Source organism: Bufo bufo, chromosome 6 (assembly GCF_905171765.1).
Source record: "Bufo bufo chromosome 6, aBufBuf1.1, whole genome shotgun sequence".
NCBI classification, from domain to species: Eukaryota; Metazoa; Chordata; class Amphibia; order Anura; family Bufonidae; genus Bufo; species Bufo bufo.
The window spans coordinates 438,269,294-438,340,496 of record NC_053394.1 but is presented as its reverse complement, the minus strand read 5'-3'; the positions used below and the strand labels follow the sequence as shown (position 1 = coordinate 438,340,496).

At 57.4% G+C, this 71,203-nt stretch overlaps 2 protein-coding genes across 3 annotated transcripts; one reads left to right on the top strand and one right to left on the bottom strand.

Moving 5' to 3' along the window:
- Positions 1–19,463: 19,463 nt before the first annotated feature.
- SUZ12 (SUZ12 polycomb repressive complex 2 subunit) lies at positions 19,464–41,224 on the top strand. Of its 2 annotated transcripts, XM_040438318.1 has the most exons (16): positions 19,464–19,862; positions 21,770–21,816; positions 23,586–23,650; positions 24,009–24,077; positions 24,156–24,205; positions 24,306–24,391; positions 32,739–32,970; positions 33,130–33,226; positions 33,311–33,416; positions 34,384–34,561; positions 38,698–38,789; positions 38,882–39,025; positions 39,272–39,429; positions 39,522–39,720; positions 39,792–39,871; positions 40,602–41,224. In XM_040438318.1, exons 1-16 carry the CDS (start codon positions 19,709–19,711, stop codon positions 40,900–40,902), a joined length of 2,058 nt encoding a protein of 685 aa, XP_040294252.1. In that variant the 5' UTR covers positions 19,464–19,708; the 3' UTR covers positions 40,903–41,224. The 2 variants fall into 2 exon arrangements, with proteins under 2 accessions (XP_040294252.1, XP_040294251.1); XM_040438317.1 differs by lacking the exons at positions 19,464–19,862; positions 21,770–21,816 and adding an exon at positions 23,384–23,432 and having other exon boundaries at positions 23,530–23,650.
- Positions 41,225–42,363: 1,139 nt separating this feature from the next.
- CRLF3 (cytokine receptor like factor 3) lies at positions 42,364–57,745 on the bottom strand. The gene is made up of 8 exons (XM_040438319.1): positions 57,580–57,745; positions 48,842–49,049; positions 48,495–48,579; positions 44,225–44,402; positions 43,706–43,928; positions 43,503–43,635; positions 43,286–43,398; positions 42,364–43,213 (listed from the first exon to the last, which is right to left on the bottom strand). Exons 1-8 carry the CDS (start codon positions 57,688–57,690, stop codon positions 42,963–42,965), a joined length of 1,302 nt encoding a protein of 433 aa, XP_040294253.1. The 5' UTR covers positions 57,691–57,745; the 3' UTR covers positions 42,364–42,962.
- Positions 57,746–71,203: the final 13,458 nt, after the last annotated feature.

The window sequence follows — 71,203 nt, the reverse complement described above, 5'->3', positions numbered from 1 at the left end:
TACTGGGCGATGATGGGTGTACTGGGGGCAGAGGATGGGTGTACTGGGGGCAGAGGACGGGTGTACTGGGGCAAAGGACGAGTGTACTGGGGCAAAGGACGGGTGTACTGGGGGCAGAGGATGGCTTTTATGAGGGCAAAAGACGGGTTTACTGGGGATGATCGGTGTATTGGAGGTGATAATGGGTGTACTGGGGGCAGAGGACGGGTGTACTGGGGGCAGAGGACGGGTGTACTGGGGGCAGAGGACGGGTGTACTGGGGCAAAGGACGGGTGTACTGGGGCAGAGGACGGGTGTACTGGGGCAGAGGACGGGTGTACTGGGGCAGAGGACGGGTGTACTGGGGCAGAGGACGGGTGTACTGGGGCAGAGGACGGGTGTACTGGGGGCAGAGGATGGGTGTACTGGGGGCAGACTCCGAGGATGGGTGTACTGGGGATGATCGGTGTATTGGAGGCGATAATGGGTGTACTGGGGCAGAGGATGGGTGTACTGGGGAAAAGGACGGGTGTACTGGGGAAAAGGACGGGTGTACTGGACGATGATGGGTGTACTGGGGGCAGAGGATGGGTGTACTGGGCGATGATGGGTGTGCTAGGGGCAGAGGACGGGTGTACTGGGGCAAAGGACGGGTGTACTGGGGAGAGAGGACGGGTGTACTGGGGGCAGAGGACAAGTGTACTGGGGGCAGAGGACAAGTGTACTGGGGGCAGAGGACGGGTGTACTGGGGGCAGAGGACGGGTGTACTGGGGGCAGAGGACGGGTGTACTGGGGGCAGAGGACGGGTGTACTGGGGGCAGAGGACGGGTGTACTGGGGGCAGAGGACGGGTGTACTGGGGGCAGACTCCGAGGATGGGTGTACTGGGGATGATCGGTGTATTGGAGGCGATAATGGGTGTACTGGGGCAGAGGATGGGTGTACTGGGGAAAAGGACGGGTGTACTGGGGAAAAGGACGGGTGTACTGGGGAAAAGGACGGGTGTACTGGGCGATGATGGGTGTACTGGGGGCAGAGGATGGGTGTACTGGGGGCAGAGGACTGGTGTACTGGGGCAAAGGACGAGTGTACTGGGGCAAAGGACGGGTGTACTGGGGGCAGAGGATGGCTTTTATGAGGGCAAAAGACGGGTTTACTGGGGATGATCGGTGTATTGGAGGTGATAATGGGTGTACTGGGGGCAGAGGACGGGTGTACTGGGGGCAGAGGACGGGTGTACTGGGGGCAGAGGACGGGTGTACTGGGGGCAGAGGACGGGTGTACTGGGGCAAAGGATGGGTGTACTGAGGGCAGAGGATGGGTGTACTGGGGGCAGACTCCGAGGATGGGTGTACTGGGGATGATCAGTGTATTGGAGGCGATAATGGGTGTACTGGGGCAGAGGATGGGTGTACTGGGGAAAAGGACGGGTGTACTGGGCGATGATGGGTGTACTGGGGGCAGAGGATGGGTGTACTGGGGGCAGAGGATGGGTGTGCTGGGGCAAAGGACGGGTGTACTGGGGCAAAGGACGGGTGTACTGGGGCAAAGGACGGGTGTACTGGGGCAAAGGACGGGTGTACTGGGGCAAAGGACGGGTGTACTGGGGCAGAGGACGGGTGTACTGGGGCAGAGGACGGGTGTACTGGGGCAGAGGACGGGTGTACTGGGGGCAGAGGATGGCTTTTATGAGGGCAAAAGACGGGTTTACTGGGGATGATCGGTGTATTGGAGGTGATAATGGGTGTACTGGGGGCAGAGGACGGGTGTACTGGGGGCAGAGGACGGGTGTACTGGGGATGATCGGTGTATTGGAGGCGATAATGGGTGTACTGGGGCAGAGGATGGGTGTACTGGGGAAAAGGACGGGTGTACTGGGGAAAAGGACGGGTGTACTGGACGATGATGGGTGTACTGGGGGCAGAGGATGAGCGTACTGGGGTAAAGGACCGGTGTACTGGGCGATGATGGGTGTACTGGGGGCAGAGGATGGGTGTACTAGGCGATGATGGGTGTACTGGGGGCAGAGGATGGGTGTACAGGGTGATAATGGGTGTACTGGGGGCAGAGGATGGCTTTTATGGGGGCAGAGAACAGGTGTACTGGGGGCAGAGGTTGGGTGTACTAGGTGATGATCGGTGTACTGGAGGCGATACTGGGTGTACTGGGGAGAGAGGACGGGTATACTGGGGGCAGAGGACGGGTGTACTGGGGGCAGAGGACGGGTGTACTGGGGGCAGAGGACGGGTGTACTGGGGGCAGAGGACGGGTGTACTGGGGGCAGAGGACGGGTGTACTGGGGGCAGAGGACGGGTGTACTGGGGGCAGAGGACGGGTGTACTGGGGCAGAGGACGGGTGTACTGGGGGCAGAGGACGGGTGTACTGGGGGCAGACTCCGAGGATGGGTGTACTGGGGATGATCGGTGTATTGGAGGCGATAATGGGTGTACTGGGGCAGAGGATGGGTGTACTGGGGAAAAGGACGGGTGTACTGGGCGATGATGGGTGTACTGGGGGCAGAGGATGGGTGTACTGGGCGATTATGGGTGTGCTGGGGCAAAGGACGGGTGTACTGGGGCAAAGGACGGGTGTACTGGGGCAAAGGACGGGTGTACTGGGGCAAAGGACGGGTGTACTGGGGCAGAGGACGGGTGTACTGGGGCAGAGGACGGGTGTACTGGGGCAGAGGACGGGTGTACTGGGGCAGAGGACGGGTGTACTGGGGGCAGAGGATGGCTTTTATGAGGGCAAAAGACGGGTTTACTGGGGATGATCGGTGTATTGGAGGTGATAATGGGTGTACTGGGGGCAGAGGACGGGTGTACTGGGGGCAGAGGACGGGTGTACTGGGGATGATCGGTGTATTGGAGGCGATAATGGGTGTACTGGGGCAGAGGATGGGTGTACTGGGGAAAAGGACGGGTGTACTGGGGAAAAGGACGGGTGTACTGGACGATGATGGGTGTACTGGGGGCAGAGGATGGGTGTACTGGGGGCAGAGGATGAGTGTACTGGGGTAAAGGACCGGTGTACTGGGGAAAAGGACGGGTGTACTGGACGATGATGGGTGTACTGGGGGCAGAGGATGGGTGTACTAGGGGGCAGAGGACGGGTGTACTGGGGGGCAGACTCCGAGGATGGGTGTACTGGGGATGATCGGTGTATTGGAGGCGATAATGGGTGTACTGGGGCAGAGGATGGGTGTACTGGGGAAAAGGACGGGTGTACTGGGCGATGATGGGTGTACTGGGGGCAGAGGATGGGTGTACTGGGCGATGATGTGCTGGGGCAAAGGACGGGTGTACTGGGGCAAAGGACGGGTGTACTGGGGCAGAGGACGGGTGTACTGGGGCAGAGGACGGGTGTACTGGGGCAGAGGACGGGTGTACTGGGGCAGAGGACGGGTGTACTGGGGCAGAGGACGGGTGTACTGGGGCAGAGGACGGGTGTACTGGGGCAGAGGACGGGTGTACTGGGGGCAGAGGATGGGTGTACTGGGGGCAGACTCCGAGGATGGGTGTACTGGGGATGTTCGGTGTATTGGAGGCGATAATGGGTGTACTGGGGCAGAGGATGGGTGTACTGGGGAAAAGGACGGGTGTACTGGGGAAAAGGACGGGTGTACTGGACGATGATGGGTGTACTGGGGGCAGAGGATGGGTGTACTGGGCGATGATGGGTGTGCTAGGGGCAGAGGACGGGTGTACTGGGGCAAAGGACGGGTGTACTGGGGAGAGAGGACGGGTGTACTGGGGAGAGAGGACGGGTGTACTGGGGAGAGAGGACGGGTGTACTGGGGGCAGAGGACAAGTGTACTGGGGGCAGAGGACAAGTGTACTGGGGGCAGAGGACGGGTGTACTGGGGGCAGAGGACGGGTGTACTGGGGGCAGAGGACGGGTGTACTGGGGGCAGAGGACGGGTGTACTGGGGGCAGAGGACGGGTGTACTGGGGGCAGAGGACGGGTGTACTGGGGGCAGAGGACGGGTGTACTGGGGGCAGAGGACGGGTGTACTGGGGGCAGAGGACGGGTGTACTGGGGGCAGACTCCGAGGATGGGTGTACTGGGGATGATCGGTGTATTGGAGGCGATAATGGGTGTACTGGGGCAGAGGATGGGTGTACTGGGGAAAAGGACGGGTGTACTGGGGAAAAGGACGGGTGTACTGGGGAAAAGGACGGGTGTACTGGGCGATGATGGGTGTACTGGGGGCAGAGGATGGGTGTACTGGGGGCAGAGGACGGGTGTACTGGGGCAAAGGACGAGTGTACTGGGGCAGAGGACGGGTGTACTGGGGGCAGAGGATGGCTTTTATGAGGGCAAAAGACGGGTTTACTGGGGATGATCGGTGTATTGGAGGCGATAATGGGTGTACTGGGGGCAGAGGACGGGTGTACTGGGGGCAGAGGACGGGTGTACTGGGGGCAGAGGACGGGTGTACTGGGGGCAGAGGACGGGTGTACTGAGGGCAGAGGACGGGTGTACTGAGGGCAGAGGATGGCTTTTATGAGGGCAAAAGACGGGTGTACTGGGGGCAGAGGTTGGGTGTACTGGGGGCAGAGGACGGGTGTACTGAGGGCAGAGGACGGGTGTACTGGGGGCAGAGGACGGGTGTACTGGGGGCAGAGGACGGGTGTACTGAGGGCAGAGGACGGGTGTACTGGGGGGCAGAGGATGGGTGTACTGGGGGCAGAGGACGGGTGTACTGAGGGCAGAGGATGGCTTTTATGAGGGCAAAAGACGGGTGTACTGGGGGCAGAGGATGGGTGTACTGGGTGATGATCGGTGTACTGGAGGCGATACTGGGTGTACTGGGGGCAGAGGATGGGTGTACTGGAGATGATCGGTGTATTGGAGGTGATAATGTGTGTACTGGGGCAGAGGACGGGTGTACTGGAGACAGAGGACGGGTGTACTGGGGGCAGAGGACGGGTGTACTGGGCGATGATGGGTGTACTGGGGGGCAGAGGATGGGTGTACAGGGTGATAACGGGTGTACTGGGGGCAGAGGATGGCTTTTATGGGGGCAGAGAACAGGTGTACTGGGGGCAGAGGTTGGGTGTACTGGGTGATGATCGGTGTACTGGGGGCAGAGGACGGGTGTACTGGGGAGAGAGGACGGGTGTACTGGGGAGAGAGGACGGGTGTACTGGGGAGAGAGGACGGGTGTACTGGGGAGAGAGGACGGGTGTACTGGGGAGAGAGGACGGGTGTACTGGGGGGCAGAGGACGGGTGTACTGGGGGGCAGAGGACGGGTGTACTGGGGGGCAGAGGACGGGTGTACTGGGGGGCAGAGGACGGGTGTACTGGGGGCAGAGGACGGGTGTACTGGGGGCAGAGGACGGGTGTACTGGGGGGCAGAGGACGGGTGTACTGGGGGCAGAGGACGGGTGTACTGGGGGCAGAGGACGGGTGTACTGGGGGCAGAGGACGGGTGTACTGGGGCAGAAGATGGGTGTACTGGGTGATGATCGGTGTACTGGAGGCGTTACTGGGTGTACTGGGGGCAGAGGATGGGTGTACTGGGGATGATCTGTGTATTGGAGGTGATAAAGGGTGTACTGGGGAGAGAGGACGGGTGTACTGGGGGGCAGAGGACGGGTGTACTGGGGGCAGAGGACGGGTGTACTGGGGGCAGAGGACGGGTGTACTGGGGGCAGAGGACGGGTGTACTGGGGGCAGAGGACGGGTGTACTGGGGGCAGAGGACGGGTGTACTGAGGGCAGAGGACGGGTGTACTGGGGGATGATCGGTGTATTGGAGGCGATAATGGGTGTACTGGGGCAGAGGATGGGTGTACTGGGGAAAAGGACGGGTGTACTGGGGAAAAGGACGGGTGTACTGGACGATGATGGGTGTACTGGGGGCAGAGGATGGGTGTACTGGGGGCAGAGGATGAGTGTACTGGGGTAAAGGACCGGTGTACTGGGGAAAAGGACGGGTGTACTGGACGATGATGGGTGTACTGGGGGCAGAGGATGGGTGTACTGGGGGGCAGAGGACGGGTGTACTGGGGGGCAGACTCCGAGGATGGGTGTACTGGGGATGATCGGTGTATTGGAGGCGATAATGGGTGTACTGGGGCAGAGGATGGGTGTACTGGGGAAAAGGACGGGTGTACTGGGCGATGATGGGTGTACTGGGGGCAGAGGATGGGTGTACTGGGCGATGATGTGCTGGGGCAAAGGACGGGTGTACTGGGGCAAAGGACGGGTGTACTGGGGCAGAGGACGGGTGTACTGGGGCAGAGGACGGGTGTACTGGGGCAGAGGATGGGTGTACTGGGGCAGAGGACGGGTGTACTGGGGCAGAGGACGGGTGTACTGGGGCAGAGGACGGGTGTACTGGGGCAGAGGACGGGTGTACTGGGGCAGAGGACGGGTGTACTGGGGGCAGAGGATGGGTGTACTGGGGGCAGACTCCGAGGATGGGTGTACTGGGGATGTTCGGTGTATTGGAGGCGATAATGGGTGTACTGGGGCAGAGGATGGGTGTACTGGGGAAAAGGACGGGTGTACTGGGGAAAAGGACGGGTGTACTGGGGAAAAGGACGGGTGTACTGGGCGATGATGGGTGTACTGGGGGCAGAGGATGGGTGTACTGGGGGCAGAGGACTGGTGTACTGGGGCAAAGGACGAGTGTACTGGGGCAAAGGACGGGTGTACTGGGGGCAGAGGATGGCTTTTATGAGGGCAAAAGACGGGTTTACTGGGGATGATCGGTGTATTGGAGGTGATAATGGGTGTACTGGGGGCAGAGGACGGGTGTACTGGGGGCAGAGGACGGGTGTACTGGGGGCAGAGGACGGGTGTACTGGGGGCAGAGGACGGGTGTACTGAGGGCAGAGGACGGGTGTACTGAGGGCAGAGGATGGCTTTTATGAGGGCAAAAGACGGGTGTACTGGGGGCAGAGGTTGGGTGTACTGGGGGCAGAGGACGGGTGTACTGAGGGCAGAGGACGGGTGTACTGGGGGCAGAGGACGGGTGTACTGGGGGCAGAGGACGGGTGTACTGAGGGCAGAGGACGGGTGTACTGGGGGGCAGAGGATGGGTGTACTGGGGGCAGAGGACGGGTGTACTGAGGGCAGAGGATGGCTTTTATGAGGGCAAAAGACGGGTGTACTGGGGGCAGAGGTTGGGTGTACTGGGTGATGATCGGTGTACTGGAGGCGATACTGGGTGTACTGGGGGCAGAGGATGGGTGTACTGGAGATGATCGGTGTATTGGAGGTGATAATGTGTGTACTGGGGCAGAGGACGGGTGTACTGGAGACAGAGGACGGGTGTACTGGGGGCAGAGGACGGGTGTACTGGGCGATGATGGGTGTACTGGGGGGCAGAGGATGGGTGTACAGGGTGATAACGGGTGTACTGGGGGCAGAGGATGGCTTTTATGGGGGCAGAGAACAGGTGTACTGGGGGCAGAGGTTGGGTGTACTGGGTGATGATCGGTGTACTGGGGGCAGAGGACGGGTGTACTGGGGAGAGAGGACGGGTGTACTGGGGAGAGAGGACGGGTGTACTGGGGAGAGAGGACGGGTGTACTGGGGAGAGAGGACGGGTGTACTGGGGAGAGAGGACGGGTGTACTGGGGGGCAGAGGACGGGTGTACTGGGGGGCAGAGGACGGGTGTACTGGGGGCAGAGGACGGGTGTACTGGGGGGCAGAGGACGGGTGTACTGGGGGCAGAGGACGGGTGTACTGGGGGCAGAGGACGGGTGTACTGGGGGGCAGAGGACGGGTGTACTGGGGGCAGAGGACGGGTGTACTGGGGGCAGAGGACGGGTGTACTGGGGGCAGAGGACGGGTGTACTGGGGCAGAAGATGGCTTTTATGAGGGCAAAAGACGGGTGTACTGGGGGCAGAGGTTGGGTGTACTGGGTGATGATCGGTGTACTGGAGGCGTTACTGGGTGTACTGGGGGCAGAGGATGGGTGTACTGGGGATGATCTGTGTATTGGAGGTGATAAAGGGTGTACTGGGGAGAGAGGACGGGTGTACTGGGGGGCAGAGGACGGGTGTACTGGGGGCAGAGGACGGGTGTACTGGGGGCAGAGGACGGGTGTACTGGGGGCAGAGGACGGGTGTACTGGGGGCAGAGGACGGGTGTACTGGGGGCAGAGGACGGGTGTACTGAGGGCAGAGGACGGGTGTACTGGGGGATGATCGGTGTATTGGAGGCGATAATGGGTGTACTGGGGCAGAGGATGGGTGTACTGGGGAAAAGGACGGGTGTACTGGGGAAAAGGACGGGTGTACTGGACGATGATGGGTGTACTGGGGGCAGAGGATGGGTGTACTGGGGGCAGAGGATGAGTGTACTGGGGTAAAGGACCGGTGTACTGGGGAAAAGGACGGGTGTACTGGACGATGATGGGTGTACTGGGGGCAGAGGATGGGTGTACTGGGGGGCAGAGGACGGGTGTACTGGGGGGCAGACTCCGAGGATGGGTGTACTGGGGATGATCGGTGTATTGGAGGCGATAATGGGTGTACTGGGGCAGAGGATGGGTGTACTGGGGAAAAGGACGGGTGTACTGGGCGATGATGGGTGTACTGGGGGCAGAGGATGGGTGTACTGGGCGATGATGTGCTGGGGCAAAGGACGGGTGTACTGGGGCAAAGGACGGGTGTACTGGGGCAGAGGACGGGTGTACTGGGGCAGAGGACGGGTGTACTGGGGCAGAGGACGGGTGTACTGGGGCAGAGGACGGGTGTACTGGGGCAGAGGACGGGTGTACTGGGGCAGAGGACGGGTGTACTGGGGCAGAGGACGGGTGTACTGGGGGCAGACTCCGAGGATGGGTGTACTGGGGATGATCGGTGTTTTGGAGGCGATAATGGGTGTACTGGGGCAGAGGATGGGTGTACTGGGGAAAAGGACGGGTGTACTGGGGAAAAGGACGGGTGTACTGGACGATGATGGGTGTACTGGGGGCAGAGGATGGGTGTACTGGGCGATGATGGGTGTGCTAGGGGCAGAGGACGGGTGTACTGGGGCAAAGGACGGGTGTACTGGGGAGAGAGGACGGGTGTACTGGGGAGAGAGGACGGGTGTACTGGGGGCAGAGGACAAGTGTACTGGGGGCAGAGGACGGGTGTACTGGGGGCAGAGGACGGGTGTACTGGGGGCAGAGGACGGGTGTACTGGGGGCAGAGGACGGGTGTACTGGGGGCAGAGGACGGGTGTACTGGGGGCAGAGGACGGGTGTACTGGGGGCAGAGGACGGGTGTACTGGGGGCAGACTCCGAGGATGGGTGTACTGGGGATGATCGGTGTATTGGAGGCGATAATGGGTGTACTGGGGCAGAGGATGGGTGTACTGGGGAAAAGGACGGGTGTACTGGGGAAAAGGACGGGTGTAGTGGGGAAAAGGACGGGTGTACTGGGCGATGATGGGTGTACTGGGGGCAGAGGATGGGTGTACTGGGGGCAGAGGACTGGTGTACTGGGGCAAAGGACGAGTGTACTGGGGCAAAGGACGGGTGTACTGGGGGCAGAGGATGGCTTTTATGAGGGCAAAAGACGGGTTTACTGGGGATGATCGGTGTATTGGAGGTGATAATGGGTGTACTGGGGGCAGAGGACGGGTGTACTGGGGGCAGAGGACGGGTGTACTGGGGGCAGAGGACGGGTGTACTGGGGGCAGAGGACGGGTGTACTGAGGGCAGAGGACGGGTGTACTGAGGGCAGAGGATGGCTTTTATGAGGGCAAAAGACGGGTGTACTGGGGGCAGAGGTTGGGTGTACTGGGGGCAGAGGACGGGTGTACTGAGGGCAGAGGACGGGTGTACTGGGGGCAGAGGACGGGTGTACTGGGGGCAGAGGACGGGTGTACTGAGGGCAGAGGACGGGTGTACTGGGGGGCAGAGGATGGGTGTACTGGGGGCAGAGGACGGGTGTACTGAGGGCAGAGGATGGCTTTTATGAGGGCAAAAGACGGGTGTACTGGGGGCAGAGGTTGGGTGTACTGGGTGATGATCGGTGTACTGGAGGCGATACTGGGTGTACTGGGGGCAGAGGATGGGTGTACTGGAGATGATCGGTGTATTGGAGGTGATAATGTGTGTACTGGGGCAGAGGACGGGTGTACTGGAGACAGAGGACGGGTGTACTGGGGGCAGAGGACGGGTGTACTGGGCGATGATGGGTGTACTGGGGGGCAGAGGATGGGTGTACAGGGTGATAACGGGTGTACTGGGGGCAGAGGATGGCTTTTATGGAGGCAGAGAACAGGTGTACTGGGGGCAGAGGTTGGGTGTACTGGGTGATGATCGGTGTACTGGGGGCAGAGGACGGGTGTACTGGGGAGAGAGGACGGGTGTACTGGGGAGAGAGGACGGGTGTACTGGGGAGAGAGGACGGGTGTACTGGGGAGAGAGGACGGGTGTACTGGGGAGAGAGGACGGGTGTACTGGGGGGCAGAGGACGGGTGTACTGGGGGGCAGAGGACGGGTGTACTGGGGGGCAGAGGACGGGTGTACTGGGGGGCAGAGGACGGGTGTACTGGGGGCAGAGGACGGGTGTACTGGGGGCAGAGGACGGGTGTACTGGGGGGCAGAGGACGGGTGTACTGGGGGCAGAGGACGGGTGTACTGGGGGCAGAGGACGGGTGTACTGGGGGCAGAGGACGGGTGTACTGGGGCAGAAGATGGCTTTTATGAGGGCAAAAGACGGGTGTACTGGGGGCAGAGGTTGGGTGTACTGGGTGATGATCGGTGTACTGGAGGCGTTACTGGGTGTACTGGGGGCAGAGGATGGGTGTACTGGGGATGATCTGTGTATTGGAGGTGATAAAGGGTGTACTGGGGAGAGAGGACGGGTGTACTGGGGGGCAGAGGACGGGTGTACTGGGGGCAGAGGACGGGTGTACTGGGGGCAGAGGACGGGTGTACTGGGGGCAGAGGACGGGTGTACTGGGGGCAGAGGACGGGTGTACTGGGGGCAGAGGACGGGTGTACTGAGGGCAGAGGACGGGTGTACTGGGGGATGATCGGTGTATTGGAGGCGATAATGGGTGTACTGGGGCAGAGGATGGGTGTACTGGGGAAAAGGACGGGTGTACTGGGGAAAAGGACGGGTGTACTGGACGATGATGGGTGTACTGGGGGCAGAGGATGGGTGTACTGGGGGCAGAGGATGAGTGTACTGGGGTAAAGGACCGGTGTACTGGGGAAAAGGACGGGTGTACTGGACGATGATGGGTGTACTGGGGGCAGAGGATGGGTGTACTGGGGGCAGAGGATGGGTGTACTGGGGGGCAGAGGACGGGTGTACTGGGGGGCAGACTCCGAGGATGGGTGTACTGGGGATGATCGGTGTATTGGAGGCGATAATGGGTGTACTGGGGCAGAGGATGGGTGTACTGGGGAAAAGGACGGGTGTACTGGGCGATGATGGGTGTACTGGGGGCAGAGGATGGGTGTACTGGGCGATGATGTGCTGGGGCAAAGGACGGGTGTACTGGGGCAAAGGACGGGTGTACTGGGGCAGAGGACGGGTGTACTGGGGCAGAGGACGGGTGTACTGGGGCAGAGGACGGGTGTACTGGGGCAGAGGACGGGTGTACTGGGGCAGAGGACGGGTGTACTGGGGCAGAGGACGGGTGTACTGGGGCAGAGGACGGGTGTACTGGGGCAGAGGACGGGTGTACTGGGGGCAGAGGATGGGTGTACTGGGGGCAGACTCCGAGGATGGGTGTACTGGGGATGATCGGTGTTTTGGAGGCGATAATGGGTGTACTGGGGCAGAGGATGGGTGTACTGGGGAAAAGGACGGGTGTACTGGGGAAAAGGACGGGTGTACTGGACGATGATGGGTGTACTGGGGGCAGAGGATGGGTGTACTGGGCGATGATGGGTGTGCTAGGGGCAGAGGACGGGTGTACTGGGGCAAAGGACGGGTGTACTGGGGAGAGAGGACGGGTGTACTGGGGAGAGAGGACGGGTGTACTGGGGGCAGAGGACAAGTGTACTGGGGGCAGAGGACGGGTGTACTGGGGGCAGAGGACGGGTGTACTGGGGGCAGAGGACGGGTGTACTGGGGGCAGAGGACGGGTGTACTGGGGGCAGAGGACGGGTGTACTGGGGGCAGAGGACGGGTGTACTGGGGGCAGAGGACGGGTGTACTGGGGGCAGAGGACGGGTGTACTGGGGGCAGAGGACGGGTGTACTGGGGGCAGACTCCGAGGATGGGTGTACTGGGGATGATCGGTGTATTGGAGGCGATAATGGGTGTACTGGGGCAGAGGATGGGTGTACTGGGGAAAAGGACGGGTGTACTGGGGAAAAGGACGGGTGTACTGGGGAAAAGGACGGGTGTACTGGGCGATGATGGGTGTACTGGGGGCAGAGGATGGGTGTACTGGGGGCAGAGGACTGGTGTACTGGGGCAAAGGACGAGTGTACTGGGGCAAAGGACGGGTGTACTGGGGGCAGAGGATGGCTTTTATGAGGGCAAAAGACGGGTTTACTGGGGATGATCGGTGTATTGGAGGTGATAATGGGTGTACTGGGGGCAGAGGACGGGTGTACTGGGGGCAGAGGACGGGTGTACTGGGGGCAGAGGACGGGTGTACTGGGGCAAAGGACGGGTGTACTGGGGCAGAGGACGGGTGTACTGGGGCAGAGGACGGGTGTACTGGGGCAGAGGACGGGTGTACTGGGGCAGAGGACGGGTGTACTGGGGCAGAGGACGGGTGTACTGGGGCAGAGGACGGGTGTACTGGGGGCAGAGGATGGGTGTACTGGGGGCAGACTCCGAGGATGGGTGTACTGGGGATGATCGGTGTATTGGAGGCGATAATGGGTGTACTGGGGCAGAGGATGGGTGTACTGGGGAAAAGGACGGGTGTACTGGGGAAAAGGACGGGTGTACTGGACGATGATGGGTGTACTGGGGGCAGAGGATGGGTGTACTGGGCGATGATGGGTGTGCTAGGGGCAGAGGACGGGTGTACTGGGGCAAAGGACGGGTGTACTGGGGAGAGAGGACGGGTGTACTGGGGGCAGAGGACAAGTGTACTGGGGGCAGAGGACAAGTGTACTGGGGGCAGAGGACGGGTGTACTGGGGGCAGAGGACGGGTGTACTGGGGGCAGAGGACGGGTGTACTGGGGGCAGAGGACGGGTGTACTGGGGGCAGAGGACGGGTGTACTGGGGGCAGAGGACGGGTGTACTGGGGGCAGACTCCGAGGATGGGTGTACTGGGGATGATCGGTGTATTGGAGGCGATAATGGGTGTACTGGGGCAGAGGATGGGTGTACTGGGGAAAAGGACGGGTGTACTGGGGAAAAGGACGGGTGTACTGGGGAAAAGGACGGGTGTACTGGGCGATGATGGGTGTACTGGGGGCAGAGGATGGGTGTACTGGGGGCAGAGGACTGGTGTACTGGGGCAAAGGACGAGTGTACTGGGGGCAGAGGATGGCTTTTATGAGGGCAAAAGACGGGTTTACTGGGGATGATCGGTGTATTGGAGGTGATAATGGGTGTACTGGGGGCAGAGGACGGGTGTACTGGGGGCAGAGGACGGGTGTACTGGGGGCAGAGGACGGGTGTACTGGGGGCAGAGGACGGGTGTACTGGGGCAAAGGATGGGTGTACTGAGGGCAGAGGATGGGTGTACTGGGGGCAGACTCCGAGGATGGGTGTACTGGGGATGATCGGTGTATTGGAGGCGATAATGGGTGTACTGGGGCAGAGGATGGGTGTACTGGGGAAAAGGACGGGTGTACTGGGCGATGATGGGTGTACTGGGGGCAGAGGATGGGTGTACTGGGGGCAGAGGATGGGTGTGCTGGGGCAAAGGACGGGTGTACTGGGGCAAAGGACGGGTGTACTGGGGCAAAGGACGGGTGTACTGGGGCAGAGGACGGGTGTACTGGGGCAGAGGACGGGTGTACTGGGGCAGAGGACGGGTGTACTGGGGGCAGAGGATGGCTTTTATGAGGGCAAAAGACGGGTTTACTGGGGATGATCGGTGTATTGGAGGTGATAATCGGTGTACTGGGGGCAGAGGACGGGTGTACGGGGGGCAGAGGACGGGTGTACTGGGGATGATCGGTGTATTGGAGGCGATAATGGGTGTACTGGGGCAGAGGATGGGTGTACTGGGGAAAAGGACGGGTGTACTGGGGAAAAGGACGGGTGTACTGGGGAAAAGGACGGGTGTACTGGACGATGATGGGTGTACTGGGGGCAGAGGATGAGTGTACTGGGGTAAAGGACCGGTGTACTGGGCGATGATGGGTGTACTGGGGGCAGAGGATGGGTGTACTAGGCGATGATGGGTGTACTGGGGGCAGAGGATGGGTGTACAGGGTGATAATGGGTGTACTGGGGGCAGAGGATGGCTTTTATGGGGGCAGAGAACAGGTGTACTGGGGGCAGAGGTTGGGTGTACTAGGTGATGATCGGTGTACTGGAGGCGATACTGGGTGTACTGGGGAGAGAGGACGGGTGTACTGGGGGCAGAGGACGGGTGTACTGGGGGCAGAGGACGGGTGTACTGGGGGCAGAGGACGGGTGTACTGGGGGCAGAGGACGGGTGTACTGGGGGCAGAGGACGGGTGTACTGGGGGCAGAGGACGGGTGTACTGGGGGCAGAGGACGGGTGTACTGGGGGCAGACTCCGAGGATGGGTGTACTGGGGATGATCGGTGTATTGGAGGCGATAATGGGTGTACTGGGGCAGAGGATGGGTGTACTGGGGAAAAGGACGGGTGTACTGGGCGATGATGGGTGTACTGGGGGCAGAGGATGGGTGTACTGGGCGATTATGGGTGTGCTGGGGCAAAGGACGGGTGTACTGGGGCAAAGGACGGGTGTACTGGGGCAAAGGACGGGTGTACTGGGGCAAAGGACGGGTGTACTGGGGCAAAGGACGGGTGTACTGGGGCAGAGGACGGGTGTACTGGGGCAGAGGACGGGTGTACTGGGGCAGAGGACGGGTGTACTGGGGCAGAGGACGGGTGTACTGGGGGCAGAGGATGGCTTTTATGAGGGCAAAAGACGGGTTTACTGGGGATGATCGGTGTATTGGAGGTGATAATGGGTGTACTGGGGGCAGAGGACGGGTGTACTGGGGGCAGAGGACGGGTGTACTGGGGATGATCGGTGTATTGGAGGCGATAATGGGTGTACTGGGGCAGAGGATGGGTGTACTGGGGAAAAGGACGGGTGTACTGGGGAAAAGGACGGGTGTACTGGACGATGATGGGTGTACTGGGGGCAGAGGATGGGTGTACTGGGGGCAGAGGATGAGTGTACTGGGGTAAAGGACCGGTGTACTGGGGAAAAGGACGGGTGTACTGGACGATGATGGGTGTACTGGGGGCAGAGGATGGGTGTACTGGGGGGCAGAGGACGGGTGTACTGGGGGGCAGACTCCGAGGATGGGTGTACTGGGGATGATCGGTGTATTGGAGGCGATAATGGGTGTACTGGGGCAGAGGATGGGTGTACTGGGGAAAAGGACGGGTGTACTGGGCGATGATGGGTGTACTGGGGGCAGAGGATGGGTGTACTGGGCGATGATGTGCTGGGGCAAAGGACGGGTGTACTGGGGCAAAGGACGGGTGTACTGGGGCAGAGGACGGGTGTACTGGGGCAGAGGACGGGTGTACTGGGGCAGAGGACGGGTGTACTGGGGCAGAGGACGGGTGTACTGGGGCAGAGGACGGGTGTACTGGGGCAGAGGACGGGTGTACTGGGGCAGAGGACGGGTGTACTGGGGGCAGAGGATGGGTGTACTGGGGGCAGACTCCGAGGATGGGTGTACTGGGGATGTTCGGTGTATTGGAGGCGATAATGGGTGTACTGGGGCAGAGGATGGGTGTACTGGGGAAAAGGACGGGTGTACTGGGGAAAAGGACGGGTGTACTGGACGATGATGGGTGTACTGGGGGCAGAGGATGGGTGTACTGGGCGATGATGGGTGTGCTAGGGGCAGAGGACGGGTGTACTGGGGCAAAGGACGGGTGTACTGGGGAGAGAGGACGGGTGTACTGGGGAGAGAGGACGGGTGTACTGGGGAGAGAGGACGGGTGTACTGGGGGCAGAGGACAAGTGTACTGGGGGCAGAGGACGGGTGTACTGGGGGCAGAGGACGGGTGTACTGGGGGCAGAGGACGGGTGTACTGGGGGCAGAGGACGGGTGTACTGGGGGCAGAGGACGGGTGTACTGGGGGCAGAGGACGGGTGTACTGGGGGCAGAGGACGGGTGTACTGGGGGCAGAGGACGGGTGTACTGGGGGCAGAGGACGGGTGTACTGGGGGCAGACTCCGAGGATGGGTGTACTGGGGATGATCGGTGTATTGGAGGCGATAATGGGTGTACTGGGGCAGAGGATGGGTGTACTGGGGAAAAGGACGGGTGTACTGGGGAAAAGGACGGGTGTACTGGGGAAAAGGACGGGTGTACTGGGCGATGATGGGTGTACTGGGGGCAGAGGATGGGTGTACTGGGGGCAGAGGACTGGTGTACTGGGGCAAAGGACGAGTGTACTGGGGCAAAGGACGGGTGTACTGGGGGCAGAGGATGGCTTTTATGAGGGCAAAAGACGGGTTTACTGGGGATGATCGGTGTATTGGAGGTGATAATGGGTGTACTGGGGGCAGAGGACGGGTGTACTGGGGGCAGAGGACGGGTGTACTGGGGGCAGAGGACGGGTGTACTGGGGGCAGAGGACGGGTGTACTGAGGGCAGAGGACGGGTGTACTGAGGGCAGAGGATGGCTTTTATGAGGGCAAAAGACGGGTGTACTGGGGGCAGAGGTTGGGTGTACTGGGGGCAGAGGACGGGTGTACTGAGGGCAGAGGACGGGTGTACTGGGGGCAGAGGACGGGTGTACTGGGGGCAGAGGACGGGTGTACTGAGGGCAGAGGACGGGTGTACTGGGGGGCAGAGGATGGGTGTACTGGGGGCAGAGGACGGGTGTACTGAGGGCAGAGGATGGCTTTTATGAGGGCAAAAGACGGGTGTACTGGGGGCAGAGGTTGGGTGTACTGGGTGATGATCGGTGTACTGGAGGCGATACTGGGTGTACTGGGAGCAGAGGATGGGTGTACTGGAGATGATCGGTGTATTGGAGGTGATAATGTGTGTACTGGGGCAGAGGACGGGTGTACTGGAGACAGAGGACGGGTGTACTGGGGGCAGAGGACGGGTGTACTGGGGGCAGAGGACGGGTGTACTGGGCGATGATGGGTGTACTGGGGGGCAGAGGATGGGTGTACAGGGTGATAACGGGTGTACTGGGGGCAGAGGATGGCTTTTATGGGGGCAGAGAACAGGTGTACTGGGGGCAGAGGTTGGGTGTACTGGGTGATGATCGGTGTACTGGGGAGAGAGGACGGGTGTACTGGGGAGAGAGGACGGGTGTACTGGGGAGAGAGGACGGGTGTACTGGGGAGAGAGGACGGGTGTACTGGGGAGAGAGGACGGGTGTACTGGGGAGAGAGGACGGGTGTACTGGGGAGAGAGGACGGGTGTACTGGGGAGAGAGGACGGGTGTACTGGGGAGAGAGGACGGGTGTACTGGGGGGCAGAGGACGGGTGTACTGGGGGGCAGAGGACGGGTGTACTGGGGGGCAGAGGACGGGTGTACTGGGGGGCAGAGGACGGGTGTACTGGGGGCAGAGGACGGGTGTACTGGGGGCAGAGGACGGGTGTACTGGGGGCAGAGGACGGGTGTACTGGGGGGCAGAGGACGGGTGTACTGGGGGCAGAGGACGGGTGTACTGGGGGCAGAGGACGGGTGTACTGGGGGCAGAGGACGGGTGTACTGGGGGCAGAGGACGGGTGTACTGGGGCAGAAGATGGCTTTTATGAGGGCAAAAGACGGGTGTACTGGGGGCAGAGGTTGGGTGTACTGGGTGATGATCGGTGTACTGGAGGCGTTACTGGGTGTACTGGGGGCAGAGGATGGGTGTACTGGGGATGATCTGTGTATTGGAGGTGATAAAGGGTGTACTGGGGAGAGAGGACGGGTGTACTGGGGGGCAGAGGACGGGTGTACTGGGGGCAGAGGACGGGTGTACTGGGGGCAGAGGACGGGTGTACTGGGGGCAGAGGACGGGTGTACTGGGGGCAGAGGACGGGTGTACTGGGGGCAGAGGACGGGTGTACTGGGGGCAGAGGACGGGTGTACTGAGGGCAGAGGACGGGTGTACTGAGGGCAGAGGATGGCTTTTATGAGGGCAAAAGACGGGTGTACTGGGGGCAGAGGTTGGGTGTACTGGGGGCAGAGGACGGGTGTACTGGGGGCAGAGGACGGGTGTACTGAGGGCAGAGGACGGGTGTACTGGGGGCAGAGGACGGGTGTACTGGGGGCAGAGGACGGGTGTACTGAGGGCAGAGGACGGGTGTACTGGGGGGCAGAGGATGGGTGTACTGGGGGCAGAGGACGGGTGTACTGAGGGCAGAGGATGGCTTTTATGAGGGCAAAAGACGGGTGTACTGGGGGCAGAGGTTGGGTGTACTGGGTGATGATCGGTGTACTGGAGGCGATACTGGGTGTACTGGGGGCAGAGGATGGGTGTACTGGAGATGATCGGTGTATTGGAGGTGATAATGTGTGTACTGGGGCAGAGGACGGGTGTACTGGAGACAGAGGACGGGTGTACTGGGGGCAGAGGACGGGTGTACTGGGCGATGATGGGTGTACTGGGGGGCAGAGGATGGGTGTACAGGGTGATAACGGGTGTACTGGGGGCAGAGGATGGCTTTTATGGGGGCAGAGAACAGGTGTACTGGGGGCAGAGGTTGGGTGTACTGGGTGATGATCGGTGTACTGGGGGCAGAGGACGGGTGTACTGGGGAGAGAGGACGGGTGTACTGGGGAGAGAGGACGGGTGTACTGGGGAGAGAGGACGGGTGTACTGGGGGCAGAGGACGGGTGTACTGGGGGCAGAGGACGGGTGTACTGGGGGGCAGAGGACGGGTGTACTGGGGGGCAGAGGACGGGTGTACTGGGGGCAGAGGACGGGTGTACTGGGGGCAGAGGACGGGTGTACTGGGGGCAGAGGACGGGTGTACTGGGGCAGAAGATGGCTTTTATGAGGGCAAAAGACGGGTGTACTGGGGGCAGAGGTTGGGTGTACTGGGTGATGATCGGTGTACTGGAGGCGTTACTGGGTGTACTGGGGGCAGAGGATGGGTGTACTGGGGATGATCTGTGTATTGGAGGTGATAAAGGGTGTACTGGGGAGAGAGGACGGGTGTACTGGGGGGCAGAGGACGGGTGTACTGGGGGCAGAGGACGGGTGTACTGGGGAGAGAGGACGGGTGTACTGGGGATGATCGGTGTACTGGGGGGCAGAGGACGGGTGTACTGGGGATGATCGGTGTATTGGGGGCAGAGGACGGGTGTACTGGGGAGAAAGGACGGGTGTACTGGGGGGTAATGATGAGTGGAGCGGGTGACGGGTTGGGGCGGTCTGCAGCTGATGACTGACAGGCCGGGCTATATGACGTCATCCACAGGCTTCTCCCAGACTGCATAGCGACGTCTTCCCGCGGTTTCAATTTGAAGAAGAGTGCGGGCGCGCGTGTGACGTCATGGGCACAGTGACTGACGGGTGAATGAACCAATGAACGCTGCGGCCTGCGGTGTTCATGACCAATGGTGTGAGGGGGCGGGCCCGGAGTGTGTGAGAGCAGAGCGCGGCAGACCCCGCAGCCCCGGCGGAGAAGTCGCAGATGTCGTTGCCCGGGCGCTGAGACCATGGCTCCCCAGAAGCACGGTGCCAGCTCCGGACCGGCGGGCCTCGGGGCCCCGTCCTCCTCCGGCGGCGGAGGAGCGGCTATCCCTCCGGTGAAGAGACCTAAGATGGAGCAGATCCAGGCCGACCATGAACTCTTCCTGCAGGCCTTCGAGAGTCAGTACATGCCTTCCCCCCGTGCCTCACACCGTGGCTCCCCCCCGTGCCTCACACCGTGGCTCCCCCCCCCGTGCCTCACACCGTGGCTCCCCCCGTGCCTCACACCGTGGCTCCCCCCGTGCCTCACACCGTGGCTCCCCCCTCCCCGTGCCTCACACCGTGGCTCCCCCCGTGCCTCACACCGTGGCTCCCCCCTCCCCATGCCTCACACCGTGGCTCCCCCCTCCCCGTGCCTCACACCGTGGCTCCCCCCTCCCCGTGCCTCACACCGTGGCTCCCCCCTCCCCGTGCCTCACACCGTGGCTCCCCCCTCCCCGTGGCTCCCCCCTCCCCGTGCCTCACACCGTGGCTCCCCCCTCCCCGTGCCTCGCGCCGTGGCTCCCCCCTCGCCGTGGCTCCCCCCTCCCCGTGCCTCGCGCCGTGGCTCCCCCCTCCCCGTGCCTCGCGCCGTGGCTCCCCCCTCCCCGTGCCTCGCGCCGTGGCTCCCCCCTCCCCGTGCCTCGCGCCGTGGCTCCCCCCTCCCCGTGCCTCGCGCCGTGGCTCCCCCCTCCCCGTGCCTCGCGCCGTGGCTCCCCCCTCCCCGTGCCTCGCGCCGTGGCTCCCCCCTCCCCGTGCCTCGCGCCGTGGCTCCCCCCTCCCCGTGCCTCGCGCCGTGGCTCCCCCCTCCCCGTGCCTCGCACCGTGGCTCCCCCCCCCCCGTGCCTCACACCGTGGCTCCCCCCGTGCCTCACACCGTGGCTCCCCCCGTGCCTCACACCGTGGCTCCCCCCTCCCCGTGCCTCACACCGTGGCTCCCCCCTCCCCGTGCCTCACACCGTGGCTCCCCCCTCCCCGTGCCTCACACCGTGGCTCCCCCCTCCCCGTGCCTCACACCGTGGCTCCCCCCCCCCCGTGCCTCACACCGTGGCTCCCCCCTCCCCGTGGCTCCCCCCTCCCCGTGCCTCACACCGTGGCTCCCCCCTCCCCGTGCCTCGCGCCGTGGCTCCCCCCTCGCCGTGGCTCCCCCCTCCCCGTGGCTCCCCCCTCCCCGTGCCTCGCGCCGTGGCTCCCCCCTCCCCGTGCCTCGCGCCGTGGCTCCCCCCTCCCCGTGCCTCGCGCCGTGGCTCCCCCCTCCCCGTGCCTCGCGCCGCGGCTCCCCCCTCCCCGTGCCTCGCGCCGCGGCTCCCCCCTCCCCGTGCCTCGCGCCGCGCCTCCCCCTCCTGCGTGCCTCCGCGCCTCCCCCTCCTGCGTGCCTCCGCGCCTCCCCCTCCTGCGTGCCTCCGCGCCTCCCCCTCCTGCGTGCCTCCGCGCCTCCCCCTCCTGCGTGCCTCCGCGCCTCCCCCTCCTGCGTGCCTCCGCGCCTCCCCCTCCTGCGTGCCTCCGCGCCTCCCCCTCCTGCGTGCCTCCGCGCCTCCCCCTCCTGCGTGCCTCCGCGCCTCCCCCTCCTGCGTGCCTCCGCGCCTCCCCCTCCTGCGTGCCTCCGCGCCTCCCCCTCCTGCGTGCCTCCGCGCCTCCCCCTCCTGCGTGGCTCCCCCCTCCCCGTGCCTCGCGCCGTGGCTCCCCCCTCCCCGTGCCTCGCGCCGTGGCTCCCCCCTCCCCGTGCCTCGCGCCGCGGCTCCCCCCTCCCCGTGCCTCGCGCCGCGCCTCCCCCTCCGGCGTGCCTCCGTGCCTCCGCGCCTCCCCCTCCGGCGTGCCTCGCCCCTCCTGCGCCCCTCCGGCGTGCCTCGCCCCTCCTGCGCCCCTCCGGCGTGCCTCGCCCCTCCGGCGCGCCTCGCCCCTCCTGCGCCCCTCCGGCGCGCCTCGCCCCTCCCGCGCGCCTCGCCCCTCCCCCCTCCTGCGTGCCTCCCCCTCCTGCGTGCCTCCTGCGCGCCTCCCTCGCCTTCCACCTCTTCTCTAATTTGGCATACCTTCTGTTTTCCTTCCAGAACCCACCCAAATTTACCGCTTCCTCAGGACGAGGAATCTGATAGCGGTGAGTTGAGCTGTGACCGCTGAAGACACGACTGATGACGGATCCTGTGCCTCCTCCTACAACCTCCATTATAGGAGATGAGCAAATCAGAGGGGTGACGCCCACATATTGAACGGTCACAGGGGAACACCTCATGTGACCCTCATGTGTATGATGAGGAGGTGTATACCGGGTGTCGCCCCCTCTATAGGGGGGGGTGCTATGTATGATGAGGTCTATACCGGGTGTCGTCCTCTATAGGGGGCGCTGTGTATGAAGAGGTCTATACCGGGTGTCGTCCTCTATAGGGGGCGCTGTGTATGAAGAGGTCTATACCGGGTGTCGTCCTCTATAGGGGGTGCTATGTATGATGAGGTCTATACCGGGTGTCGTCCTCTATAGGGGGCGCTGTGTATGAAGAGGTCTATACCGGGTGTCGTCCTCTATAGGGGGCGCTGTGTTTGATGAGGTCTATACCGGGTGTCGTCCTCTATAGGGGGCGCTGTGTGCGATGAGGAGGTCTATACCTGGTGTCGCCCTTTATAGGGGGGGGGGGGGGGCTATGTATGATGAGGTCTATACCGGGTGTCGTCCTCTATAGGGGGCGCTGTGTATGAAGAGGTCTATACCGGGTGTCGTCCTCTATAGGGGGCGCTGTGTTTGATGAGGTGTATACCGGGTGTCGTCCTCTATAGGGGGCGCTGTGTACGATGAGGTCTATACCTGGTGTCGCCCTTTATAGGGGCGCTGTGTTTGATGAGGTCTATACCGGGTGTCGTCCTCTATAGGGGGCGCTGTGTTTGATGAGGAGGTCTATACCTGGTGTCGCCCTCTATAGGGGGTGCTGTGTGCGATGAGGTCTATACTGGGTGTTGTCCTCTATAGGGGGCGCTGTGTTTGATGAGGTCTATACCTGGTGTTGCCCTCTATAGGGGCGCTGTGTACGAGGGGGTCTATACCTGGTGTTGCCCTCTATAGGGGCGCTGTGTACGAGGGGGTCTATACCTGGTGTTGCCCTCTATAGGGGCGCTGTGTACGAGGAGGTCTATACCTGGTGTCGCCCTCTATAGGGGCGCTGTGTGCAATGAGGAGGTCTATACCTGGTGTTGCCCTCTATAGGGGCGCTGTGTACGAGGAGGTCTATACCTGGTGTCGCCCTCTATAGGGGGGCTGTGTGCAATGAGGAGGTCTATACCTGGTGTTGCCCTCTATAGGGGCGCTGTGTGCGATGAGGAGTTATATACCTGGTGTCGCCCTCTATAGGGGGCGCTGTGTGCGATGAGGAGGTCTATACTGGGTGTTGTCCTCTATAGGGGGGCTGTGTGCAATGAGGTCTATACCTGGTGTCGCCCTCTATAGGGGCGCTGTGTACGAGGAGGTGTATACCGGGTGTCGCCTTCTATAGGGGCGCTGTGTGCAATGAGGAGGTGTATACCGAGTGTTGCCCTCTATAGGGGCGCTGTGTGCGATGAGGAGGTCTATACTGGGTGTTGTCCTCTATAGGGGGCGCTGTGTACGAGGAGGTCTATACCTGGTGTTGCCCTCTATAGGGGCGCTATGTACGAGGAGGTGTATAGCGGGTGTTGCCCTCTATAGGGGCGCTATGTACGAGGAGGTGTATAGCGGGTGTCGCCCTCTATAGGGGGCTGTGTACGATGAGGTCTATACCTGGTGTCGCCCTCTATAGGGGGCGCTATGTATGATGAGGGGGTGTATACCGGGTGTCGCCCTCTAGAGTCTCTCGGGGCGGTCGTCCTCGCACATGTCTCACGCTGTCTTTTTCCTTGCAGCCCATCTTTCTCCACCGGACGCTCACCTACATGTCTCACCGTAACTCCCGATCAAACGCCAGAAGGTAACGTGGCGGTCCTGTTGTTGTGCGTCCTGTCGCCTGCGGCTCGGCGTGGCCTGTCACGTGTCACGCTGTGTCCTCCTCTCTGCTGATATTACATAATGACTGGTAATGGGGGAGGAGACGGGTGGGTGACCTCGGCTGATGTGGGGCGTAGCGTCCCCCGCTGGGTGGTCACCCCCATGTAGTTACTTACCTGCAGCGCCGTCTGGAGCCACACTTCACATCTCATCTTCTTCCTAATCTACTTCTCCTTTGAGTTCCTCAGTTTTCAGGATCTCAGCTTGCTGTCAGTTTGTTGGCATTGTCTTCTGCTCTCGTGTGTGACCCGCGTTATAACTTGTCTGTCGTTTTCTCCTAGGAAAACCTTTAAAGTGAATGACCTGCTGTGTAAGGTGGAGAAGATGAGGGGCGAGCACGAGACGGACAGGTAACCCGCTGCCTCAGTCAGCTTAATATGTGCTTGTGGAAATGTGTCCTGACGCCTCGTCCTTTCCTCTCCCTCCAGTCTCTCTGCTCACCTGCAGCTCACATTCACCGGCTTCTTCCATAAAAGTGGTAAGTTTTGGGGGGTGGTGTCTGTGTTTTCAGGTGGAGTTGACCTCGTCAGTGCGGGGGGGTCTTCAGGTGGAGCTCACAACTCTCATCTCCTCCTCAGATAAGCCAGCTCCGAACTCTGAGAATGAACAAAGCTCTGTAACCCTGGAGGTTTTGCTGGTGAAGGTGTGCCACAAGAAACGCAAGGTAACCACTGCACCGACCTGACCTCACTGCTCCGCCCTGTACAGTGTATGCCCCTGACCTCACTGCTCCGCCCTGCACAGTGGATGCCCCTGACCTCACTGCTCCGCCCTGTACAGTGTATGCCCCTGACCTCACTGCTTCGCCCTGTACAGTGGATGCCCCTGACCTCACTGCTCCGCCCTGTACAGTGTATGCCCCTGACCTCACTGCTCCGCCCTGTACAGTGGATGCCCCTGACCTCACTGCTCTGCCTTGTACAGTGGATGCCCCTGACCTCACTGCTCTGCTCCGCCCTGTACAGTGGATGTCCCTGACCTCACTGCTCCGCCCTGTACAGTGGATGCCCCTGACCTCACTGCTCCGCCCTGTACAGTGTATGTCCCTGACCTCACTGCTCCGCCCTGTACAGTGGATGCCCCTGACCTCACTGCTCCGCCTTGTACAGTGGATGCCCCTGACCTCACTGCTCTGCTCCGCCTTGTACAGTGTATGCCCCTGACCTCACTGCTCTGCTCCGCCCTGTACTGTGGATGTCCCTGACCTCACTGCTCCGCCCTGTACAGTGTATGCCCCTGACCTCACTGCTCCGCCCTGTACAGTGGATGCCCCTGACCTCACTGCTCCGCCCTCTACAGTGTATGCCCCTGACCTCACTGCTCCGCCCTGTACAGTGTATGCCCCTGACCTCACTGCTCCGCCCTGTACAGTGTATGCCCCTGACCTCACTGCTCCGCCCTGTACAGTGGATGCCCCTGACCTCACTGCTCCGCCCTGTACAGTGTATGCCCCTGACCTCACTGTTCTGCCTTGTACAGTGTATGCCCCTGACCTCACTGCTCTGCCTTGTACAGTGTATGCCCCTGACCTCACTGCTCTGCCTTGTACAGTGTATGCCCCTGACCTCACTGCTCTGCCTTGTACAGTGGATGCCCCTGACCTCACTGCTCCGCCCTGTACAGTGTATGCCCCTGACCTCACTGCTCCGCCTTGTACAGTGTATGCCCCTGACCTCACTGCTCCGCCCTGTACAGTGGATGCCCCTGACCTCACTGCTCCGCCCTGTACAGTGTATGCCCCTGACCTCACTGCTCCGCCCTGTACAGTGGATGTCCCTGACCTCACTGCTCCGCCCTGTACAGTGGATGTCCCTGACCTCACTGCTCCGCCCTGTACAGTGGATGCCCCTGACCTCACTGCTCCGCCCTGTACAGTGGATGCCCCTGACCTCACTGCTCCGCCCTGTACAGTGGATGCCCCTGACCTCACTGCTCCGCCCTGTACAGTGGATGCCCCTGACCTCACTGCTCCGCCCTGTACAGTGGATGCCCCTGACCTCACTGCTCCGCCCTGTACAGTGGATGCCCCTGACCTCACTGCTCCGCCCTGTACAGTGGATGCCCCTGACCTCACTGCTCCGCCCTGTACAGTGGATGCCCCTGACCTCACTGCTCCGCCCTGTACAGTGGATGCCCCTGACCTCACTGCTCCGCCCTGTACAGTGGATGCCCCTGACCTCACTGCTCCGCCCTGTACAGTGGATGCCCCTGACCTCACTGCTCCGCCCTGTACAGTGGATGCCCCTGACCTCACTGCTCCGCCCTGTACAGTGGATGCCCCTGACCTCACTGCTCCGCCCTGTACAGTGGATGCCCCTGACCTCACTGCTCCGCCCTGTACAGTGGATGCCCCTGACCTCACTGCTCCGCCCTGTACAGTGGATGCCCCTGACCTCACTGCTCCGCCCTGTACAGTGGATGCCCCTGACCTCACTGCTCCGCCCTGTACAGTGGATGCCCCTGACCTCACTGCTCTGCCTTGTACAGTGGATGCCCCTGACCTCACTGCTCTGCTCCGCCCTGTACAGTGGATGCCCCTGACCTCACTGCTCTGCTCCGCCTTGTACAGTGTATGCCCCTGACCTCACTGCTCTGCTCCGCCCTGTACAGTGTATGCCCCTGACCTCACTGCTCTGCTCCGCCCTGTACAGTGGATGCCCCTGACCTCACTGCTCCGCCCTGTACAGTGGATGCCCCTGACCTCACTGCTCCGCCCTGTACAGTGTATGCCCCTGACCTCACTGCTCCGCCCTGTACAGTGGATGCCCCTGACCTCACTGCTCTGCCTTGTACAGTGGATGCCCCTGACCTCACTGCTCTGCTCCGCCCTGTACAGTGGATGCCCCTGACCTCACTGCTCCGCCCTGTACAGTGGATGCCCCTGACCTCACTGCTCTGCCTTGTACAGTGGATGCCCCTGACCTCACTGCTCTGCTCCGCCCTGTACAGTGGATGCCCCTGACCTCACTGCTCTGCTCCGCCTTGTACAGTGTATGCCCCTGACCTCACTGCTCTGCTCCGCCCTGTACAGTGTATGCCCCTGACCTCACTGCTCTGCTCCGCCCTGTACAGTGGATGCCCCTGACCTCACTGCTCCGCCCTGTACAGTGGATGCCCCTGACCTCACTGCTCCGCCCTGTACAGTGTATGCCCCTGACCTCACTGCTCCGCCCTGTACAGTGGATGCCCCTGACCTCACTGCTCTGCCTTGTACAGTGGATGCCCCTGACCTCACTGCTCTGCTCCGCCCTGTACAGTGGATGCCCCTGACCTCACTGCTCCGCCCTGTACAGTGGATGCCCCTGACCTCACTGCTCTGCCTTGTACAGTGGATGCCCCTGACCTCACTGCTCTGCTCCGCCCTGTACAGTGGATGTCCCTGACCTCACTGCTCCGCCCTGTACAGTGGATGCCCCTGACCTCACTGCTCTGCCCCGCCCTGTACAGTGGATGCCCCTGACCTCACTGCTCTGCTCCGCCCTGTACAGTGGATGCCCCTGACCTCACTGCTCCGCCCCGCCCTGTACAGTGGATGCCCCTGACCTCAATGCTCCGCCCCGCCCTGTACAGTGGATGCCCCTGACCTCACTGCTCTGCCTTGTACAGTGTATGCCCCTGACCTCACTGCTCTGCCTTGTACAGTGTATGCCCCTGACCTCACTGCTCTGCCTTGTACAGTGGATGCCCCTGACCTCACTGCTCCGCCCTGTACAGTGTATGCCCCTGACCTCACTGCTCCGCCTTGTACAGTGTATGCCCCTGACCTCACTGCTCCGCCCTGTACAGTGTATGCCCCTGACCTCACTGCTCTGCCTTGTACAGTGTATGCCCCTGACCTCACTGCTCCGCCCTGTACAGTGTATGCCCCTGACCTCACTGCTCTGCCTTGTACAGTGGATGCCCCTGACCTCACTGCTCCGCCCTGTACAGTGTATGCCCCTGACCTCACTGCTCTGCCTTGTACAGTGTATGCCCCTGACCTCACTGCTCTGCCTTGTACAGTGTATGCCCCTGACCTCACTGCTCCGCCTTGTACAGTGGATGCCCCTGACCTCACTGCTCCGCCCTGTACAGTGGATGCCCCTGACCTCACTGCTCCGCCTTGTACAGTGGATGCCCCTGACCTCACTGCTCCGCCCTGTACAGTGGATGCCCCTGACCTCACTGCTCCGCCCTGTACAGTGGATGCCCCTGACCTCACTGCTCCGCCCTGTACAGTGGATGCCCCTGACCTCACTGCTCCGCCCTGTACAGTGGATGCCCCTGACCTCACTGCTCCGCCCTGTACAGTGGATGCCCCTGACCTCACTGCTCCGCCCTGTACAGTGGATGCCCCTGACCTCACTGCTCCGCCCTGTACAGTGGATGCCCCTGACCTCACTGCTCCGCCCTGTACAGTGGATGCCCCTGACCTCACTGCTCCGCCCTGTACAGTGGATGCCCCTGACCTCACTGCTCCGCCCTGTACAGTGGATGCCCCTGACCTCACTGCTCCGCCCTGTACAGTGGATGCCCCTGACCTCACTGCTCCGCCCTGTACAGTGGATGCCCCTGACCTCACTGCTCCGCCCTGTACAGTGGATGCCCCTGACCTCACTGCTCCGCCCTGTACAGTGGATGCCCCTGACCTCACTGCTCCGCCCTGTACAGTGGATGCCCCTGACCTCACTGCTCCGCCCTGTACAGTGGATGCCCCTGACCTCACTGCTCCGCCCTGTACAGTGGATGCCCCTGACCTCACTGCTCCGCCCTGTACAGTGGATGCCCCTGACCTCACTGCTCTGCCCCGCCCTGTACAGTGGATGCCCCTGACCTCACTGCTCTGCTCCGCCCTGTACAGTGGATGCCCCTGACCTCACTGCTCCGCCCCGCCCTGTACAGTGGATGCCCCTGACCTCAATGCTCCGCCCCGCCCTGTACAGTGGATGCCCCTGACCTCACTGCTCTGCCTTGTACAGTGTATGCCCCTGACCTCACTGCTCTGCCTTGTACAGTGTATGCCCCTGACCTCACTGCTCTGCCTTGTACAGTGGATGCCCCTGACCTCACTGCTCCGCCCTGTACAGTGTATGCCCCTGACCTCACTGCTCCGCCTTGTACAGTGTATGCCCCTGACCTCACTGCTCCGCCCTGTACAGTGTATGCCCCTGACCTCACTGCTCTGCCTTGTACAGTGTATGCCCCTGACCTCACTGCTCCGCCCTGTACAGTGTATGCCCCTGACCTCACTGCTCTGCCTTGTACAGTGTATGCCCCTGACCTCACTGCTCCGCCCTGTACAGTGTATGCCCCTGACCTCACTGCTCTGCCTTGTACAGTGTATGCCCCTGACCTCACTGCTCTGCCTTGTACAGTGTATGCCCCTGACCTCACTGCTCCGCCTTGTACAGTGGATGCCCCTGACCTCACTGCTCCGCCCTGTACAGTGGATGCCCCTGACCTCACTGCTCCGCCTTGTACAGTGGATGCCCCTGACCTCACTGCTCCGCCCTGTACAGTGGATGCCCCTGACCTCACTGCTCCGCCCTGTACAGTGGATGCCCCTGACCTCACTGCTCCGCCCTGTACAGTGGATGCCCCTGACCTCACTGCTCCGCCCTGTACAGTGGATGCCCCTGACCTCACTGCTCCGCCCTGTACAGTGGATGCCCCTGACCTCACTGCTCCGCCCTGTACAGTGGATGCCCCTGACCTCACTGCTCCGCCCTGTACAGTGGATGCCCCTGACCTCACTGCTCCGCCCTGTACAGTGGATGCCCCTGACCTCACTGCTCCGCCCTGTACAGTGGATGCCCCTGACCTCACTGCTCCGCCCTGTACAGTGGATGCCCCTGACCTCACTGCTCCGCCCTGTACAGTGGATGCCCCTGACCTCACTGCTCCGCCCTGTACAGTGGATGCCCCTGACCTCACTGCTCCGCCCTGTACAGTGGATGCCCCTGACCTCACTGCTCCGCCCTGTACAGTGGATGCCCCTGACCTCACTGCTCCGCCCTGTACAGTGGATGCCCCTGACCTCACTGCTCCGCCCTGTACAGTGGATGCCCCTGACCTCACTGCTCCGCCCTGTACAGTGGATGCCCCTGGCCTCACTGCTCCGCCCTGTACAGTGGATGCCCCTGGCCTCACTGCTCCGCCCTGTACAGTGGATGCCCCTGGCCTCACTGCTCCGCCCTGTACAGTGGATGCCCCTGGCCTCACTGCTCCGCCCTGTACAGTGGATGCCCCTGGCCTCACTGCTCCGCCCTGTACAGTGGATGCCCCTGGCCTCACTGCTCCGCCCTGTACAGTGGATGCCCCTGGCCTCACTGCTCCGCCCTGTACAGTGGATGCCCCTGGCCTCACTGCTCCGCCCTGTACAGTGGATGCCCCTGGCCTCACTGCTCCGCCCTGTACAGTGGATGCCCCTGGCCTCACTGCTCCGCCCTGTACAGTGGATGCCCCTGGCCTCACTGCTCCGCCCTGTACAGTGGATGCCCCTGGCCTCACTGCTCCGCCCTGTACAGTGGATGCCCCTGGCCTCACTGCTCCGCCCTGTACAGTGGATGCCCCTGGCCTCACTGCTCCGCCCTGTACAGTGGATGCCCCTGGCCTCACTGCTCCGCCCTGTACAGTGGATGCCCCTGGCCTCACTGCTCCGCCCTGTACAGTGGATGCCCCTGGCCTCACTGCTCCGCCCTGTACAGTGGATGCCCCTGGCCTCACTGCTCCGCCCTGTACAGTGGATGCCCCTGGCCTCACTGCTCCGCCCTGTACAGTGGATGCCCCTGGCCTCACTGCTCCGCCCTGTACAGTGGATGCCCCTGGCCTCACTGCTCCGCCCTGTACAGTGGATGCCCCTGGCCTCACTGCTCCGCCCTGTACAGTGGATGCCCCTGGCCTCACTGCTCCGCCCTGTACAGTGGATGCCCCTGGCCTCACTGCTCCGCCCTGTACAGTGGATGCCCCTGGCCTCACTGCTCCGCCCTGTACAGTGGATGCCCCTGGCCTCACTGCTCCGCCCTGTACAGTGGATGCCCCTGGCCTCACTGCTCCGCCCTGTACAGTGGATGCCCCTGGCCTCACTGCTCCGCCCTGTACAGTGGATGCCCCTGGCCTCACTGCTCCGCCCTGTACAGTGGATGCCCCTGGCCTCACTGCTCCGCCCTGTACAGTGGATGCCCCTGGCCTCACTGCTCCGCCCTGTACAGTGGATGCCCCTGGCCTCACTGCTCCGCCCTGTACAGTGGATGCCCCTGGCCTCACTGCTCCGCCCTGTACAGTGGATGCCCCTGGCCTCACTGCTCCGCCCTGTACAGTGGATGCCCCTGGCCTCACTGCTCCGCCCTGTACAGTGGATGCCCCTGGCCTCACTGCTCCGCCCTGTACAGTGGATGCCCCTGGCCTCACTGCTCCGCCCTGTACAGTGGATGCCCCTGGCCTCACTGCTCCGCCCTGTACAGTGGATGCCCCTGGCCTCACTGCTCCGCCCTGTACAGTGGATGCCCCTGGCCTCACTGCTCCGCCCTGTACAGTGGATGCCCCTGGCCTCACTGCTCCGCCCTGTACAGTGGATGCCCCTGGCCTCACTGCTCCGCCCTGTACAGTGGATGCCCCTGGCCTCACTGCTCCGCCCTGTACAGTGGATGCCCCTGGCCTCACTGCTCCGCCCTGTACAGTGGATGCCCCTGACCTCACTGCTCCGCCCTGTACAGTGGATGCCCCTGACCTCACTGCTCCGCCCCGCCCTGTACAGTGGATGCCCCTGACCTCACTGCTCCGCCCCGCCCTGTACAGTGGATGCCCCTGACCTCACTGCTCCGCCCCGCCCTGTACAGTGGATGCCCCTGACCTCACTGCTCCGCCCCGCCCTGTACAGTGGATGCCCCTGACCTCACTGCTCCGCCCCGCCCTGTACAGTGGATGCCCCTGACCTCACTGCTCCGCCCCGCCCTGTACAGTGGATGCCCCTGACCTCACTGCTCCGCCCCGCCCTGTACAGTGGATGCCCCTGACCTCACTGCTCCGCCCCGCCCTGTACAGTGGATGCCCCTGACCTCACTGCTCCGCCCCGCCCTGTACAGTGGACGCCCCTGACCTCACTGCTCCGCCCCGCCCTGTACAGTGGACGCCCCTGACCTCACTGCTCCGCCCCGCCCTGTACAGTGGACGCCCCTGACCTCACTGCTCCGCCCCGCCCTGTACAGTGGACGCCCCTGACCTCACTGCTCCGCCCCGCCCTGTACAGTGGACGCCCCTGACCTCACTGCTCCGCCCCGCCCTGTACAGTGGACGCCCCTGACCTCAATGCTCCGCCCCGCCCTGTACAGTGGATGCCCCTGACCTCAATGCTCCGCCCCGCCCTGTACAGTGGATGCCCCTGACCTCACTGCTCCGCTCCGCCCTGTACAGTGGATGCCCCTGACCTCACTGCTCCGCTCCGCCCTGTACAGTGGATGCCCCTGACCTCACTGCTCTGCCCTGTACAGTGGATGCCCCTGACCTCACTGCTCTGCCCTGTACAGTGGATGCCCCTGACCTCACTGCTCTGCCCCGCCCTGTACAGTGGATGCCCCTGACCTCACTGCTCTGCCCCGCCCTGTACAGTGGATGCCCCTGACCTCACTGCTCCGCCCTGTACAGTGGATGCCCCTGACCTCACTGCTCCGCCCCGCCCTGTACAGTGGATGCCCCTGACCTCAATGCTCCGCCCCGCCCTGTACAGTGGATGCCCCTGACCTCATTGCTCTGCCCTGTACAGTGGATGCCCCTGACCGCACTGCTCCGCCCCGCCCTGTACAGTGGATGCCCCTGACCTCACTGCTGAACTGTGATGGTTATAGACCGCAGGAGTGTGCATGCTGCGTTATGCTCCAGAGCTGCACTTGCTGTTCTGCATCTTCAGTACTGAAGCCTCCTAACATTCCCTGCTTGTGTTGGTGTCTGCGCTGAGCCCTTCCTCCCTGCATTAACCGAGCTGCTGCCAGGGGACAGACATAATGGTTGCCCACTACGGCTTCTTCTGTCTGCAGGACGTCAGCTGCCCCATAAGACAGGTCCCCACAGGCAAGAAGCAGGTGCCGCTCAACCCAGACCTCAGCCTCTCCAAAATCAGCAGCTTCCCGTCCCTGGCCGTGTCCAGCAATGAGTTTGAGCCCAGCAATAGCCACATGGTAAAGTCGTACTCCCTGCTCTTCCGAGTTACCCGACCAGAACACCGCGACTTCAACGGCATGACTAACGGTGAAACCAACGAGAACATTGGTGAGTGCTGCAGAGACTATCCCCGCTTTATGTAGACCCCCCGCTACTACCAGCCGCGCCTGTGTACATCTATTCTGTACATACATCACCTATCCTGTAATATACTCCTGAGCTGCACTCACTATTCTGCTGTGTACATCCTGTTTTCTGCACCTGTAGAGGTCCTGGACGATCCCCCGACCAGAAGGAAAAGGCTCTCATCCAGTAGAGATGAGAAGACGTTTGTGGCGCAGATGACTGTGTTTGATAAGAACAGGTGATTCTATAGGGTCACCTGTTTTCTCGCCCGCCTCGGGTACGCTGGGTGTTGGTGGTAAGTGTCTGTCCCTCCCTCTTCCAGGCGTCTGCAGTTACTCGATGGGGAGTATGAAGTGGCCATGCAGGAGATGGAGGATTGTCCGGTCAGCAAGAAGAGGGCCACGTGGGAAACCATATTAGATGGCAAGGTAAGTGGGGCGTCTGCCTGCGGGGCGACATCAGGATGTCAAGTAAACGTCCTCACCCGAGACTGCTGGTGACCAGGGGCTGCCTCTTAGAAGAAGGAAGCTCTGCCTCCTAAGGGCTCATGTACACGACCGTAGGCCCCCCTAGACATACAGTCCGTGAGCGGACCATATGTCCCGGAGTGGCATAAATCATGCGCACAGCATCATAGGTTACTATCATACTGTGCGCCTCGGGCCGCCCGCGGGGCTATTGTCCTGCACGATGTATGCCGCTCCGGGATATATTGCCTTCTCACGGACCGTATGTCTCAGGGGGCCTATGGTTGTGTACATGAGCCCTTACACAGAGGCGCTCTTCGGAAGGAGACGTGGGGCCCCCCAGTGACATTCTAAGTTCCACTGTGGTGGCAGACCCTTGTCAATTTGCCATTGTGGGTCCTGTCAGTCTGTGAAGGTAATGTGAATGTCTAGCTGTAGACCCAGCCACCCATAGACTAGGCGCTGGGCCCCTCCCTCCCAGCTTCCTGTAGACTAGGCGCTGGGCCCCGCCCCTCCCTCCCAGCTTCCTGTAGACTAGGCGCTGGGCCCCGCCCCTCTCCCCCAGCTGCCCGTAGACGAGCCCTGGGCCCGCCCCTCTCCCCCAGCCGCCCGTAGACGGGCCCTGGGCCCCGCCCCTCTCCCCCAGCCGCCCGTAGACGGGCCCTGGGCCCCGCCCCTCTCCCCCAGCCGCCCGTAGACGGGCCCTGGGCCCCGCCCCTCTCCCCCAGCCGCCCGTAGACGGGCCCTGGGCCCCGCCCCTCTCCCCCAGCCGCCCGTAGACGGGCCCTGGGCCCCGCCCCTCTCCCCCAGCAGCCTGTAGACGGGCCCTGGGCCCCGCCCCTCTCCCCCAGCCGCCTGTAGACTTGTCTCCAGGCTCTGCAGCCTGATCTAGAACCCTGTCCTGACTGTCTGTTCCTGTCTCCCTCAGCGACTGCCTCCGTTTGAGACCTTCTCCCAGGGTCCCACCCTCCAATTCACCCTTCGATGGACGAGCGACTCATCAGATAAATCCACTGCACCAATTGCTAAACCTCTGGCGACCCGTAACTCTGACAGCGTCCCCCAGGAGCACCGAACTGTAGCCGTGAAGTCTCCACAGAGTATAGGTGAGGGGGGGGGGGGGGGGCGCCAGGTGACCCTGTGATCCCAGTAACGTGGGGCAGGCAGTTATGGATGCTGGTGGAGGGGCGGCATACATGACATCCACCTGGCTGTATGTATTGTATATGGGTGGGGGGTGCACGCCTATTAAACCGGGCGCAGTGCCCGGTAGGGGTGATTGTGCTGATGTCTTAGGTTTCTACGTAGCCGCGTTCTGGGGTGGGAGGAAGGCTTGGAGCACTGCCATTCTAATGCCCGCCTCCTCTCTCGTCAGTATAAAATATTTCGAGACCCTCCAAAGGTTGGTGCCATAGTGGTGAGTGGTGGTCCGGCGGCAGCTGCCGGGAGGATGGTGAGGTAAGAGTGCTGCTGATGACATGCAGGTGTTAACATTGGGGGGGGGGGTATATGTCATTTAGCTGATGGACAGGGGCGTGCCCACAGGAGAGCCAAGCCTTCTGCCCGCCCCTTGGCGTTCCAAAGAGCTAATGTGCATAATACAAAAAGCAGATATCTCGGGAATGCGGCTACTTAGAAACCTGATGGGAAGTCAGTATGCCCTCTCTTTAAAGATGGCACCTGCTGTGGAGTGGACGCCATCGCCTCCAGGTGCCTACTGGTTCACTCCACAGACACCCAGGGTGAATGTCAGCGATGAACAGTAACGCTGATCACAAACCTTTAACCCCTTTGATGCTGTGGTCACAGCTCTCCCTGAATGGCTTCCCCACGCAGGGAAGCCGTTCGTTGGTGACAGGCCGCAGTCTGTATGAGGCTACCAGGCCCATCACAGATTCCTGTGTTGGCCTGCAGGTGGCAGCACAACATTGGAATATACGGTAATTCCCACACACTTAATGCGGGCTATAATAAAAATAAATTAACTGTATTAAAATTTATGGTATTAATAAAAAGAAACAGGTTATTTTTTAATCTCTGGGAACGCTGTAAAAACAAAACCCATAAAACTATATAAATGTGGTATCACTGTAATCGTACTGACCGGAGAATGAAGGGAACAGGACAGTTTTATCTCATAGGGAACACTGTAAAAACAAAACCCATAAAACTATATAAATGTGGTATCACTGTAATCGTACTGACCCGGAGAATGAAGAGAACAGGTCAGTTTTATCTCATAGGGAACATCATAAAAACAAAACCCATAAAACTATATAAATGTGGTATCACTGTAATCGTACTGACCCGGAGAATGAAGAGAACAGGACAGTTTTATCTCATAGGGAACACTGTAAAAACCAAACTCATAAAACTATATAAATGTGGTATCACTGTAATCGTACTGACCGGAGAATGAAGAGAACAGGACAGTTTTATCTCATAGGGAACGCTGTAAAAACAAATCCCATAAAACTATATAAATGTGGTATCGCTGTAATCGTACTGACCGGAGAATGAAGAGAACAGGTCAGTTTTATCTCATAGGGAACATCATAAACACAAAACCCATAAAACTATATAAATGTGGTATCACTGTAATCGTACTGACCCAGAGAATGAAGGGAACAGGTCAGTTTTATCTCAGGGAACGCTGTAATAACAAAACCCATAAAACTATATAAATGTGGTATCTCTGTAATCGTACTGACCCGGAGAATGAAGAGAACAGGTCAGTTTTATCTCATAGGGAACACTGTAAAAACAGAGTTGCTGCTTCTTCAAATCCCACCCCATTAGGAATTTTTTCCAACTTTCCACTACATCATCATATACAATATTAAATGGTGCGATTAGAAAATACAACTTGTCATACAAAGAAAACAAGCCCTCATAGAGCTGTGAATGGAAAATGAAAACATTATGGCTCCAGGAAGGCAGGGAGCGAAAATGGGAAATGGCTTTGACCTCAAAGACCTCTTTCAGAGGAGCGTGCCCATAGCAGAAAACGCACCCTGTGGGGCTGTGGCTTCCCGTCATGGACTCTGCTCCTTTCACAGGCGCCAGCATTATGTCAGTACAATTCAGTAGACGCACAGTATTATTAATCGTTCTAATGCTGTGCAGGAGCCGTGTACATAACAGGAGGTCACGCTCCCGCATGGACACACTCGTCTGATGGATGCTGTGTGTAAAGTCTTGACCTCACTGAGGGCAGCAAAAAGTAGTGACAGACATGCTGATATCAGCCGTGTGTCACTCATCAGGTAAGTCAGTGATTGCCAAGAACCAGCATCATAATCATTGCAGACTGGGCCTGGAAAAGAGTCCGATCTACCTGAGAAGAGTCCTGGTCATTATAACCTCCTGCTCTCCCGTCCATCTGCTGATGATTGTCAGTTCTCTCCTAGAGAGAAAGGGAGAAAACTCGGCAGAAGACTGTCAGGGAGAGCAGGAATTCATGAATAACCAGGACTCTTCTCATGGAGGCCAGGACTCTTCTCCAGGCCCAGTCTGCAATGATTGTGATGTCGGTTCTCGGCAACCACTTACTTTAACTTATAAATGACAGACCTCTGAAATCAACTCACCTGTCTCTACTTTATTCTGCCGTTAGTATGGGCAGCACAAAGTGGATGACAGGTTCCCTTTAAATAATGGGAGTTGTGTGTAGAGGGAGGACTGAGTTGAAGACCGTCAGTACATGATGGGGGTTGTGGTACTAGGAGAGAAGGCTGAACTTCATGAGGATCATTAAACCAATTTCTTTCATAAAGAGTATTCTTATTTTGTACGCACGTGATATCGCCCCCGTTCAATAAAAACCGCCCACGTGATATCGCCCCCGTGCAATAAAAACCGCCCACGTGATATCGCCCCCGTTCAATAAAAACCGCCCACGTGATATCGCCCCCGTGCAATAAAAACCGCCCACGTGATATCGCCCCCGTTCAATAAAAACCGCCCACGTGATATCGCCCCCGTGCAATAAAAACCGCCCACGTGATATCGCCCCCGTGTAATAAATAAAAACCGCACATGTATCACCGCCCACCCACCCCTTCCGTGTAAAAAAGATGACGTTCTATTATCACCCTGAAAAAAGCCACATATAGCGACAGCAGCGCAAACATTAATTCTGGCTCTTGGAATGTGGAGACCGAGGAGACTTGTTTTTCATGACAAAGGTAGTAAACACATAAAACCGTACACATTCGGTATTGCCACAATCGGACTGACTAATAGAATAACCGCACAGTGAACAGCGTAAATGTAAAATGCAAAAAACAAGGGCGGAACTTTCTTTCCCATTGCAACCCCAAAAAAGCTAATGGGTTACTGCGTTATTTGTACTGCCAAATGTGCCCCTCCCCTAGAAAACCTACCGCGACCTTTGCGATCACACCCTGTAAACGCTAAGAGCGGTATTCTACTCCGCCAGGAAAACCTACCGCGACCTTTGCGATCACACCCTGTAAACGCTAAGAGCGGTATTCTACTCCGCCAGGAAAACCTACCGCGACCTTTGCGATCACACCCTGTAAACGCTAAGAGCGGTATTCTACTCCGCCAGGGAAACCTACCGCAACCTTTGCGATCACACCCTGTAAACGCTAAGGGCGGTATTATACTCCGCCAGGAAAACCTACCGCGACCTTTGCGATCACACCCTGTAAACGCTAAGAGCGGTATTATACTCCGCCAGGAAAACCTACCGCAACCTTTGTGATCACACCCTGTAAACGCTAAGAGCGGTATTATACTCCGCCAGGAAAACCTACCGCAACCTTTGCGATCACACCCTGTAAACGCTAAGAGCGGTATTATACTCCGCCAGGAAAACCTACCGCAACCTTTGCGATCACACCCTGCAAATGCTCAACCACTGTCTGCTGCTTCTGCTATGAATGTTGATTCTGTCTATTTACTTGCTGCTTCCAGGGGCCCCTCACTCAGATGCCCAGTAAGGGTCTGGGACCACCAGCTTACGGCCTGGTTGTCGGGGGTTCTGGTCATCACTCTGCTCTGAGGGGGTTAATGAGTGAGACACTGAGGTAGCGCTGACCATTGTGGCCCTGACAATGGCCCCAGCTAAGTATAGCTTTAATTCACCACGTTCAAAAGGTTCGTTTCCATTAAGCTTGTTTATCCCAGGAGCTGGTGGGGGGGCGCGGGGTCTCTGGGTGGGGGGAAGGTGGGGTCCACGACTTGAACGCTCTCTGACTGTTTCTTGTATCTGCAGCTGTAAAGGAGACTCTGTCGGCAGAAGTGTCGGGTAAGAGGGAGAAGGACTTGTCTGCCGAGGCCAAGCAGAAGCTGCGCATATTCTACCAGGTATATATGGCAGCCCCATTCGCAAGCGATCTGCCTGTCCCCTTTGGTCCCGTTCTGCCCGCCCATTACCCTGTAACCTTCCGTGTCCGTAGTTCCTTTACAACAACAACACGCGGCAGCAGACGGAGGCTCGGGACGACCTGCACTGCCCGTGGTGCACCCTGAACTGCCGCAAGCTCTACAGTCTCCTCAAGCACCTGAAGCTCTGCCACAGCCGCTTCATCTTCAACTACGTGGTAAGGAGACGTCTTATGGGACCCCTATAACTGGGGGCTCGGCCATGTGCAGCCGCTCCAAACCAGAAATGAAAGAGGGGGTTCCCAAGACTTAAGGTGCAGGTAGTCATTGGTTCCAGTGATGTGGTGTTTCCTCCGGGCCGCCGGGACCATACCTTCCAGGCTTATTGCCGGTGTGGGTGCAGGCGCCCGGGCTCGGTGCCAGGGGTGCAGGCCTTGGTCAATGTGTCTGTGCTGCTCTTCTAGTATCATCCAAAAGGGGCACGGATCGATGTGTCCATCAACGAGTGCTACGATGGATCCTACGCCGGGAACCCTCAGGATATTCACCGACAGCCGGGCTTTGCCTTCAGCCGAAACGGGCCTGTGAAGAGGACTGCAATAACCCACATCCTGGTGTGCAGGTGAGGACGTGGCCTGGCTTCAGGGGGGGCAGCCACGGTGGGGGGTTCACAAATCTACAGGAGCTCATGATTTCATTTCAAACCCCGTAAAGGCCAAAACGCACAAAGGGCGTGATGTCTGAATTCTACGAGTCCGAGGACGGTGAAGTGGAGCAGCAGCGGACCTACAGCAGCGGCCACAATCGCTTGTATTTCCACAGCGACAGCTGCCTGCCGCTCCGACCTCAGGAGATGGAGGTGGACAGCGAGGACGAGAAGGATCCGGAGTGGCTGAGGGAGAAGACCATCACTGTGAGTGTGTGGCCATGGGGGGCGCCCTCCGGCCCCTGCTGCCGCTTCTTACCTTCTCTCTTCTCTTTTAGCAAATCGAAGAGTTCTCCGACGTTAATGAAGGGGAGAAGGAAGTGATGAAGATGTGGAACCTGCACGTCATGAAACACGGGTGAGCGTGGGGGGGGGGGCATCGTCCACACGTGGTGTCACCTACAGCTTATTATATGGTGGACAACCTGTGGTAAAATCTGGGACAGATCCTGGACCGCAGGAGCCGTGAGGTCCGCTGATCATTATGGGTACCGCCAGGCATGGCTCAAACAGTGTGGAAAGGTTCTGCAATGAGATCTGTGCAGAGCTGGACCGGAAGTGTCCGTTTATGCCTCAGACGTGACCCTGCACATGATTTGGTGTGGATTTTGTCGCTTTCTGCTGAGGATCTGCCACATGTGGTCGTTCCCTTGGGGCAGATTTTACTCTATGGAAAGCCGCAGCATAAATTGACAGACCACGAATCCGCACCATGTTGCTGGTAATGTGTGGCATTGAGGCTGGGGCCACACTGGCCCCTCTCTGAAGCAGTGCAACCACTGAACTGAACGGGGTGACTACAGCCCCAGAACTGACCTCTGAATCAGGCGGCTGCCATGACCGCCGCTGGTCCCACTCCTAGGGCCGCCGCCGCTCTGCGTATACGTTTTCTTATGTTGTAAAAATCGCTTGAGAGATGTGTAAGTTACTGCAGCCAGAACAAAGCTAGCTGTGTGTGAGCATGTGCTCATTCACTTCCAGCAAGCAGAGGTCTGCTAGTGTTTGTACAGCCTTCTGCTTGTTTGGAAGCTGTGTGCAGAGGATTGGGGTTGTAGTCCATGATACTAACAGCTGCTGCTCCTCCACAGGTTCATTGCAGACAATCAGATGAATCACGCCTGCATGTTGTTCGTGGAGAACTATGGACCCAAAATAATCAAGAAGAACCTGTGCCGAAACTTCATGCTGCACCTGGTGAGCATGCACGACTTCAACCTGATCAGCATCTCCACCATCGACCGGGCCGTGTCCAAACTGCATGATCTGCAGGGCCAATCCCCGCGCTCCGAGGAGGCGGCCGACGAGACCACCATGTACCCGGCCAACGGCTTCAGCGAGAACGATGTGACGTCAGGGCCCCTGAAACCCAGCAAAAAGCAGCGTCTGTGAGGACGAGCCGAGCTTCCACCCCAGGGTGCCCTGCAAAGCAATACACCCCAAAACCAAGCAGCTCCCCCCAGTGGTCGCCGCGGGGCCACCACTTTTTTACTCCTCTGTTGTTGCTTCCAGGACAGACTTCTTTTTAGCTTTTACTGAATAATGAATGAGGTTTGTATTTCCCCCCTCAGATTTTAACTATTATGGGGAGGGGCCAAGCAATCATGAAATATAATTGTCCCCTCCCATTATTATTTGGGAAAACTGTACATTATGGCAGCTGTATGAAGGTAACGTATGGCCACTTAGCGCAGTGAATAAACTATGGACTGTATGGTGCGTGCTGCTGAGTCTGGATCGGGGGGGGGGGGGGGGGGGGGAGGAGAAGGGTCACGCATCATGTCAGGGGCTTGGCCATGTGCAGCGCTGTCTGGATTTGGGGGGGGGGGGGTCACTCACTCTGGAGGGGTGTGCAGTGCTGTCTGAATCTGGGGGTGTCACTCACTGCTGGGGTGTCTGCTGTGCCGTCTGGATCGGGAGGGTGTCACTCACTCCTGGGGGGTGTTCTCCATTGTGGCTGTGATGTTCACCCCACCCCTGTGGGCACATGGGGGGGGTGTGTCCTCTGTTGTTGCTGTGATGTCCACATGGGGGGGTGTCCTCTGTTCCTGTGATGTCCACCCCGGGTTGCACACATGGGGGGGGGTGTCCTCTGTTGTTGCTGTGACTTTCACCCCAGGTTGCACACATGGAGGGGGTGTCCTCTGTTGTTGCTGTGACTTTCACCCCGGGTTGCACACATGGAGGGGGTGTCCTCTGTTGTTGCTGTGACTTTCACCCCGGGTTGCACACATGGGGGGTGTCCTCTGTTGTTGCTGTGACTTTCACCCCGGGTTGCACACATGGGGGGTGTCCTCTGTTGTTGCTGTGACTTTCACCCCGGGTTGCACACATGGGGGGTGTCCTCTGTTGTTGCTGTGACTTTCACACTGGGGGTGTCGCTCACTCCTGGGGGGGGGGGGGTTCCGTGCTGTGTACAGGTATGTAGTAGTCTGGTTTTCTCTCCAGTGTCTGCTGGTGACATTCAGACCTTTTTAATCCAGTGATTATTTATATGGGAGCGTGTCCTCTGCCCTTTTCTACTCTCTCCAGTTGTACATAAAGCGATGGGGCGGTCGTGTGTTCCTTGATGCTATTTAATGGTGGGGGGAGGTTCTGGCTCTACCAAGAGGAAGGTCCTGCAGCTTTGGGGATAATTCAGATTAGATGGTGATTTTTTTGCTTTAACCCCTTGTCTCCCTGCACATATGTAACGGGGGTGTGGCTAGGCTGGCGGTTGTCTGCTCCCTCCTCAGCCCCTGTCCTTTTAACCTTTGTCATGTCCATTTTTAATAAACTATGAAATGAAGCCCTGTTTTCTGGTGTCGGCTGGACGTTACCCTCAAATCTGAGGCAAAGAGGACGCTTGCCCTCCACAGTCAAAAATTAAAATCTTTATTCATCTTGGTAATAAAAACAGTCTGCTCTGAAGAAAAGCCCTGGGGTCACAAAAACCATCTCCCCTGTGCCATCCACCACTAGGGGTGGCTGGAGCTCCATCCAGGTAAGACTACTGCCCCCATCGGACAGCTGTGGAGTAAGGTTTATACCGTATGGGCAGCAGCTCCACAAGGAAATACAGAAGCTAAAGCCGCGTCTATAAAAATACAAAAATTTCATTAAAAAAAATAAGCCCTGAGCTGCAGTCTGGAGGTGCACCGAGAGGGGGCACCCCAACACCCGATAATACTGGAGGTAATGAGAAGCAGTGGACCACCGCTGATCCCCGATCATTGGAAGATGGCGGCAGTCTTTGACCGTTACACAGAAGCGAACCATCGGCATTGTCTACCTGAGGAGCCTGTGCTGAGGCTGCTGTGAGCACAGGACTGTAGAAGCAGGGAGGAAGGAAAGGGCTGTGATTCGCTCATGTCTATGGGGGCGGGGCCAGGGATCACTGCAGTGTAGAATAATTGCAACTAACCCTGTGGGGGAGTCCTCTGCCCTGGTCAGTACCCATCCTGCACTGACAACTAGAACACCAGAACCTTCCAGCCCGGGTGGAAAAATGAGCATCCAAAATAAAGAGAGTCACATGACTGCTCCAACAGCCAATCAAAGACGACCTCCCGATTTCCAGAGCCAATTGTAACTCTGCGCCTATGGAGTGGCCCCTCATTGTTGGCTCCCAGGCTGACCAGCTCCATGTCAAAGGTGATGGTGGATCCTGAGGAGACGGGCGGCAGCTGATTGGTCATCTCCTTACCGTTCACATAGACTGCACCTACCAGAGACAGAGGACGTGAGACCCTCCGGCTGTGAGCGCAAGACCCCCGCCCCGCCCAGGAGAACTCACCACTGGAGCTGATACACACGGCCCGATCCCTCTGCAAGGAGTCCAGTCCGTCCACCTTCTCCACACAGACTCCAATGCTGTCCCTCTGGTCTGGGGCACCGCTGCTCTCCACCCTGCGGGAGAATGGGGGAGACACTGTGACACACTGAGGGGAGCGGTGACATGGCGGATTCTCCTTGGCATGCACCATCAGGAGGGGGCACTGTGGTCCACTTACCTGAAAGTCAGCGTCTGACCTGGGTGGTAGGTGGCAGCTTTGGAGTAGAGGAGGCCATGCTGTGGTGCGTCGTTGCGCAGGGCGATGTTGCGGCGGCTGCTCAGGCTGTAACCGTCCAGTCCCGGGCTCCACTCTGCGGATGACAAGGAGCGGTCACCAGTGAAGGGGACGATGGTGGCGTTGGCGGAGCGCAGGGCACTCACCGTGTGGGATCAGGGAGGTGTGACCCAGCTGCGGCACGCTCCATGGACTCCACTCCTGACGACCATCGCCCCGGGCGCAGACCCTGAACTGATAGTCGATGTGGGGGTCGATGTGAAGCACAATGAACTCACACTCGATGCCCACGTAGGCGTCCTCGAAGTGACCGGAGGAATTCTTCCGGAACTGAAGTCGAAAATCCTGAGCCACAAAGTCCTCGTCCACCTGAGAGCAGACACAGTCAGTGTGTGGGGGAGGAGAACAGCGGAGGCGTGTTGTCATCTGTGTGGGGGAGGGGCAGAGGCATAGCGTCATCTGTGCGGAGGAGGGGCTACATAATGGGGTTCACTTTCCTCCATGGATTTCCCAGCAGGTGACACATATATGACCGCTGGGACGCCCCCGATTACTAGGACAGGTCCTATGTCCTACCCCCCTCTAGGGCCTCAAGGCAACGTATTGCCGCAGATCTCATTTACTGACAGCAGGCAGGTCTCGTTATTAGACAGGAGGATACGAACCTTGCACCATCTCACCAGGATCCCGCCGGGTCTCTCCACCAGCTCCTCGATCTGCACCGGGGGTCTGGAGGCTACCGCCCCATGCTGGGAGATGTGGTCTCTGGCCACCGACAGGAAGGCGTCGTCCAGCTGAGCCGAGAGGCAGGGGACCTCCACCAGCGAGGGGACTTCCGGGAGGCTGCACACAGCACAGGGGTGACACCCAAAACACTGACCCCCCCCTACCCTGCTCATAGCTCCGCCCCATAAAACACTAACCCATCCCCGACCCTGCTCATAACCCCGCCCCACAAAACACTGACCCATCCCCGACCCTGCTCATAACCCCGCCCCACAAAACACTGCCCCCCCCTCCGACCCTGCTCATAGCCCCGCCCCATAAAACACTGCCCCCCCCTCCGACCCTGCTCATAGCCCCGCCCCATAAACCACTGACTCAGCCCCGCCCCACAAAACACTACCCCCCCCCTCCGACCCTGCTCATAACCCCGCCCCACAAAACACTGACCCATCCCCGACCCTGCTCATAACCCCGCCCCACAAAACACTGCCCCCCCCCCCCTCCGACCCTGCTCATAGCCCCGCCCCATAAACCACTGACTCATAGCCCCGCCCCACAAAACACTACCCCCCCCCTCCGACCCTGCTCATAGCCCCGCCCCATAAAACTGACCCATCCCCTACCCTGCTCATAGCCCCGCCCCACAAAACACTGCCCCCCCTCCGACCCTGCTCATAGCCCCGCCCCACAAAACACTGACCCCCCCCGACCCTGCTCATAGCCCCGCCCCACAAAACACTGACCCCCCCCAACCCTGCTCATAGCCCGGCCCCACAAAACACTGACCCCCCCCAACCCTGCTCATAGCCCCGCCCCACAAAACACTGACACCCCCCCCAACCCTGCTCATAGCCCCGCCCCACAAAATACTGACCCCCCCCGACCCTGCTCATAGCCCCACCCCACAAAACCCTGACCCTGCTCATAGCCCCACCCCACAAAACCCTGACCCTGCTCATAGCCCCGCCCCACAAAACACTGACCCCCCCCCCCCCCGACCCTGCTCATAGCCCCGCCCCACAAAACCCTGACCCTGCTCATAGCCCCACCCGACAAAACCCTGACCCTGCTCATAGCCCCGCCCCACAAAACACTGACCCATCCCCTACCCTGCTCATAACCCCACCCCACAAAACACTGCCCACCCTCCGACCCTGCTCATAGCCCCGCCCCACAAAATACTGACCCCCCCCCGACCCTGCTCATAGCCCCACCCCACAAAACCCTGACCCTGCTCATAGCCCCACCCCACAAAACCCTGACCCTGCTCATAGCCCCGCCCCACAAAACACTGACCCCCCCCGACCCTGCTCATAGCCCCGCCCCATAAAACACTGACCCATCCCCTACCCTGCTCATAACCCCGCCCCACAAACCACTGCCCCCCCGACCCTGCTTATAGCCCCGCCCCACAAAATACTGCCCCCCCGGCCCTGCTCATAGCCCCGCCCCACAAAACACTGACCCATTCCTGACCCTGCTCATAGCCCCACCCCACAAAACACTGACCCCCCGACCCCGCGCATAGCCCCGCCCCACAAAACACTGACCCATCCCCTGACCCTGCTCTAGCCCCGCCCCACAAAATACTGCCCCCCCGACCCTGCTCATAGCCCTGCCCCGCAAAATACTGACCCCCCCGACCCTGCTCATAGCCCCACCCCACAAAACCCTGACCCTGCTCATAGCCCCACCCCACAAAACCCTGACCCTGCTCATAGCCCTGCCCCACAAAACACTGACCCCCCCCCCCCCCGACCCTGCTCATAGCCCCGCCCCACAAAACCCTGACCCTGCTCATAGCCCCACCCGACAAAACCCCGACCCTGCTAATAGCCCCGCCCCACAAAACACTGACCCATCCCCTACCCTGCTCATAACCCCGCCCCACAAAACACTGCCCACCCTCCGACCCTGCTCATAGCCCCGCCCCACAAAATACTGACCCCCCCGACCCTGCTCATAGCCCCACCCCACAAAACCCTGACCCTGCTCATAGCCCCACCCCACAAAACCCTGACCCTGCTCATAGCCCCGCCCCACAAAACACTGACCCCCCCCCGACCCTGCTCATAGCCCCGCCCCATAAAACACTGACCCATCCCCTACCCTGCTCATAACCCCGCCCCACAAACCACTGCCCCCCCGACCCTGCTTATAGCCCCGCCCCACAAAATACTGCCCCCCCGGCCCTGCTCATAGCCCCGCCCCACAAAACACTGACCCATTCCTGACCCTGCTCATAGCCCCGCCCCACAAAACACTGACCCCCCGACCCTGCGCATAGCCCCGCCCCACAAAACACTGACCCATCCCCTGACCCTGCTCTAGCCCCGCCCCACAAAATACTGCCCCCCCGGCCCTGCTCATAGCCCAGCCCCACAAAATACTGACCCCCCCCGACCCTGCTCATAACCCCGCCCCACAAACCACTGCCCCCCCCCCGACCCTGCTTATAGCCCCGCCCCACAAAATACTGCCCCCCCGGCCCTGCTCATAGCCCAGCCCCACAAACACTGACCCATTCCTGACCCTGCTCATAGCCCCGCCCCACAAAACACTGACCCCCCGACCCTGCGCATAGCCCCGCCCCACAAAACACTGACCCATCCCCTGACCCTGCTCTAGCCCCGCCCCACAAAATACTGCCCCCCCGAGACCCTGCTCATAACCCCGCCCCACAAACCACTGCCCCCCCCCGACCCTGCTTATAGCCCCGCCCCACAAAATACTGCCCCCCCGGCCCTGCTCATAGCCCAGCCCCACAAACACTGACCCATTCCTGACCCTGCTCATAGCCCCGCCCCACAAAACACTGACCCCCCGACCCTGCGCATAGCCCCGCCCCACAAAACACTGACCCATCCCCTGACCCTGCTCTAGCCCCGCCCCACAAAATACTGCCCCCCCGACCCTGCTCATAGCCCTGCCCCACAAAATACTGACCCCCCCCGACCCTGCTCATAGCCCCGCCCCACAAAACCCTGACCCCCCCGACCCTGCTCATAGCCCCGCCCCACAAAACCCTGACCCTGCTCATAGCCCCGCCCCACAAAACACTGACCCCCCCGACCCTGCTCATAACCCCGCCCCACAAAACACTGACCCCCCCCGACCCTGCTCATAGCCCCGCCCCACAAAACACTGACCCCCCCGACCCCGCTCATAGCCCCGCCCCACAAAACACTGACCCCCCCCGACCCTGCTCATAGCCCCGCCACACAAAACACTGACCCCCCCCCGACCCTGCTCATAGCCCCGCCACACAAAACACTGACCCCCTCGACCCTGCTCATAGCCCCGCCCCACAAAACCCTGACCCCCCCCGACCCTGCTCATAGCCCCGCCACACAAAACACTGACCCCCCCCGACCCTGCTCATAACCCCGCCCCACAAAACACTGACCCCCCCCGACCCTGCTCATAGCCCAGCCCCACAAAACACTGACCCCCCCCGAACCTGCTCATAGCCCCGCCACACAAAACACTGACCCCCCCCCGACCCTGCTCATAGCCCCGCCACACAAAACACTGACCCCCCCCGACCCTGCTCATAGCCCAGCCCCACAAACACTGACCCCCCCGACCCTGCTCATAGCCCAGCCCCACAAACACTGACCCCCCCCGACCCTGCTCATAGCCCAGCCCCACAAAACACTGACCCCCCCCGAACCTGCTCATAGCCCCGCCACACAAAACACTGACCCCCCCCGACCCTGCTCATAGCCCAGCCCCACAAACACTGACCCCCCCCGACCCTGCTCATAGCCCCGCCACACAAAACACTGACCCCCCCCGAACCTGCTCATAGCCCCGCCACACAAAACACTGACCCCCCCCGAACCTGCTCATAGCCCAGCCCCACAAACACTGACCCCCCCGAACCTGCTCATAGCCCAGCCCCACAAACACTGACCCCCCCGACCCTGCTCATAGCCCCGCCCCACAAAACAATGACCCCCTAACCCTGCTCATAGCCCCGCCACATAAAACACTGACCCCCCCCGACCCTGCTCATAGCCCCGCCCCACAAAACACTGACCCCCCCGACCCTGCTCATAGCCCCGCCCCTGCTCATAGCCCAGCCCCACAAACACTGACCCATCCCAACCATAGCACCCAGAATCCCTCCCATCCCTGCTCCTAGCCCCTCCCTCCATCCTCCTAGCCCCTCCCTCCATCCTCATAGCCCCTCCCCGAGCCCCTCACCTGTCCAGCTGGATGTGCAGAGCCTTGTTGGTGAAGTTACACAAGTCCTGGCCGTCTCCACCATTACAGGACAGGGCGACCTCTCCTGGAGAAAGGAGGAATTACAGATCACTGAAATCCAGCACGCCCAGACAGACTGGTCCCAATCTGTGCAGAGGACACACCCCATAAGTCTGCACAGAGGACACACCCAATTCCACCCACGCAGTCTGCACAGAGGACACACCCAATTCCACCTACGGAGTCTGCAGAGGACACGCCCTATACACAGTATTCGCAGACACCCCCCACAGTCTGCAGAGGACACGCCCCATAGAGCCCGCCTGCAGCTGATATGCCTAACCCACCTTCTCGCAGCAGCCCGTCCGCCGTGTTGACCCCCAGCTCCAGCAGCTTCTGGCAGTCGTCCAGCGGTTTGATGTTCTCGCGCTCAATGGCGTCCACCTGCTGCAGCAGCGCGAGCAGCCGATCGTCCAGCATCTTGGAAACCGCGCTCTTCATATCCTGGAAATGCTGCTGCAGAGCGTCGCGGGTCTGCACCGCGCTGCCCGTAATCTACAGAGAGAGAGCATTATAATGTTTTGGGGGGGGAGGGAAAAATAACATTATAACGCTGCCCCAGGACCAGACTCTGTGCACACAGCTCCGGAGCGATATAACTGACTGCGGGGGGTGAATAATAACATTATAATGCTGCCCCCAGGACCAGACACTGTTATTATACCCCCCCCCCCCGCAGTCAGTTATATCGCTCCGGAGCTGTGTGCACAGTGTCTGGTCCTGGGGCAGCGTTATAATGTTATTATACCCCCCCCCCCCCCCCCCCCCCCCCCCCCGCAGTCAGTTATATCGCTCCGGAGCTGTGTGCACAGTGTCTGGTCCTGGGGGCAGCGTTATAATGTTATTATACCACCCCCCCCCCGCAGTCAGTTATATCGCTCCGGAGCTGTGTGCACAGTGTCTGGTCCTGGGGGCAGCGTTATAATGTTATGATCCCGCCCCCCGCAGTCAGTTATATCGCTCCGGAGCTGTGTGCACAGTGTCTGGGTCCTGGGGCAGCGTTATAATGTTATGATCCCGCCCCCCGCAGTCAGTTATATCGCTCCGGAGCTGTGTGCACAGTGTCTGGTCCTGGGGGCAGCGTTATAATGTTATGATCCCGCCCCCCGCAGTCAGTTATATCGCTCCGGAGCTGTGTGCACAGTGTCTGGTCCTGGGGGCAGCGTTATAATGTTATGATCCCGCCCCCCGCAGTCAGTTATATCGCTCCGGAGCTGTGTGCACAGTGTCTGGTCCTGGGGGCAGCGTTATAATGTTATGATCCCGCCCCCCGCAGTCAGTTATATCGCTCCGGAGCTGTGTGCACAGTGTCTGGTCCTGGGGGCAGCGTTATAATGTTATGATCCCGCCCCCCGCAGTCAGTTATATCGCTCCGGAGCTGTGTGCACAGTGTCTGGTCCTGGGGGCAGCGTTATAATGTTATGATCCCGCCCCCCGCAGTCAGTTATATCGCTCCGGAGCTGTGTGCACAGTGTCTGGTCCTGCGGCAGCGTTATAATGTTATTATTCCCCCCCCGCAGTCAGTTATATCGCTCCGGAGCTGTGTGCACAGTGTCTGGTCCTGGGGCAGCGTTATAATGTTATGATCCCGCCCCCCGCAGTCAGTTATATCGCTCCGGAGCTGTGTGCACAGTGTCTGGTCCTGGGGGCAGCGTTATAATGTTATGATCCCGCCCCCCGCAGTCAGTTATATCGCTCCGGAGCTGTGTGCACAGTGTCTGGTCCTGGGGGCAGCGTTATAATGTTATGATCCCGCCCCCCGCAGTCAGTTATATCGCTCCGGAGCTGTGTGCACAGTGTCTGGTCCTGGGGGCAGCGTTATAATGTTATGATCCCGCCCCCCGCAGTCAGTTATATCGCTCCGGAGCTGTGTGCACAGTGTCTGGTCCTGGGGCAGCGTTATAATGTTATGATCCCGCCCCCCGCAGTCCGTTATATCGCTCCGGAGCTGTGTGCACAGTGTCTGGTCCTGGGGGCAGCGTTATAATGTTATGATCCCGCCCCCCGCAGTCAGTTATATCGCTCCGGAGCTGTGTGCACAGTGTCTGGTCCTGGGGCAGCGTTATAATGTTATGATCCCGCCCCCCGCAGTCAGTTATATCGCTCCGGAGCTGTGTGCACAGTGTCTGGTCCTGGGGGCAGCGTTATAATGTTATGATCCCGCCCCCCGCAGTCAGTTATATCGCTCCGGAGCTGTGTGCACAGTGTCTGGTCCTGGGGGCAGCGTTATAATGTTATGATCCCGCCCCCCGCAGTCAGTTATATCGCTCCGGAGCTGTGTGCACAGTGTCTGGTCCTGGGGGCAGCGTTATAATGTTATGATCCTGCCCCCCGCAGTCAGTTATATCGCTCCGGAGCTGTGTGCACAGTGTCTGGTCCTGGGGGCAGCGTTATAATGTTATGATCCCGCCCCCCGCAGTCAGTTATATCGCTCCGGAGCTGTGTGCACAGTGTCTGGTCCTGGGGGCAGCGTTATAATGTTATGATCCCGCCCCCCGCAGTCAGTTATATCGCTCCGGAGCTGTGTGCACAGTGTCTGGTCCTGGGGGCAGCGTTATAATGTTATGATCCCGCCCCCCGCAGTCAGTTATATCGCTCCGGAGCTGTGTGCACAGTGTCTGGTCCTGGGGGCAGCGTTATAATGTTATGATCCCGCCCCCCGCAGTCAGTTATATCGCTCCGGAGCTGTGTGCACAGTGTCTGGTCCTGGGGGCAGTGTTATAATGTTATGATCCCGCCCCCCGCAGTCAGTTATATCGCTCCGGAGCTGTGTGCACAGTGTCTGGTCCTGGGGGCAGCGTTATAATGTTATGATCCCGCCCCCCGCAGTCAGTTATATCGCTCCGGAGCTGTGTGCACAGTGTCTGGTTCTGGGGGCAGCGTTATAATGTTATGATCCCGCCCCCCGCAGTCAGTTATATCGCTCCGGAGCTGTGTGCACAGTGTCTGGTCCTGGGGGCAGCGTTATAATGTTATGATCCCGCCCCCCGCAGTCAGTTATATCGCTCCGGAGCTGTGTGCACAGTGTCTGGTCCTGGGGGCAGCGTTATAATGTTATGATCCCGCCCCCCGCAGTCAGTTATATCGCTCCGGAGCTGTGTGCACAGTGTCTGGTCCTGGGGCAGCGTTATAATGTTATGATCCCGCCCCCCGCAGTCAGTTATATCGCTCCGGAGCTGTGTGCACAGTGTCTGGTCCTGGGGGCAGCGTTATAATGTTATGATCCCGCCCCCCGCAGTCAGTTATATCGCTCCGGAGCTGTGTGCACAGTGTCTGGTCCTGGGGGCAGCGTTATAATGTTATGATCCCGCCCCCCGCAGTCCGTTATATCGCTCCGGAGCTGTGTGCACAGTGTCTGGTCCTGGGGGCAGCGTTATAATGTTATGATCCCGCCCCCCGCAGTCAGTTATATCGCTCCGGAGCTGTGTGCACAGTGTCTGGTCCTGGGGGCAGCGTTATAATGTTATGATCCCCCCCCCCCGCAGTCAGTTATATCGCTCCGGAGCTGTGTGCACAGTGTCTGGGTCCTGGGGGCAGCGTTATAATGTTATGATCCCGCCCCCCGCAGTCAGTTATATCGCTCCGGAGCTGTGTGCACAGTGTCTGGTCCTGGGGGCAGCGTTATAATGTTATGATCCCGCCCCCCGCAGTCAGTTATATCGCTCCGGAGCTGTGTGCACAGTGTCTGGTCCTGGGGGCAGCGTTATAATGTTATGATCCCGCCCCCCCGCAGTCAGTTATATCGCTCCGGAGCTGTGTGCACAGTGTCTGGTCCTGGGGGCAGCGTTATAATGTTATGATCCCGCCCCCCGCAGTCAGTTATATCGCTCCGGAGCTGTGTGCACAGTGTCTGGTCCTGGGGGCAGCGTTATAATGTTATGATCCCGCCCCCAGCAGTCAGTTATATCGCTCCGGAGCTGTGTGCACAGTGTCTGGTCCTGGGGGCAGCGTTATAATGTTATGATCCCGCCCCCCGCAGTCAGTTATATCGCTCCGGAGCTGTGTGCACAGTGTCTGGGTCCTGGGGGCAGCGTTATAATGTTATGATCCCGCCCCCCGCAGTCAGTTATATCGCTCCGGAGCTGTGTGCACAGTGTCTGGTCCTGGGGGCAGCGTTATAATGTTATGATCCCGCCCCCCGCAGTCAGTTATATCGCTCCGGAGCTGTGTGCACAGTGTCTGGTCCTGGGGGCAGCGTTATAATGTTATGATCCCGCCCCCCGCAGTCAGTTATATCGCTCCGGAGCTGTGTGCACAGTGTCTGGTCCTGGGGGCAGCGTTATAATGTTATGATCCCGCCCCCCGCAGTCAGTTATATCGCTCCGGAGCTGTGTGCACAGTGTCTGGTCCTGGGGGCAGCGTTATAATGTTATGATCCCGCCCCCCGCAGTCAGTTATATCGCTCCGGAGCTGTGTGCACAGTGTCTGGGTCCTGGGGGCAGCGTTATAATGTTATGATCCCGCCCCCCGCAGTCAGTTATATCGCTCCGGAGCTGTGTGCACAGTGTCTGGTCCTGGGGCAGCGTTATAATGTTATGATCCCGCCCCCCGCAGTCAGTTATATCGCTCCGGAGCTGTGTGCACAGTGTCTGGTCCTGGGGGCAGCGTTATAATGTTATGATCCCGCCCCCCGCAGTCAGTTATATCGCTCCGGAGCTGTGTGCACAGTGTCTGGTCCTGGGGGCAGCGTTATAATGTTATGATCCCGCCCCCCGCAGTCAGTTATATCGCTCCGGAGCTGTGTGCACAGTGTCTGGTCCTGGGGGCAGCGTTATAATGTTATGATCCCGCCCCCCGCAGTCAGTTATATCGCTCCGGAGCTGTGTGCACAGTGTCTGGTTCTGGGGGCAGCGTTATAATGTTATGATCCCGCCCCCCGCAGTCAGTTATATCGCTCCGGAGCTGTGTGCACAGTGTCTGGTCCTGGGGGCAGCGTTATAATGTTATGATCCCACCCCCCGCAGTCAGTTATATCGCTCCGGAGCTGTGTGCACAGTGTCTGGTCCTGGGGGCAGCGTTATAATGTTATGATCCCGCCCCCCGCAGTCAGTTATATCGCTCCGGGGCTGTGTGCACAGTGTCTGGTCCTGGGGGCAGCGTTATAATGTTATGATCCCGCCCCCCGCAGTCAGTTATATCGCTCCGGGGCTGTGTGCACAGTGTCTGGTCCTGGGGGCAGCGTTATAATGTTATGATCCCGCCCCCCGCAGTCAGTTATATCGCTCCGGAGCTGTGTGCACAGTGTCTGGTCCTGGGGCAGCGTTATAATGTTATGATCCCGCCCCCCGCAGTCAGTTATATCGCTCCGGAGCTGTGTGCACAGACAGGAGATGATGAAATCTCTGAAGACTCCGCTGAGAGTTCTGCACAGGAAGGAGTCTGGTCGGGGGGGCGCCTCACCTGCCCCCTCAGCGTATGTATCTGGTCACATGACCACTGGGGGGGAGGGGGGGTATTAGGAAGACATATGATGACAAGCAGCAGGAAGTGGCAGCAGACGGTGGGTGTAGTAGTCACACACTGGGAGGATCCTCATCATCCTCACACGCAAGATGTCGTGTAATATAAACATGTGAGAGGGGGGGGGCGGAGATATTCAACCATGTGGGTCTCAGACTCCGGGGGTCTCCTGTGTCGGGGGGGGGGGTCTCCTGTGACTCCGGGGGTCTCTTGTGCAGGGGGGGGGGGGTCATCTGTGACTCCGGGGGTCTCCTGTGTCCGGGGGGGGGGGGGGGGGGGGGTTGTCTGTGACTCCGGGGGTCTCCTGTGTCGGGGGGAGGGGTCATATATGACTCCGGGGGTCTCCTGTGTCGGGGCGGGGTCGTCTGTAACTCGGGGGGTCTCCTGTGTCGGGGGGGGGGGGTCGTCTGTGACTCCGGGGGGTCTCCTGTGTCGGGGGGGGGGGGGTTGTCTGTGACTCCGGGGGTTTCCTGTGTCGGGGGGGGTGGGGGGTCTGTGACTCCGGGGGTCTCCTGTGTCGGGGCGGGGTCGTCTGTAACTCGGGGGGTCTCCTGTGTCAGGGGGAGGGGCCATATATGACTCCGGGGGTCTCCTGTGTCGGGGAGGTCGTCTGTGACTCCGGGGGTCTTCTGTGTCGGGGGGTCATATATGTGTCGGGGAGGTCGTCTGTGACTCCAGGGGTCTCCTGTGTCGGGGGGGGGGGGGTCATCTGTGACTCCGGAGGTCTCTTGTGCAGGGGGGGTGGGGGTCGTTTGTGACCCCGGGGATCTCCTGTGTCCGGGGGAAGGGTCTGTGACTCCGGGGGTCTCCTGTGTCGTCTGTGACTCCGGGGGTCTCCTGTGTCGTCTGTGACTCCGGGGGTCTCCTGTGTCGTCTGTGACTCCGGGGGTCTCCTGTGTCGTCTGTGACTCCGGGGGTCTCCTGTGTCGTCTGTGACTCCGGGGGTCTCCTGTGTCGTCTGTGACTCCGGGGGTCTCCTGTGTCGTCTGTGACTCCGGGGGTCTCCTGTGTCGTCTGTGACTCCGGGGGTCTCCTGTGTCGTCTGTGACTCCGGGGGTCTCCTGTGTCGTCTGTGACTCCGGGGGTCTCCTGTGTCGTCTGTGACTCCGGGGGTCTCCTGTGTCGTCTGTGACTCCGGGGGTCTCCTGTGTCGTCTGTGACTCCGGGGGTCTCCTGTGTCGTCTGTGACTCCGGGGGTCTCCTGTGTCGTCTGTGACTCCGGGGGTCTCCTGTGTCGTCTGTGACTCCGGGGGTCTCCTGTGTCGTCTGTGACTCCGGGGGTCTCCTGTGTCGTCTGTGACTCCGGGGGTCTCCTGTGTCGTCTGTGACTCCGGGGGTCTCCTGTGTCGTCTGTGACTCCGGGGGTCTCCTGTGTCGTCTGTGACTCCGGGGGTCTCCTGTGTCGTCTGTGACTCCGGGGGTCTCCTGTGTCAGGGGGGTGGTCTGTCACTCCGGGGGTCTCCTGTGTCAGGGGGGGTGGTCTGTCACTCCGGGGGGTCATCTGTGACTCCGGGGGTCTCCTGTGTCAGGGGGGGTGGTCTGTCACTCCGGGGGGTCATCTGTGACTCCGGGGGTCTCCCTTGTCAGGGGGGGTGGTCTGTCACTCCGGGGGTTTCCTGTGTCAGGGGGGGGGGGGGGGGGTCTGTCACTCCAGGGGTCTCCTGTGTAGGGGGGGTCATCTGTGACTCCGGGGGTCCCTGTATTGGGAGGGTCGTCTGTGACTCCGGGGGTCTCCTGTGTAGGGGGGGTCGTCTGTGACTCCGGGGGTCTCCTGTGTAGGGGGGGTCGTCTGTGTTTCCGGGGGTCTCCTGTGTAGGGGGGGTCATCTGTGACTCCGGGGGTCTCCTGTGTAGGGGGGGTCGTCTGTGACTCCGGGGGTCTCCTGTGTAGGGGGGGGTCGTCTGTGACTCCGGGGGTCTCCTGTGTAGGGGGGGTCGTCTGTGACTCCGGGGGTCTCCTGTGTAGGGGGGGTCGTCTGTGACTCCGGGGGTCTCCTGTGTAGGGGGGGTCGTCTGTGACTCCGGGGGTCTCCTGTGTAGGGGGGGTCGTCTGTGACTCCGGGGGTCCCTGTATTGGGAGGGTCGTCTGTGACTCCGGGGGTCCCTGTATTGGGAGGGTCGTCTGTGACTCCGGGGGTCCCCTGTGTAGGGGGGGTCGTCTGTGACTCCGGGGGTCCCCTGTGTAGGGGGGGTCGTCTGTGACTCCGGGGGTCCCCTGTGACTCCGGGGGTCTCCTGTGTCAGGGGGGGTGGTCTGTCACTCCGGGGGTCTCCTGTGTAGGGGGGGTCATCTGTGACTCCGGGGGTCTCCTGTGTAGGGGGGGTCATCTGTGACTCCGGGGGTCTCCTGTGTAGGGGGGGTCGTCTGTGACTCCGGGGGTCTCCTGTGTAGGGGGGGTCGTCTGTGACTCCGGGGGTCTCCTGTGTAGGGGGGGGCCGTCTGTGACTCCGGGGGTCTCCTGTGTAGGGGGGGTCGTCTGTGACTCCGGGGGGCTCCTGTGTCGGGGGGGTGGGCTGTGACTCCGGGGGTCTCCTGTGTAGGGGGGGTCGTCTGTGACTCCGGGGGTCTCCTGTGTAGGGGGGGTCGTCTGTGACTCCGGGGGTCTCCTGTGTAGGGGGGGTCGTCTGTGACTCCGGGGGTCTCCTGTGTAGGGGGGGTCGTCTGTGACTCCGGGGGTCCCTGTATTGGGAGGGTCGTCTGTGACTCCGGGGGTCCCTGTATTGGGAGGGTCGTCTGTGACTCCGGGGGTCCCCTGTGTAGGGGGGGTCGTCTGTGACTCCGGGGGTCCCCTGTGTAGGGGGGGTCGTCTGTGACTCCGGGGGTCCCCTGTGACTCCGGGGGTCTCCTGTGTCAGGGGGGGTGGTCTGTCACTCCGGGGGTTTCCTGTGTCAGGGGGGGGGGGGGGGGTCTGTCACTCCAGGGGTCTCCTGTGTAGGGGGGGTCATCTGTGACTCCGGGGGTCTCCTGTGTAGGGGGGGGTCGTCTGTGACTCCGGGGGTCTCCTGTGTAGGGGGGGGCGTCTGTGACTCCGGGGGTCTCCTGTGTAGGGGGGGTCGTCTGTGACTCCGGGGGTCTCCTGTGTGGGGGGGGTCGTCTGTGACTCCGGGGGTCTCCTGTGTAGGGGGGGTCGTCTGTGACTCCGGGGGTCTCCTGTGTAGGGGGGGTCATCTGTGACTCCGGGGGTCTCCTGTGTAGGGGGGGTCGTCTGTGACTCCGGGGGTCTCCTGTGTAGGGGGGGTCGTCTGTGACTCCGGGGGTCTCCTGTGTAGGGGGGGTCGTCTGTGACTCCGGGGGTCTCCTGTGTAGGGGGGGTCGTCTGTGACTCCGGGGGTCCCTGTATTGGGAGGGTCGTCTGTGACTCCGGGGGTCCCCTGTGTAGGGGGGGTCGTCTGTGACTCCGGGGGTCCCCTGTGTAGGGGGGGTCGTCTGTGACTCCGGGGGTCTCCTGTGTCAGGGGGGGTGGTCTGTCACTCCGGGGGTTTCCTGTGTCAGGGGGGGGGGGGGGGGTCTGTCACTCCAGGGGTCTCCTGTGTAGGGGGGGTCGTCTGTGACTCCGGGGGTCTCACCTGCCTCCTGGCCTGGCTCAGTCCCAGCAGCCTCTGCTTCAGCTCGGCCTTGTAGTTCCGCGCCGCCGCCATGCTCTCCTCCGCCTCCAGCAGCAGCCCGTCCAGCTCCATCCCGCGCCCCACTCTGCCTTCAACTGCGGAAACTCCGGCTCAACTACAAGTCCCGTCATTCCCCGCGACAGGGGGCGCGGCCGCCGGAAGCCGCCATGCGCCAAGCTTTATTAGCAGCAGCCCGCTCTGCAAATAGACACGTGATGACCTGGAGGACGGGGCGTGGGCCCAGCTGTCACCATAGTAATGTCTGCTCTGAGGAGAAAGCTCCCTGCCGTGTCAGTCTCCACTGCAGTTCTGGCATTCTGGTCACACGCACACCTCCAAGAGGCCTCTAACTCCATCCGGTGCTTAGCTGTACATGCCCAATCCTGGAGACCACCCATGCAGCAGATACGCCCCCTTAAAGTGGCCCCACCAGGCCACCACACGCGGAAGATACGCCTCTTTGGAGAGCCCCTCCCCCCCATGCAGCTGATACACCCCTTTGGATTGCCTCCGCCCAGATACGCCAGCCTCGGAGTCCCCCCCCCAGCAGATACGCCCCCTTGGAGTGCCCCTCTCCAAGATACGTCCCCATGGAGTGCCCCCCCAGCAGATACGCCCCCCAGATACCACTACTTGGATTGCATCCCCTAGATACGCCCCCTTGGAGTGCCCCCCCCCCCAATACACCTCCTTGGAGTGCCCCCCCCCAAATACACCTCCTTGGAGTGCCCCCCCCAAATACACCTCCTTGGAGTGCCCCCCCCCCCCCCAAATACACCTCCTTGGAGTGCCCCCCCCCCAAAATACACCTCCTTGGAGTGCCCCCCCCCAAAATACACCTCCTTGGAGTGCCCCTCCCCCCCCAAATACACCTCCTTGGAGTGCCCCCCCCCCCCAAAATACACCTCCTTGGAGTGCCCCCCCCCAAAAATACACCTCCTTGGAGTGCCCCCACCCCCCAAAATACACCTCCTTGGAGTGCCCCCCCCCCCCCAAAATACACCTCCTTGGAGTGCCCCCACCCCCCAAAATACACCTCCTTGGAGTGCCCCCCCCAAATACACCTCCTTGGAGTGCCCCCCCCCCCAATACACCTCCTTGGAGTGCCCCCCCCCCCCAAAATACACCTCCTTGGAGTGCCCCCACCCCCCAAAATACACCTCCTTGGAGTGCTCCACCCCCAGATACACCTCCTTGGAGTGTTCCCCCGCCCCCCAGATACGCCCCCTTGGAGTGCCCACTCCCCCAGATACGCCCCCTTGGAGTGCTCCGCCTCTAGATACACCACCTTGGAGTGCCCACTCCCTCAGATACGCTCCCTTGGAGTGCTCCGCCTCTAGATACACCACCTTGGAGTGCCCACTCCCCCAGATACGCCCCCTTGGAGTGCTCCGCCTCTAGATACACCACCTTGGAGTGCCCACTCCCCCATATACGCCCCCTTGGAGTGCTCCGCCTCTAGATACACCCCCTTGGAGTGCTCCGCCTCTAGATACACCTCCTTGGAGTGCCCACTCCCCCAGATACGCCTCCTTGGAGTGCTCCGCCTCTAGATACACCACCTTGGAGTGCTCCACCCCCAGATACGCCCCCTTGGAGTGCTCCACCCCCAGATACGCTCCCTTGGAGTGCTCCGCCCCCCAGATACGCCCCCTTGGAATGTTCCCCCCCCAGATACGCCCCCTTGGAGTGCTCCGCCTCTAGATACACCACCTTGGAGTGCCCACTCCCCCAGATACGCCCCCTTGGAGTGCTCCGCCTCTAGATACACCACCTTGGAGTGCCCACTCCCCCAGATACGCCCCCTTGGAGTGCTCCGCCTCTAGATACACCCCCTTGGAGTGCCCACTCCCCCTGTTACGCCCCCTTGGAGTGCTCCGCCTCTAGATACACCACCTTGGAGTGCCCACTCCCCCAGATACACCCCCTTGGAGTGCTCCGCCTCTAGCTACACCCCCTTGGAGTGCCCACTCCCCCTGTTACGCCCCCTTGGAGTGCTCCGCCTCTAGATAAACCACCTTGGAGTGCCCACTCCCCCAGATACACCCCCTTGGAGTGCTCCGCCTCTAGCTACACCCCCTTGGAGTGCCCACCCCCCCAGATATGCCCCCTTGGAGTGCTCCACCCCCAGATACGCCCCCTTGGAGTGCTCCGCCTCTAGATACACCCCCTTGGAGTGCCCACTCTCCCTGTTACGCCCCCTTGGAGTGCTCCGCCTCTAGATACACCACCTTGGAGTGCCCACTCCCCCAGATACACCCCCTTGGAGTGCTCCGCCTCTAGCTACACCCCCTTGGAGTGCCCACTCCCCCAGATACGCCCCCTTGGAGTGCTCCGCCTCTAGATACACCCCCTTGGAGTGCCCACTCCCCCTGTTACGCCCCCTTGGAGTGCTCCGCCTCTAGATACACCACCTTGGAGTGCCCACTCCCCCAGATACACCCCCTTGGAGTGCTCCGCCTCTAGCTACACCCCCTTGGAGTGCCCACTCCCCCAGATACGCCCCCTTGGAGTGCTCCGCCTCTAGATAAACCACCTTGGAGTGCCCACTCCCCCAGATACACCCCCTTGGAGTGCTCCGCCTCTAGATACACCACCTTGGAGTGCCCACTCCCCCAGATACGCCCCCTTGGAGTGCTCCGCCTCTAGATACACCCCCTTGGAGTGCCCACTCCCCCTGTTACGCCCCCTTGGAGTGCTCCGCCTCTAGATACACCACCTTGGAGTGCCCACTCCCCCAGATACGCCCCCTTGGAGTGCTCTGCCTCTAGCTACACCCCCTTGGAGTGCCCACTCCCCCAGATACGCCCCCTTGGAGTGCTCCACCCCCAGATACGCCCCCTTGGAGTGCTCCGCCTCTAGATACACCACCTTGGAGTGCCCACTCCCTCAGATACGCTCCCTTGGAGTGCTCCGCCTCTAGCTACACCCCCTTGGAGTGCCCACTCCCCCAGATACGCCCCCTTGGAGTGCTCCACCCCCAGATACGCCCCCTTGGAGTGCTCCGCCTCTAGATACACCACCTTGGAGTGCCCACTCCCTCAGATACGCTCCCTTGGAGTGCTCCGCCTCTAGCTACACCCCCTTGGAGTGCCCACTCCCCCAGATACGCCCCCTTGGAGTGCTCCACCCCCAGATACGCCCCCTTGGAGTGCTCCGCCTCTAGATACACCACCTTGGAGTGCCCACTCCCTCAGATACGCTCCCTTGGAGTGCTCCGCCTCTAGATACACCACCTTGGAGTGCTCCACCCCCAGATACGCCCCCTTGGAGTGCTCCACCCCCAGATACGCCCCCTTGGAGTGCTCCACCCCCAGATACGCCCCCTTGGAGTGCTCCGTGTCACTGTCTGGGGTTGCTAACTCTGGAACGCTTTTACTGCTCCAGGCTGTTCCGTTTTCTCATCACACATCGCACTTCATGACGGTCATAAACTTCTCTGCTTTTAAAACCAAAATTGATCCCTCAAACTATTTATGACGTTACGTTCCCCGTGCGTCGGCCTCATTCCCTCAATGTCAGGCTGTTTTTTTCGGATGTTGACGCTCAGAATTTTAGAATCAAATCTTAAAATTTTTAAGAAAATTTCCAAACGCACTTTTTAAGGAGCAGTTCAGTTCTGAAGTTACTTTGTGAGCCTCACGTAGTAGAACCCCCATAAATGGCCCCATTGTAGAAACTACAACCCTCAAGGTGTTCAGAACCGAGTTTACAAACTTTGTTAACCCTTTAGGTGTTCTGCAAGAATTCAAGGAAAATGAAGAGTACATTTCTAAATTTCACTTTTTTGGCAGATTTTCTATTTTTTTCTGTAACACATTGAGCGTTAACAGCCAAACAAACCTCAGTATCTATTTCCCTGAACCTGCGGTTTAGGCCTCATGCACACGACCGTTGTGTGCATCCGCGGCCGTTGTGCCGTTTTCCGTTTTTTTTCGCGGAGCCATTGACTATCAATGGGTCCGTGGAAAAATCGGAAAATGCACCGTTTTGCAGCCGCATCCGTGATCCGTGTTTCCTGTCCGTCAAAAAAATATGACCTGTCCTATTTTTTTGACGGACAACGGTTCACGGACCCATTCAAGTCAATGGGTCCGTGAAAGAACACAGATGCACACAAGATTGGCGTCCATGATCCGTGGCCGTAGGCTACTTTCATACAGACAGATCCGAAGATCCGTCTGCATAAAAGCTTTTTCAGAGCTGAGTTTTCACTTTGTGAAAACTCAAATCCGACAGTATATTCTAACACAGAGGCGTTCCCATAGTGATGGGGACGCTTCTAGTTAGAATATACTTTGAACTGTGTACATGACTGCCCCCTGCTGCCTGACAGCACCCGATCTCTTACAGGGGGCTGTGATCTGCACAATTAACCCCTCAGGTGCTGCACCTGAGGGGTTAATTGTGCATATCATAGCCCCCTGTAAGAGATCAGGGGCTGCCAGGCAGGAGGGGGCAGACCCCCCTCCCTCCCCAGTTTGAATATCATTGGTGGCCAGTGTGCGGCCCCCCCCCTCCTATTGTAATATCATTGGTGGCCAGTGTGCGGCCCCCCCCCCTCCTATTGTAATATCATTGGTGGCCAGTGTGCGGCCCCCCCCCCTCCTATTGTAATATCATTGGTGACACAATTAGTACACACAATTAGTACACACAATTAGTACACACAATTAGTACACACAATTAGTGACACAATTAGTGACACAATTAGTACACACAATTAGTGACACAATTAGTACACACAATTAGTGACACAATTAGTACACACAATTAGTGACACAAATAGTACACACAATTAGTGACACAATTAGTACACACAATTAGTGACACAATTAGTACACACAATTAGTGACACAATTAGTACACACAATTAGTGACACAAATAGTACACACAATTAGTACACACAATTAGTGACACAATTAGTACACACAATTAGTACACACAATTAGCACACACAATTAGCACACACAATTAGTACACACAATTAGTACACACAATTAGTACACACAATTAGTGACACAATTAGTACTCACAATTAGTACACAATTAGTGACACAATTAGTGACACAATTAGTACACACAATTAGTGACACAATTAGTACACACAATTAGTGACACAATTAGTACACACAATTAGTGACACAATTAGTACACACAATTAGTACACACAATTAGTACACACAATTAGTGACACAATTAGTACACACAATTAGTACACACAATTAGTGACACAATTAGTACACACAATTAGTGACACAATTAGTGACACAATTAGTACACACAATTAGTACACACAATTAGTACACACAATTAGTGACAATTAGTACACACAATTAGTGACAATTAGTACACACAATTAGTACACACAATTAGTGACACAATTAGTGCACACAATTAGTACACACAATTAGTGACAATTAGTACACACAATTAGTACACACAATTAGTACACACAATTAGTGACACAAATAGTACACACAATTAGTGACAATTAGTACACACAATTAGTACACACAATTAGTGACACAAATAGTACACACAATTAGTGACACAATTAGTACACACAATTAGTACACACAATTAGTGACACAAATAGTACACACAATTAGTGACACAATTAGTACACACAATTAGTACACACAATTAGTACACACAATTAGTGACACAATTAGTGCACACAATTAGCACACACAATTAGTGACACAATTAGTACACACAATTAGTACACACAATTAGTGACACAATTAGTACACACAATTAGTACACACAATTAGTGACACAATTAGTACACACAATTAGCACACACAATTAGTGACACAATTAGTACACACAATTAGTACACACAATTAGTACACACAATTAGTACACACAATTAGTGACACAATTAGTACACACAATTGTTAACACAATTAGTACACACAATTAGTACACACAATTAGTGACACAATTAGTACACACAATTAGTACACACAATTAGTACACACAATTAGTACACACAATTAGTACACACAATTAGTGACACAAATAGTACACACAATTAGTACACACAATTAGTACACACAATTGTTAACACAATTAGTACACACAATTAGTACACACAATTAGTACACACAATTAGTGACACAATTAGTACACACAATTAGTACACACAATTAGTGACACAAATAGTACACACAATTAGTACACACAATTAGTACACACAATTAGTACACACAATTAGTGACACAATTAGTACACACAATTAGTACACACAATTAGTACACACAATTAGTACACACAATTAGTGACACAAATAGTACACACAATTAGTACACACAATTAGTGACACAATTAGTACACACAATTAGTGACACAATTAGTACACACAATTAGTACACACAATTAGTACACACAATTAGTGACACAAATAGTACACACAATTAGTACACACAATTAGTGACACAATTAGTACACACAATTAGTGACACAATTAGTGCACACAATTAGTACACACAATTAGTGACACAATTAGTACACACAATTAGTACACACAATTAGTGACACAATTAGTACACACAATTAGTACACACAATTAGTGACACAATTAGTACACACAATTAGTGACACAATTAGTACACACAATTAGTACACACAATTTGTACACACAATATGTACACACAATTAATGACACAATTAGTACACACAATTAGTACACACAATTAGTACACACAATTAGTACACACAATTAGTACACACAATTAGTGACACAATTAGTACACACAATTAGTGACACAATTAGTACACACAATTAGTACACACAATTAGTACACACAATTAGTGACAATTAGTACACACAATTAGTACACACAATTAGTACACACAATTAGTACACACAATTAGTACACACAATTAGTGACACAATTAGTACACACAATTAGTGACACAATTAGTGACACAATTAGTACACACAATTAGTGACACAATTAGTACACACAATTAGTACACACAATTAGTGACAATTAGTACACACAATTAGTGATGCAATTAGTGACACAATTAGTACACACAATTAGTGACACAATTAGTACACACAATTAGTACACACAATTAGTGACGCAATTAGTACACACAATTAGTGACACAATTAGTACACACAATTAGTACACACAATTAGTGACACAATTAGTACACACAATTAGTACACACAATTAGTGACGCAATTAGTACACACAATTAGTGACACAATTAGTACACACAATTAGTGACACAATTAGTACACACAATTAGTGACACAATTAGTGACACAATTAGTACACACAATTAGTGACACAATTAGTACACACAATTAGTGACACAATTAGTACACACAATTAGTGACACAATTAGTACACACAATTAGTGACACAATTAGTACACACAATTAGTACACACAATTAGTGACACAATTAGTGACACAATTAGTGACACAATTAGTACACACAATTAGTGACACAATTAGTACACACAATTAGTGACACAATTAGTACACACAATTAGTGACACAATTAGTACACACAATTAGTGACACAATTAGTACACACAATTAGTGACACAATTAGTGACACAATTAGTACACACAATTAGTACACACAATTAGTACACACAATTAGTGACACAATTAGTACACACAATTAGTGACACAAATAGTACACACAATTAGTACACACAATTAGTACACACAATTAGTACACACAATTAGTGACACAATTAGTACACACAATTAGTACACACAATTAGTACACACAATTAGTACACACAATTAGTGACACAAATAGTACACACAATTAGTACACACAATTAGTGACACAATTAGTACACACAATTAGTGACACAATTAGTACACACAATTAGTACACACAATTAGTACACACAATTAGTGACACAAATAGTACACACAATTAGTACACACAATTAGTGACACAATTAGTACACACAATTAGTACACACAATTAGTGACACAATTAGTACACACAATTAGTGACACAATTAGTACACACAATTAGTACACACAATTTGTACACACAATATGTACACACAATTAATGACACAATTAGTACACACAATTAGTACACACAATTAGTACACACAATTAGTACACACAATTAGTACACACAATTAGTACACACAATTAGTGACACAATTAGTACACACAATTAGTGACACAATTAGTGACACAATTAGTACACACAATTAGTGACACAATTAGTACACACAATTAGTACACACAATTAGTGACAATTAGTACACACAATTAGTACACACAATTAGTGACACAATTAGTACACACAACTAGTGACACAATTAGTGACACAATTAGTGACACAATTAGTACACACAATTAGTGACACAATTAGTACACACAATTAGTGACACAATTAGTACACACAATTAGTACACACAATTAGTGATGCAATTAGTGACACAATTAGTACACACAATTAGTGACACAATTAGTACACACAATTAGTACACACAATTAGTGACGCAATTAGTACACACAATTAGTGACACAATTAGTACACACAATTAGTACACACAATTAGTGACACAATTAGTACACACAATTAGTACACACAATTAGTGACGCAATTAGTACACACAATTAGTGACACAATTAGTACACACAATTAGTGACACAATTAGTACACACAATTAGTGACACAATTAGTGACACAATTAGTACACACAATTAGTGACACAATTAGTACACACAATTAGTACACACAATTAGTGACACAATTAGTACACACAATTAGTGACACAATTAGTACACACAATTAGTGACACAATTAGTACACACAATTAGTACACACAATTAGTGACACAATTAGTGACACAATTAGTGACACAATTAGTACACACAATTAGTGACACAATTAGTACACACAATTAGTGACACAATTAGTGACACAATTAGTACACACAATTAGTGACACAATTAGTACACACAATTAGTGACACAATTAGTACACACAATTAGTGACACAATTAGTACACACAATTAGTGACACAATTAGTACACACAATTAGTACACACAATTAGTACACACAATTAGTGACACAATTAGTACACACAATTAGTGACCCAATTAGTGACACAATTAGTACACACAATTAGTGACACAATTAGTACACACAATTAGTGACACAATTAGTACACACAATTAGTGACACAATTAGTGACACAATTAGTACACACAATTAGTGACACAATTAGTACACACAATTAGTGACACAATTAGTACACACAATTAGTACACACAATTAGTGACACAATTAGTACACACAATTAGTGACACAATTAGTACACACAATTAGTACACACAATTAGTGACACAATTAGTACACACAATATGTACACACAATTAGTACACACAATTAGTACACACAATTAGTGACACAATTAGTACACACAATTAGTGACACAATTAGTACACACAATTAGTGACACAATTAGTACACACAATTAGTGACACAATTAGTACACACAATTAGTGACACAATTAGTACACACAATTAGTGACACAATTAGTACACACAATTAGTGACACAATTAGTGACACAATTAGTACACACAATTAGTGACACAATTAGTGACACAATTAGTACACACAATTAGTGACACAATTAGTACACACAATTAGTGACACAATTAGTACACACAATTAGTGACACAATTAGTGACACAATTAGTACACACAATTAGTGACACAATTAGTACACACAATTAGTGACACAATTAGTACACACAATTAGTGACACAATCAGTGACACATGGTTAATACACATAACACCTACATGAAAACCTCCTCACATATTAGGTAATCACTTCATGTATTTGTCCATAGGTGATTGAAGGTCCCTATTAGTAATTAGGTTAATACTTGTGATATAATCGACAATACGCTTATAGCTATTTATTGAAGTTGTAGCAAAAAAAAACTTTGTTCATACGATCATAACGCGACCTCAATCGCTCAATAAATCATGTTCATAGTCATAATGGACTGAAGGTAGTAAAGTGGCCACTCAAATCTTTCTTTGAAAAGTCACCAGATAAAAAGTAAAAAAACAAAAGTATTTTAAGCCAGCGGCATAGTTTACATGACCCCTCCTTCTGGCTGGGGTGCCCGTCTCTGCTTGGATATGTGGAGCGGTGCCTGGGTGCACTATCCCTCTTAGTTCAGATATGTGAGGCGATGTAGGAGACGCCGGCGTCTCACATGGTCTATCACACGGCGTCCCACGTGATCAGGATTCAAATGTAATCAGTTTTCACACGTTTTTCCGGATCCGGCGGGCAGTTCCGTTGACGGAATTGAACGCCGGATTCAAACAACGCTAGTGTGAAAGTAGCCTTAAAGTGAAAAAATTATGGAGGTTTTAAAACTCTGACACAAAAAGAATAAACAGCTATAAAAGAATTACAATCAATACATGATATAATAATAAGGCCGGCCGATAAAGGGGGGGGGTCAATTGTAGTACAGGATAAAGAAAAATATGATGTTGAATGTAGAAGACAACTTTCTGATGAGTCAACTTACAAGAATACTATAAAATACTAAAAAATAGACTACCAGTCTTTTACTGGATCCCGAAGATACAGAAGCACCAGACTGCCCCATAATATCAGGGATTGGGTCTTTGACTTCCAACCTATCCCAATATATAGATAAACTACCTCCTACATTAAAGACACTGCAGATATTTGAACCCTTGAGAAAATGTATTTGATACACATTGGATCTGAGTTCAGTTGATACTCTAGCAGAAGGACCCGGCTTCGCACGGGTATATTTAATCTATTTCATTTTATGTTTCCGCATGTCATAAAAAGATATCAACAGTTTCTCCCATAACAGTGACTTCCAAGGTACCCGTCCCTTTAACAGTGACCTCCACAGTGCCCGCCCCTTTAACAGTGACCTTCACAGTGCCGGCCCCTTTAACAGTGACCTCCACAGTGCCCGCCCCTTCAACAGTGATCTCCACAGTGGCCGCCCCTATAACATTGACCACCCCTCTAACAGTGACCTTCATAGTGGCTGCCCCTTTAACAGCGACCTTCACAGTGCCAGCCCCTTTAACATTGACCAACCCTTTAACAATGACCTCCACAGTGCCCACCCCTTTAACATTGACCACCCCTTTAACAGTTACCTCCGCCGTGCCAGCCCCTTTAACAATGACCTCCACAGTGCCCGCCCCTTTAACATTGAACTCCACAGTGCCCATCCGTTTAAAAGAGGCCCCTGCCCCCCATGCATATAGCAGTGTAGTTGTGCCATCATACGTCATATGACTGAATATTTAAGGACCTGCGAACTGCTAAAACCTGTGATCAGTTGTTATGGCAACCTGGAGTAGGACCTGCGAGCTTCTATTGGCTAATAAGGGACATGTGACCGTGTGTATGGCAGTTAGGATTTAAGTGAAAGACTTCTATTGGCTAATGCAGGTAATTTTTTGGGAATATCTCAGGAGCGGTACGTCCTAGAGAGCTGAGACCCGGTCTAAAACCTTCCCGGACACCTGATGTACCTGTGTGCCAAATTTTGTGAAGATCGGTCCAGTCGTTTGGTCGCGCATAAAGAACGTCCAGACAGAAACTCATTTTTATATATATAAGAGACTAGCAGAAGGACTCGGCTTCGCACGGGTAAATTTAATCTATTTCATTTTATGTTTCCGTGTGTCGTAAAAAAAATCAACAGTTTCCCCCATAACAGTGACCTCTACAGTGCCTGCCCCTTTAACTGTGACTTTCACAGTGACCGCCCCTTTAACTGTGACTTTCACAGTGACCGCCCTTTTAACTGTGACTTTCACTGTGACCGTCCATTTAACTGTGGCTTTCACTGTGACCGCCCCTTTAAGGGTCCATTCACACGTCCGTTTTTTCTTTCCTGATCTGTTCCGTTTTTTGCGGAACAGATCAGGACCAGATCTGGACCATTCATTTTCAATGGGTCCTGGAAATAATCGGACAGCACAATGTGTGCTGTCCGTTTCCGTTGTTCCGTTCCGCATGTCCGATTAAATATAAAACATGTCCTATTCTTTTCTGCAAAAATCGGATCCTGGTACAATACAAAGTCAATTGATCTGCAAAAAACGGAAGACATTCGGATGTCATTACGTATGTCATCCGTTTTATACGGATTCCGTTCCTGGAAATTAAATCCTGCCCACAGAAACCAAAGGGGAAGGGCTTTGCAGAGCTGGATCATCTTTTTTTTAAATCAGACTGGATTTAAAGTTGTCAGGATGCCACTCTATGATGTGGAGAAATTAATTACGCTAATTGAAGAGCGTCCCAGCCTATGGGATACCCGACTGGAGTCCTACCATGACCGAGTCCAGAAGGAAAGGTCATGGGAAGAGATTGCCCAAGAAATAGACGGGGCTGAATATGCTAAAGCAGACTCCAAGAAGCGTCACCTCATCAGTAAGTAATTTATATATGTATATATGTCTGGTCATATTTCTTGTATGAAATGCATGTATTCAGGAATGTGAAAACTATGGCTCTCCTAACTACTCCTCCTCCTAGGACGTGCTGTCTAGAGTAGTCGTTTTTCAGCATTTGGAGAGCAGCAGGCCGACCATGCATTCCATACAGCATGTACACTCACCTAAAGAATTATTAGGAACACCTGTTCTATTTCTCATTAATGCAATTATCTAGTCAACCAATCACATGGCAGTTGCTTCGATGCATTTAGGGGGGTGCTCCTGGTCAAGACAATCTCCTGAACTCCAAACTGAATGTCAGAATGGGAAAGAAAGGTGATTTAAGCCATTTTGAGCGTGGCATGGTTGTTGGTGCCAGACGGGCCGGTCTGAGTATTTCACAGTCTGCTCAGTTACTGGGATTTTCACGCACAACCATTTCTAGGGTTTACAAAGAATGGTGTGAAAAGGGAAAAACATCCAGTATGCGGCCATCCTGTGGGCGAAAATACCTTGTGGATGCTAGAGGTCAGAGGAGAATGGGCCGACTGATTCAAGCTGATAGAAGAGCAACGTTGGCTGAAATAACCACTCGTTACAACCGAGGTCTGCAGCAAAGTATTTGTGAAGCCACAACACGCACAACCTTGAGGCGGATGGGCTACAACCGCAGAAGACCCCACCGGGTACCACTCATCTCCACTACAAATAGGAAAAAGAGGCTACAATCTGCACGAGCTCACCAAAATTGGACTGTTGAAGACTGGAAAAATGTTGCCTGGTCTGATGAGTCTCGATTTCTGTTGAGATATTCAAATGGTAGAGTCTGAATTTGGGGTAAACAGAATGAGAACATGTCTCCATCCTCTGATGGCTACTTCCAGCAGGATAATGCACCATGTCACAAAGCTCCAATCATTTCACATTGGTTTCCTGAACATGACAATGAGTTCACTGGACTAAAATGGCCCCACAGTCACCAGATCTCAACCCAATAGAGCATCTTTGGGATGTGGTGGAACGGGAGCTTCGTGCCCTGGATGTGCATCCCTCAAATCTCCATCAACTGCAAGATGCGATCCTATCAATATGGGCCAACATTTCTAA

Bases quoted from the DNA above. Each gene is read 5' to 3' on its own strand.
- SUZ12 (XM_040438318.1), top strand. From the start codon at position 19,709: ATGGCTCCCCAGAAGCACGGTGCCAGCTCCGGACCGGCGGGCCTCGGG. The intron at 33,417-34,383 runs GTAAGTGGGGCG...TGTCTCCCTCAG, and splicing joins AAACCATATTAGATGGCAAG to CGACTGCCTCCGTTTGAGAC. The intron at 39,872-40,601 runs GTGAGCGTGGGG...GCTCCTCCACAG, and splicing joins CTGCACGTCATGAAACACGG to GTTCATTGCAGACAATCAGA.
- CRLF3 (XM_040438319.1), bottom strand. From the start codon at position 57,690: ATGGAGCTGGACGGGCTGCTGCTGGAGGCGGAGGAGAGCATGGCGGCG. The intron at 43,929-44,224 runs GTTCGTATCCTC...GTCTGCTCTCAG, and splicing joins TCCTGGTGAGATGGTGCAAG to GTGGACGAGGACTTTGTGGC. The intron at 43,399-43,502 runs GTAAGTGGACCA...ATTCTCCCGCAG, and splicing joins GGTCAGACGCTGACTTTCAG to GGTGGAGAGCAGCGGTGCCC.